The sequence below is a fragment of the Coptis chinensis genome, chromosome 8 (assembly GCF_015680905.1).
Source record: "Coptis chinensis isolate HL-2020 chromosome 8, ASM1568090v1, whole genome shotgun sequence".
NCBI classification, from domain to species: domain Eukaryota; kingdom Viridiplantae; phylum Streptophyta; class Magnoliopsida; order Ranunculales; family Ranunculaceae; genus Coptis; species Coptis chinensis.
Window position 1 is genome coordinate 82,815,124 of NC_141463.1, and position 72,089 is coordinate 82,887,212.

General features: G+C 37.4%; 1 protein-coding gene and 1 long non-coding RNA gene across 4 annotated transcripts; one reads left to right on the plus strand and one right to left on the minus strand.

The window, feature by feature from the left end:
- The first annotated feature begins 38,958 nt into the window (after positions 1–38,958).
- Positions 38,959–46,174, plus strand: LOC147483539 (uncharacterized). Of its 3 annotated transcripts, none has more exons than XM_086580385.1 (10): positions 38,959–39,201; positions 39,301–39,377; positions 39,614–39,664; positions 43,664–43,836; positions 43,924–44,479; positions 44,557–44,706; positions 44,953–44,972; positions 45,073–45,415; positions 45,508–45,654; positions 45,773–46,174. In XM_086580385.1, the coding sequence occupies exons 5-8, from the start codon at positions 44,336–44,338 to the stop codon at positions 45,206–45,208; spliced, it is 450 nt and encodes a 149-aa protein (XP_086436511.1). In that variant the 5' UTR covers positions 38,959–39,201; positions 39,301–39,377; positions 39,614–39,664; positions 43,664–43,836; positions 43,924–44,335; the 3' UTR covers positions 45,209–45,415; positions 45,508–45,654; positions 45,773–46,174. The 3 variants fall into 3 exon arrangements, with proteins under 3 accessions (XP_086436511.1, XP_086436512.1, XP_086436513.1); XM_086580386.1 differs by having other exon boundaries at positions 43,682–43,836; XM_086580387.1 differs by lacking the exons at positions 38,959–39,201; positions 39,301–39,377; positions 39,614–39,664 and having other exon boundaries at positions 43,018–43,836.
- Positions 46,175–46,974: 800 nt separating this feature from the next.
- Positions 46,975–49,691, minus strand: LOC147483540 (uncharacterized). Its single transcript, XR_015205948.1, has 2 exons — positions 49,525–49,691; positions 46,975–49,400 (listed from the first exon to the last, which is right to left on the minus strand). It is a non-coding gene; the product is annotated as an uncharacterized LOC147483540 (long non-coding RNA).
- Between the last annotated feature and the right edge of the window lie 22,398 nt (positions 49,692–72,089).

The following is a 72,089-nucleotide window of genomic DNA, read 5'->3' on the forward strand; positions in this document are numbered from 1 at the left end:
AAGTTTGACTTCAATTCCCATTAGTATTCCATTTTGTCGTTGTTCGTCCGATTCCAAATCCACTTCTTACTCCAATTCATTATTCTTTCAGTGTTTTTTTCCCTATTATTACTTTACTGCCACTACCTTTAATTCTAAATTTCTATTCCTAATATGAATCTTCAACGGGCATGCCATAATTAATGTCATTTTTATTATTTAGTAATTATTTCGGTACAATTTTTACCATCATTTTTTTTTTGCACCTATTTCAATTCTCACTTCAACCTTTCCCAGTTAACTAAATTGCATTGATAAGCACCCAAAACTGTAATATTAAACCCCGAGAGACATAGCATTTTGGTCGATTATATGTTTAATAATCATGTATTAATTATATTTTCGTACTTTTGCAGGTTTCCGCATTTAAAATGAATATAATGATAAAACATGCATCGAAGTACGGGAATACTAGAATATTTGAAGTTTCCCACTCAACCCCAGTGAAGCCCAACAGAGCTTGACTAGAGCCGAAGTTTCCAAAAGAACAAAACCAGTGCAGAACGGGTCCACATATAAAAAAGCAGCAAACTTTCGAAGCTCAAATCTGATAAATCTGGGTGCCAACGTTGGCTAGTGAACTGCCAGAGCGACCAGGGCGACAAACTCTACGCAAAGATAGAAAGTTGTAAAAATGCCAAAATCGGCGCCGCCACTAGACATACTAAGTGGACCCACTCAGCGGGGCCAAAAGGCATGACGAGTCAGCATAGGCAGGTGACAAGAGATAGTCACAAAATTGTGCCACCTTGCAATGTGAGAAGACACGTACTGTTCAAAGATTGAAATGAAATTGAGCAAAGGGACAAATACAAAGCACAAAAGGACGAAACAATAAATGAAGTTTTGTTTCGTAAACAAAACTTTGGTTAAAAATTCATTCACATGCAAACAAAACTTTGAATATCAAAGTTTTGAATGTCTCAAATTGAGAAACGGCCAAAACTCAATTAATCCTTCTCCAGTCTCCAGCCTATATATATGAGGTGGCCTTTGATATTCTTCCTTCAGCATTTTCATGCTCTAGCATCCGCTTAGCAATTAGTTAGTTTTATTTCAGCACTTACATTCCGTCATTTTTATTCCAGCAGCTTAAATACTGTAAGTCAATTTACCCTTAATAACAGTCATTTCTTTTCTAGTGTAATTCCTGTCCTGCATTTATTTACTTAATGTATACAACAAGTTTTATTATTCCCTCAATGACCATGAGCTAATCCCCTCGAGGAGGGTTATCTTTGCTCGTGTGAGAATCCGGATTGACTCTTTAATATTCTAGAATCACTACTTAGGAATTAGGCATATATTAGACATCAGGTCCCAAAATGACTTAGAATGTACAAATTTGAGGTCTTTGATGCTCGATCGATCGCCTCGCGAACCCAAAAATGTCTTCATAGCGCGACTCTATGGTGTCAGACAGCTCTCCAATTTGTCTAGCTGATGTGGAATCGAGCCGGAGCTGAAATGATATTCCAGAGATGAAATATTAGTTCAACTCCTTATACTAGTGCGATGCGGCTCATAGATGTGGGCATGCGCTAGGGATCAATACTCGACGTCGTCTCCGAACACGAGACAAATTAGAGATGTAGTGATGTGGTAATATAAACTGTTGAAAAATGATTCTTGCATGAGTATGACTAACTCTCTCCCTATTTCTCTATCTTGTTTACCTACATATAAATCACCGTAGTAATTTACATTATTTGCGCATTACCGTTAATTTAATTAAAACCAACTAAGAAACCTAAAATCCTACTCATGCACCAAAAGTTGTAATTCCAGTTGTGAACCTTTCCGAGCCCTAAGGTTTGGACGATCCCTTACTCGACCTATCCTACCAAACCCACGTGAGTAAGGTAACTTGACTAAAACGGACGACTATACGGACTTTGGACTTTGGACTTTGGTCTTCGGACTTCGGACTGTGGACCTCGGACTTAATCAAGAAAACCAATAAACGTTCGGATAAAAATTTGTTTTATCAAATGGCGCCGCTGCACGCCGAAGGACTCTGGACTTAACGTAATAACTGGAACACATCACATAAAACTCCCCTCCCTTACCTCTTCATTTTTTAATTTCCAATTCTTTTGCAATACTAACGTATTACGTATCTGTTTGCCCCAACTTTTTCTAATAACAGATATCTGTGAACCAGATCTTGTTTATTTATATTAGCACAGTTTAAGTATTCCGTAAGAACTTGAAGTACTGAACTGACAAAAGAGTCTCGGACGAGACTAAATTAGTAACGCGTGAGACTAACCTGGAGTATCAACAATCCGGTTTTCAGGTACATGCCACTTTCCTTTTTAGTACTCTTTTGGATTATCTTGTCCAGTTTATCAAGTAAGTTCACAAGCTCGAGAGTTAGTTCGATCGTGTACGAGGAATCGCGAGACACCAGGTTTCAAATCTTTAAACTCCTCAAACTTTGTCGAGGATATTATTTGGTTGTTACTATAACCTGTTTTACCTTGCATGTTTGTGTGTGGCATAAGAACTCTTTGCATATAAATGTGGTTCGTCATTACATCTTCATGTTAACATGATTAATATGATTCGAATATATTTGGATGTATGTGTAGTTTCAAACCACCTGCTTATAATATTTTTGTATGTGTATGTTACATCAATTCACGTATGCGGTATTCATTTGTATGAGTTCGTTCTCGACATTCCCCTAGCTCACATTTAAGTTGCACGTATCAATAGCTATAGATTATTGCATGCGTAGGACACATTTCTATTCATATAGATTTGCATGTGTAGACTTTCTGCGTAAACTAGTATATGTTAATTAGTTCTATTTTGGCATCTATCGTTTTTAATTGCATATTTCGTAATCACGTCTCCATAATACATTAATTATGTAAACTAAAAAAATAAAAAAATAAAAAAAATAAAAAAAAAAATAAAAAAATAAAAAAAAAATCATAGTAATTAAAAATTTCATCTAAATCATCTTAATGACACCCCGCATAATACACCATCATAAATCATCATCCTATTCCATCAGTGCCTAGGAAACTTGAAAAAAATTGAGGTTGCCTAATTAAGGAACGTGCTAGCACGAAAAACCTCCCTCAATTCTCTCATATGACCTGGCTGCTGGAATATTCACAAGTTATCCTAGCTTACCTGCTCAAGTTAGCAACATCTCAGGAAGACGTGCTTCACCTCCCTCTTTCCTTAATCCTAAAACCTCCAGTCATAATTCGTTCCTTATGAGCCTTAAATTAAAATTTATATTTGTATGAGACTACGGTTTGGTAAACATAAGGAATTAGAACTTACATATCGTCGCCGAAAATACAATAAACAACTACTTATGCTATCTCCTAGACATAGTTCCTCCTTCGTAAATCAACCTCGTCAAACATCTCTGTTGCCATCATCTCCCTTAATTATGGCCTAGGAAAATCCCACAGTCGAGAAACCCCTTTCAGATTTATATACTGCCTTACAAGAAAGACCTGCTTCTTGCATTAAACTCGATGCTATTGTAGGTGATTTTCAAATTCCGCCAAACATTTTCGGTTTGTTACTCGCTTACCATGGTCTAGACCATGAAAACTGTACAATCACCTTCGCCGGATGCAACAAGTAGTCACCACTTTCTGCCATCCGACCGCTACCGACGAACAAGTCTTGCTTAGGTTGTTTCCTTCACCTTTAGCCGATAAAGCTTCGGTTTGGCTCACAGCGGTGAGCGCCCGCGAATCCATTGACACATGGGCCAAACTCGTACAAGCATTCATGATAAAGTTCTATACTCAGAAGAAAACTATAGAAATGCTTCAAAAGATTCAATTCTTTCGCCAGCACCCCCAGGAATCCTTTTCGGAAGCATGGAGCAGATTTACTGATCTACTTCTTGAATGTCCCCATCATCAACTCGACACCGCTGTATTAGTCCATTCATTCTTTAATGGTCTCTCTGACCATCAAAAGGAAACATTAGATATCATGAATGACAGTTGTTTCATGGACAAGGGCGCTACTGAAGCATACACTTTTCTTGAGAAACAGGCTTCACGAAGCACCCATTGGGGAAACACTGATTCTTCCAAATCTTCTAAAGACACTCCTACCAAAGTTACGTCTATGTTCGAGGTCAAACCCGATCCAGAATTAAAAACTCTAATCGAGTCCCTAAACAAAAAGGTCGATGCTCTTTCGGTACAAGTAAATGATCAAAAACCCAAACAGGTCATGGCTGCCAACGCTTCCCCATGTCCTCTTTGCTTAAGTCCTGAGCACGCCGATTCTTATTGTCCTTTGTTATACGAGTGCCCTCCCCAATCTTCTGAAGAGGCTTGTGCTTTCAACATCCCTAATGAACCTTGGCAACAACATCCGAATTTAGCTTGGACACCCCCTGCCCAACAACAAGCTCCTCCGGGTGTCAACAATGTTCTTCTACGACCACCCGCGAACTACAATTCCTATTGTCAAGGAAATCCTCCGCAATTCCAGCAAGGGCAAAGTAATTTTCCCAACAATGCAAATATAGGGTACCAAAACAACCGCAACCTTGTTCCCGCTAATCAAGGATATGGCTACCAAAATCAACCCGTAAATAATAACCGTGAACTAGTTCCCCGCCGTTCACTGGTACAATCCACAAACCGATAAAACAAATGAAATTTTTTTCCGACATACATGAATCAACATAATCAAATCCTAGCTTCTATCCAATGGTCTCTTCACCGTTAGCTCAGATAAAAGTCAAAGGCGTGTTCCCCGCCAAGCGCCCCAAACTCTAAGCCTACAAACACTACCTTTGAACTCAACAATGCACTAGGATCTAGTAATCCAAGCCAGGGTGAGGTAAATGCCATTATCACTCTTCGTTCTGGCCGAACCATCGACAATAAAATACGTATGCCAGACGAGGAATCGACGAAAACCACGGCTGACGTCCTTCCAACTCCTACCTCGCAACCTATAACGGACGAAGTTGTACCTTCCAAATCTACACCCACGTCCCTAGGGAAAGACGCCACTGATCCTTATGCGCGATTCCGCCCAAAAGCTCCATTCCCTGCCCGTTTGGTAAAGAACAAACGTGACGAACATTTCGATGAGATCTGTAAAACCTTCAAAAATTTGACCATAAACTTACCTTTCCTAGATGCGCTTAAGCATTTACCCAAGCATGCCAAGTTTTTGAAGGACATGTGCATCACCAAACGACGTACAAATATTCCTCAACAAACGTTCCTCACTGAGCAGTTTCCCTCGATTACCACTACCAATGGTGTGGTAAAGCATACAGGACCTGTGTCAACCAACTGTACCATGCACGTTGACAAGTATACCGCTACCGCGACTTTTAGACCTAGGTACCAAGTGTTAAGCTACTTCCTACTACTTATTTAAGCAGTTAGGTCTTCATGAATTAAAACCTACCAATATGACTCTGAACTCGCGCGGATCGCTTCCATCAAGTACCCAAAGGGCATAGTAGAGAACGCCATAGTCAAGGTCCAAGATTTTTACTACCCAGTTTGATTTTGTCATTCTAGATAATCGGCGGCCTCGTGACTCCATTCCTATCATCTTGGGACGCCCTTTTCTTGCAATCGCTAACGCCTCATAAATTGTCGACGGTTCAATGACATTGTCTTTCGAACCTTTCTCATTTAACTCAACGTATTCAAATTAATGAAACAATTTCCCGATCCTATAATGGAGGGCGAGATTAGCTTGGTTGATAGTCTGGAACATGATTATTTCACAAACTCTTTTCCCCCATATGAGATACACCAATTTCTTTCTTTTGATAATCCTGAGTTTGATGATGACTCGTACATAAAGGATGTCCATGCATTATTAGAGTCGGTACCACTATTTGATCCTACTACTACGTTGCAAACTGATTTAGAAAAATCGGATTTACTCTTTTCCATTGAAGAGATGATCCCTCACGAATCCTTGATCCCCAATCCTCCAACTCCGGATTTAAAACCTCTACCCTCTGATTTAAAGTACGTGCATCTCGATCTCGATGGTAGTCACCCTATAATAATTTCTGCTCACTTGACTATCGACGAAGAGGCACGTTTGATTCATGTCATTCGTGAACACCGCTCCGCTATCGGATGGTCCTTAGATGATATCAAAGGAATAGACCCTAGCATGTGCACGCATCGCATACATCTTGATGACGGCACAAAGACATCGCGAGAACTACAACACCGTCTTAATCCCGCCATGAAGGAAGTGGTGAGAGAGGAAGTTTTACATTTACTTGATGTGGGTATCATATACCCTATCTCTGATAGTGATTTGGTTAGTCCTGTCCACGTTGTTCCCAAAAAGTCTAGCATTCAAGTTGTACAAAATGAAAATGGTGAGTGCATCTCGACTCGCATTCCATTAAAATGGAGAATTTGCATCGACTATCACAAACTTAATGCCAGAACACGTAAAGATCACTTCCCTATCCCATTCATTGACCAGATGCTAGAACGTTTAGCCGGTCATGCTTACTACTATTTTCTTGATGGCTATTCCGGATACTTCCAAATTGTCATCGATCCCGCCGATCAAGAAAAGACAACTTTCATGTGTCCCTTCGGAATCTTTGCATACAGGCGAATGCCTTTTGGTCTTTGTAATGCCCCAGGCACCTTCCAACGCTGCATGCTTCACATTTTCAGTGATATGGTGGAACGTTATATGGAAGTCTTCATGGACGATTTTTCCATCTACGGAAATTCCTTTGACAACTGCCTATCCAACCTTTCTAATGTATTAACGCGTTGCGAAGAGAAAAATCTGGTACTCAATTGGGAGAAGTGTCATTTCATGGTTACCAAAGGACTTGTTCTAGGTCATATTGTTTCGAAAGAAGGGATAGAGGTTGATAAAGCTAAAATTGTTAAAATTGCTTCGCTACCTTTCCCACGCCACGCATTGCGGATATCCGTGCCTTTTAGGCCACTGGTTTTTACAGAGATTCATTCAGATTTTTCTAAAGTTGCTCGACCTTTAACCAATCTCCCCGCTTAAGGATGCAGATTTTGACTTCAATTTCGATTGCAAACAAGCTTTTGATACTCTAAAACCGCCGACTACCGCCCCTATCATTTCAACCCCCGATTGGTCCCAACCATTCAAACCGATGATGTGACGCTTAGCGACTTTGCTATTGGTGTCGTGACTAGGCCAACGACATGATGACAAACCCGTTGTCATTTACTACGCTTAGTAAAACTCTTAATGACGCTCAATGTAATTACACAACAACAACCGAAAGAGTTCCTAGCTGTTGTCTATGCCTTGGATAAGTTTTGCCCTTACCTAGTTGGAACATCCACTATCGTATATACTGACCATGCCGCACTTCGGTACTTACTCGCGAAAAAGGACGCAAAACAACGATTGTTCCACTGGATCCTTCTCTTGCAAGAATTCACCCTGGAAATCAAAGACAAGAAAGGAACCGAAAATGTAGTGGCCGACCATTTATCAAGGCTGGTTGGTGACATTGATAGTGATTCTGAAGCCATCTGTGATTCCTTCCCAGACGAATATTTGTACTATATTTTCTCATCTCCATGGTATGCAGATATCGTTAGCTACCTAGTTACTGAGGAAGTTCCTTCCTCTTGGTCACGTCCTGATCATAAAAAGTTCTTATCCACTGTAAAATCTTATTTTTGGGATGACCCCTACCTCTTTAAGTATTGTTCCGACCAACTCATTCATCGCTGCATTCCCGACTGGGAGCACACCGACGTATTATCCTTTTTCCATGAATAATCTTGCGGAGGTCATTTCAGTGGAAAGAAAACTGCGGCCAAGGTATTACAATGTGGTTTTTACTGGCCTACCCTTTTTTGCGATGCACACGAACATTGCATAGCTTGCATTCATTGTCAGCACCTAGGTCGAATTACCAAATGAAATATGATGCCCCTAAATCCTATCTTGATTGTGGAAATTTTTGATATTTGGGGCATTGATTTTATGGGACCTTTCCCTATTTCTTAAGGTTTTCTATACATTTTAGTCGCTGTAGACTATGTGTCCAAATGGATTGAGGCACTTGCATGTCGCTCAAATGACCATAAGACTGTCGTGAAATTTGTTAAAGAAAACATTTTCTCTCGTTTTGGTGTCCCCAAAGCTATCATTAGTGATGGGGGTACACATTTTTGTAATAAATTTTTTAGGTTTTTAATGAAGAAATATGGAGTTACTCACAAGGTTGCTACTCCATATCACCCACAAACGAGTGGCCAAGTGGAAGTCTCTAACAGAGAGATAAAGTCTATTATGGAGAAAACTGTCAACCCATCAAGAAAGGATTGGCCTCTCCGCTTATCGGATGCCTTATGGGCATACCGAACAGCATTTAAGACACCTATAGGGATGTCTCCTTACCACATTATTTTTGAAAAACCTTGTCATCTGCCAGTTGAACTTGAGCATCGTGCCCTTTGGGCCATCAAAAGACTCAATTACAATATCATCGAGGCAGGCAAAGAAGTTTAAAACTGCAATTAAATGAGCTTGAGGAGATTCGGAGTGATGCTTATGATCTCTCGAAATCCTACAAAGCTAATATGAAAAGAGTGCACGACAAGCACATTTTGCGTAAGAATTTTAAAATTGGCCAAAAAGTTTTACCGCATAACTCCGTGATTACACATTTTTCCTGGTAAATTGAAAACACGGTGGTCTGGTCCTTTCATTGTGTCAGCTGTGAAACATTATGGGGAAATCTCTTTGCTTAATCCACAAGATAACAGCGAATTTCAAGTCAATGGACAACGCCTAAAACATTACCATGAATTACGTTCACCAGATGTTGAACATACTCTTCTTCAGGATCCGGTCTACACAGACTAGATGTTTCGTTTGGCGTACTCAATCTTGTTTCTATAGAGGGTACACCATTTTGGTAGCTGGGCCATCTTCTATCTTATGATCTCCATAGTTCTTTGAAGTGTGTGGTTGCAAGCGCCGGAACCTTAGTCCACGAAAACTCTATTTCAGAACTGAGTATAAATGTCTTTTGCAACACGAGCAAACGTGCTTTTCGGTAAACAATGGGTACCTAAAATTTCATCTAATTTCTTCTCTTCCCTTTTCTACTCTCTACCTCGCGAACTTCAGCTAATCATTTGGTGTAAGTCTCACTCATCACGAATAGGGAATGGTCGTAGTACTTTTGCTCGTAAATGACGTGCGCGAAGGATGGGCTGGTGTATGCATTGTCAAACACCCTTCTATCTAGGTCTTGACTTCCTATCAGATATTAGCCAGTTTAAGGTATACTTTTGTCTGACACCAGCTACACAGGATAATCTTCGTCGCAGCGCCGTTTCTCCCACAGGTTGGGACTCGTCTTGAGGATCTGACGTTAAAATACTCACCTTGTAGATATGTTTATATTGTTGCCTTTTCCCTTTGCATTAATTTTTGCACATGAGATTCGTGTCCGACCTCAGATGACGCATACTTGGAACACAAACGGGCAATGGATTCCACCAGACCAACCCTAGAATTGGTTACTTTGATTTCCCTTGGGGCGGTTTGAGGATAGCCGTACGTAATAAGGGCAATTTTATTAGACAGTAGCGCACACGGTCCAAGATGGTACCGTCCTGCCCCTAACCCCATAATACATAGAGGTAAAGCCACAGTTTAGCTGGATTGGGTTCACTCCAGAGCCGACATGATAGTTGTCTATGATTTAAGATGGTGACTCTTCTGGACATCTAGTGTTTTTCACGTATATCTCCCTTGTATATAAATAAAACCTTTGTTTATAAATAAAACACTCTCCTTCTTTTCAAAAACTCTTGTGACCTTTAAATGACTCATACAATTGGATATCATTTTTTGTGCCGATCATTTCAATATCTCATTCATCCAATTTGGAGTCCAAACGAGTCGTGGGTAAGCGTTTAGTTTTTTAGGCTTAAATCGAGTTTTTGGCTTGATTTGGGCTTCGGAAATTTTTTGGCCCAACCAAAATATCGAAATCTCAGGCCCTTTAAACCCGACAAACCCGACCACACGCGTCACCATCGCTCATTTTTTCTTCCCTAAATTCCGGATCTTGCCCCCTCTCGTTTAAGTCTCGTACGAGATAGGCCCACACTAAATCCATGTCTCGCGCGAGACTGTTACAACTCCGACCACAATTCCCTTCCGTCAGCAAGTCCCATTTCTCCCCCTCATCATTAATCAATATCCAGCCTCTCCCTAAGACCAGTGATGGCCGGTAACAGGCGTATTTGTGTGGAGAAAATTTTTGGAAATTTATTTGAAAACGGGATGTTTGCTCCATTCTTTGATAATGAAATCCACTCTAGAGGATGGGAGTACTTGTTATATGCTAATGGAGGGCTTTATTCAAAGGATTTGGTGATGAAATTCTACGACAATGGGAGCTTTAATGGCGACCATTTTTGGGTTACCGTTGAGGGTGTGCGCCACGAAGTCACACCTGTTTTGCTCTCCGGGATCATGGGCATTCCTTTGGTCGACCACGTGCTGACTCAGCAGCAGTCCGTGTACCCACGGACTTACGACCTAATGCTCGACACGCTAATCGAGGGAGAGTACAACATAGATGGAAAATGCGCCAGTATCGCTTCGGTCGCGACGGAACCAGTTAGTTGTGACTCAATGGTCGGACTGAACGTCATTGGCACCTCGAAGCCCTCGACATCAACAAGACTTTCCTCCACCTTCTCTGGATCCTCCAGGAGCGAAAGGGTAACTTCTGCATTGTTACCTTTCTTTTTGATATTATTACACATGCCACTCTTAGATCAGCCCCTCTTACTGTTCTGGTAACGCAAGTTATGATTACCTTGGGTTTTCTGTCCGCCACCCCGCTACTCCCTATACCACAATATGAGAATATGCTTGTCTTCAAGAAATGCATACTGGACCCTTGGGAACCCACAACACCAAGGGCTGCTGAGCACGCTAGCGTAGGCTCATCTCACCCACCCTACTTTGATGAGACTGCCATGAGTAAGATCATCCACCCCATAGATGCCTTACGTGCTATGAACAGTGGCTTGAGAGACATGTACACTCGCCAGGTATTGATGAAACGTACCTTGGGCGAGTTAAGGACAGATATATGACCACGCCGCCACGAAGTCGATAATGCATACAAGATGGGCTAATTCCAAATAGAAAATGAGAGCTTCCATGACTACATTTCAGGACCATATGCTTACACGCCAGAACCAGTTCTAGCGAATGTTCATGGAGAGCCAGCATCAGTTTCAGGCTCAGGTGATGGATACTCTGGGTGATATCCAGGAGCAGTTAGCCTCCACGGGAGCTTGTACTACATGACGTCGCAGGACTCCTGGTTCTTCTTCTGCAGCCCCTGAGGATCATCAGTAGCTAGTTTATTTTTCCAGTCTTGTATAATATTTATGTCAGATATTTGATTTACGTGTTTGCATTTCCAGCTTAATAGTAGGATATTTCCTAAAAATTTCTGCCTGGATATATTAGTTATATATAATATTATATTATATAGGTAGAAACATATATAATAATATTAGTAATAATAATTTATATAAATATATATAAATATATATATACATATATATTTTAGATGTCACACTTAACAACAAACTTTACCGTAAACTAACGTTTTATTAAACGGTTAGAAAACGGTCATGAAAACGCACAAAAAACGGTTAGAAAACGGTCATGAAAACTCACAAAAAACGGTCAGAAAATGACAATTTTCTTTCTATAAATAAGTTCAACACTTCCTCCACATTCACTCATTTCATATTCTTCCCTCTACACTTCTTATTCAAAAAAATTGTTTTTAGTCCGCTCCAAATTTCAAGCTTCATGGATACACTATAAAAGTTTGAGCAGCGGCAAATTGAATATGCTAATCAAGTCTTTATGCTTGTTTGTTTCATTATAGTAATGTTGTTAATGTGGCATATAGTTCTATCTAATATTTAGGTTTGTATTTCATTTCCCGTATCATTATGTTGTGTTTCCATACCGTTGTATGTTCTTACATCTTATTGTGATAGTATATCTACATTTTCCTTGTCCTTCTACTTACGCTATTTACTTAAAAAAAAAAAAAAAGGGGGCACTCCTTGTCACATGCCTCATTCTTCTCATCCACACTACATCCACTTTTATATATCTTAGAAGATACACGTGGTCTAACTACCCCTGTGACTCCTCGATCACGTATCTTTTTACATTTTCGGATTGGTGCCTATTTATAATAAGGATAGGCACCTCAAAAAAATCTAACTTCCCTTTTCCAAATTTTTTTTTTTTTCACCACTCCATCTTTAATGGCCCTCACTTTCGAAGTTTAGTGCCCGAGCAAAATTTTATGGAAAATTTCCAAAATGGTCTTTTTCATCCCTTTTTTGACATAGAAATATCACGTCGAGGATGGTACCCTCTTTTACATCATAAGCAAGCATTTTATTCCAGAGAATTGGTCTTGTTGTTCTATAAAAACGGTTATTTCCAAAATGGCCAATTCTTTGTCCATGCTAACGGATGCGAGCGTGAATTGACTATGGAAATCATCTCTGAGGTACTTCAAATTCCTATTACAAACCAAGGAGTACACCTTCAGGATTCACCTTTCGACAATATCAGGCATCTGATGTTTGCAACTATCTTTCACGGCGAATACAACCGGAAAAACCGTATTGTTTATCAGCGATCTTTGCAAAAGAACCAATTATCTGTGATCCAATGGGTAGCTCATAATGTGCTCGACCGCCTAATACTTCCAAAATAACCAAACCCTCCTCCATCTACTCACGGTCTTACAGAGTAACCGCAATGATTTTTGCATTATTAAATTTATCCGAACGCGATGCGTTGCGGGAAAAAGGCAGCTCCTTTACCAACCATTGTGACACTTATCATGATACGTTGGGGTTTTTCTAGTACTTCTCCTCATACACCTCTTCGAACAGCTAACATTCTTACCATTCACTCAGTATGTAGGAACGGATTCTGGAACCCCGACGTTGCAAAGAACTATGTCAGTGCAGAAACCGACGAAGATTGTTCCGCTGACAACATCTTCACTGAAAATGCATTATGCAACGTATTTAATCCCATGGAAGGGCTTCGTTTAATGTAACAAGGACTGATGACATTATTCAAACGTCAGAACATTATCATCACCAGTCTTCTTGAATTTCAGGACCTGCGGACAATAAACGAAGAGGAACAAGCACAATTCTTGCACAGCCACAACCAATTTTTGGCATATCACACTCTCATAATGGAGAACCACGCCAAGATTTACCAGACAGAAAGCAAAATGTTGCAACGGGCTGGTGCACGGATTGACGGCATAGAAAATCTTATAAATGGATCCCTCCCACAAAAGGATCCTCGCCGTTACTTGGGCCCATGAAACCATTTAAATTTTGCAATTTTATATTATTTGTCATTTTCTTTTTAGTTTTTAATTATAGTGAAATTTTCCTATGGTAATTTGTTTTTACTTAATTATTCTCATCATATTCTAATATTTGTTTATCCTTGTCTAAACATGTCACATTCTTTTCACACTTCTTCTACAGTGGAAGCTCCAAAGATGATTCTAGAACAATCTTTCCATTTGTTGCTGAATTCTCCTGCATATATATGGACATCTTTTCAGAGACTACATCACTCAAGTTGGTTGGAACTCTCTTATTCTACACCCGGAGTAGACATACTCCCCAGGTTTGGCAACTTATTTTTATGATCACATGGAAGATCTACCGGCTGTACAGGGTTTCCCTTTGAATGGATTTACACTCCGTATTGGTAACACCCGACACTCTTTTTACGAGCCAAATGTTGCTATGGCTTTGGACCTTCCTCCTCTTCAGCCAGACCTCCCCATTCAATACATGATAGAGAATGACTTTAATGACTATTCTAGGGAAGATTTTGCTGCCCGGTATGGCGATGGCATTGCCCACGTTAGTGAACGTGCCAAAGCTGGCCGATGGCCAGACTTCACTATTCCACTAGCCAGTATGACCATGAATGTTGGAACTGTCATGTTATTTATTCTTCTGAACATCATGGGGGATTGGCATTTCTCCACTGCATCAAAGTCAGCTTGTAAGACATTCCATGCCTTGTCCCAGCAACATACCGCCTTTGACATTACAGACCTAGTAATTGAGAATCTTAAGAGGGCTCGGTCTTTTCGGCAAAGACTATATCACCCCTCGCCGGTTATAACATGCGGGGATAGTGAGGACGATACTTCCGCAGATTCGCGCCACCTTTAAACGGGTAAAGGTCGACTCTATGTGTCCAACAAACAAGATAATTAAGTTCTTTGCGATTTAGGACATGGCGACGCCCTGCAAGGTATCTAAAGAAAGTTCGTTCTTTCCCTAATGATGATAAAATGATAGCTCATCTAGACAATGCAAAAAAGAGGAAGTGGAGCGAAGTCTGGAAAGCTATGATAGATTGGTGTGATGCAAAGGAATGACATTTCTACAGGGACGAGGCAAGAATGGACTATCCCCCAGTTCAAGGTTGGGGCAATGTGAGTTGATGCATGTACATATTTGTTTTACGTTTTGATGTGAAATAAATAAATAACCTAATAGTGTGCTACTCTAACAGTGTGTTTCTACTTTTATGATGTATAATATATAGTGTGTTACAATAAATTTCTGTGGAAAATGTCAGCTATATTTTTGCTCAAAGCCTCTCAGGTATACTCTTTCTTCCTCTTAACACTTTGAGGACCACGATTAATGTCATTTGTTTGGGAGTGGTGAGAACCTTTTGCAAAAATTAGGCATGCATAGTTGTATATAGTTTACTTGATGTCTAAATAAACGTATTTAGTGACAAATTCTCGTTTCCCTTTCTATGATGAAAAATATTTAGAAATCTCACTCTAGCATCATAATTAGGACTTGTTCTTAGAAACTTAATTTAATACGTATACAATAGTTTTTACATCTTTTCATGAGCATTCATGCACTGACTATCATTAAATGTACACAACAGTAAGTTTCTGGGACCCACGGTTAGACAACTTAGTTTCCATATCCTGTAAGAATCTAACCAAAAGCCTCAAAATGTGTGATATATAAGTAATGACACAGAGGAGTAGTTCTTCCGAATAAGAGAAGTTCACACGTCTACTTACTTGATCACTACCCAAATCCTAGGCGAGAATTTAGGCCTTCTTTAGATCGATATAGCCAAAAATTCACACCTGTAAAAAAAAATTACCGCTAATCGCTCCACTGAACCTTTCATTAATCCTTTCTACTTCACCAAAAAATCATTACCCATCTATTAACCATAAATAAATAAGCCTACCTAGATGACGAGTATGAGAAATAGGATGAAGTGCAGAAAAATGAAGAGAAAAACCTTGTCACAAATCAAAATCGCCATTACTTTTTGAAGAAAAGAAAAAGAAAAAAAATAAAAATATGTTTCCAAAAATCAAAAGAAATATCAAGGTTAGAATTCCCCCCAAAAAATCAAATCAAAAGGGAATACAAAAGCTTGAAAAATCCAAGTATGGAAACCCATGTTAGAAGCGGGAAAGAAAATAAGGATTATCTAGTATAAATATCTCGAAGACCTTATTCTCTCATACTTATTATTTTTGAATTTTCCATTCCAGTTTTTTCTACACTACCTCCTAAGCCCCATAACACCTAATAAAGACCTCTAGCTCAATTAGGAGTAGGATAGTGTGATAATAAGTAGTAGTTGTGACTTCTCGACCTCGGCACCTCTGACTGTCATTGAGTATGTGAGGAAATGTGTGCCCACTGCACACTAGAGATAGCAGAACTTAAGTGGAAAAATAAGAGAGAAATTGTGTTTCGACACATACCTGTGAGAACCTATTTAAAAACGCTATCCAAAGGATCCAGAAACGGCCCTGCTCGTACATTTTATTATAAGATCACTGCATGCATGCTCATACATAGATGTTTTGATTATTGTATGTATATTAACTTGAAATTTGAAAGAATTAAATCCTTGTTTCCCCCGCTAGTGAGATGTCTAGATACCTGAGATTAATTAAGGAAACAAGCCTTTGTTATTAAGTCGTTGTAGTATAAACGAAGTTTGTGAGTATCTTCTCTGGAAAACTCTCACGAGGCTATAACTCGTTCACTAGGGAATTCCTAGTGGTTCAAGGCCTTGTTGCATACGGTCAATGCAACCGCACTCTGCGAAATGAGATTTAGCTTAGGACAACAGTTTTGACCACTTATCATTTTAATGTCTCCTCTTTGCTTGAGGATAAGCAAAATGCTGTTTGGGGGTGGTGTGATAAGCACCCAAAACTGTAATATTAAACCCCGAGAGACATAACATTTTGGTCGATTATATGTTTAATAATCATGTAATAATTATATTTTCGTACTTTTGCAGGTTTCCGCATTTAAAATGAATATAATGATAAAACATGCATCGAAGTACGGGAATACTGGAATATTTGAAGTTTCCCACTCAACCCCAGTCAAGCCCAACAGAGCTTGACTAGAGCCGAAGTTTCCAAAAGAACAAAACCAGTGCAGAACGGGTCCACATATAAAGAAGCAGCAAACTTTCGAAGCTCAAATCTGATAAATCTAGGTGCCGACGTTGGCTAGTAAACTGCTAGAGCGACCAGGGCGACAAACTCTACGCAAAGACAGAAAGTTGTAAAAACACCAAAATCGGCACTGCCATTGGACATACTAAGTGGACCCACTCGGCGGGGCCAAAAGGCATGACGAGTCAGCATAGGCAGGTGGCAAGAGATGGTCACAAAATTGTGCCACCTTGCAATGTGAGAAGACACGTACCTGTTCAAAGATTGAAATGAAATTGAGCAAAGGGACAAATACAAAGCACAAAAGGACGAAACAATAAATGAAGTTTTGTTTCGTAAACAAAACTTTGGTTAAAAGGAATTCACATGCAAACAAAATCAAAGTTTTGAATGTCTCAAATTGAGAAATGGCCAAAACTCAATTAATCCTTCTCTAGTCTCCAGCCTATATATATGAGGTGGTAGCCTTTGATATTCTTCCTTCAGCATTTTCATGCTCTAGCATCCGCTTAGCAATTAGTTAGTTTTATTTCAGCACTTACATTCCGTCATTTTATTCCAGCAGCTTAAATACTGTAAGCCAATTTACCCTTAATAACAGTCATTTCTTTTCTAGTGTAATTCCTGTCCTGCATTTATTTACTTAATGTATACAGCAAGTTTTATTATTCCCTCAATGACCATGAGCTAATCCCGCCCTCAGGGGGAGGGTTATGCTGCTCGTGTGAGAATCCGGATTGACTCTTTAATATTCTAGAATCACTACTTAGGAATTAGGCATAGATTATACATCCGGTCCCAAAATGACTGAGATTGTACAAATTTAGATCTTGATGCTCTAGAAACGATCTCGTCGCGACCAAAATGTCGTCTTGGCGACTCTATAGTGTCAGACATCTCTTCCAACTTGTCCAGCTGATGTGGAATCGAGCCAGGAGCTGAAATGATATTCCAGAGATGAAATATTAGTTCAACTCCTTATGCTAGTGCGATGCGGCTCAGAGATGTGGGCATGCATTAGGGATCAATACTCGACGTCGTCTCCGAACACGAGACGAATTAGAGATGTAGTGATATGGTAATATAAACTGTTGAAAAATGATTCTTGCATGAGTATGACTAACTCTCTCTCTATTTCTCTATCTTGTTTACCTACATATAAATTACCGTAGTAATTTACATTATTTGCATTATCGTTAATTTAATTAAAACCAACTAAGAAACCTAAAATCCTACTCATGCACCAAAAGTTGTGATTCTAGTTGTGAACCTTTCTGAGCCCTAAGGTTTGGACGATCCCTTACTCGACCTATCCTACCAAACCCACGTGAGTAAGGGAACTTGATTAAAACGGATGACTATACGGACTTTGGACTTTGGACTTTGGTCTTCGGACTTCGGACTGTGGACCTCGGACTTAATCAAGAAAACCAATAAACGTTCGGATAAAAATTTGTTTTATCATATATGATTTCTTCTGTGACAGTATTAATTGTTTACTTTGGAATTAGACTACATTGCTCAGAAGATAATTTTGCCTTCAACACTTGTCTGGCTCGGTGTAAAATAAATCTTTGACGGACAAGGTGAAAAAATATGATTGCAAACACTCAACAAACATTGTGAGGCTTGGGTTAGTTATGATGTTCAACATTGCTCATATATAATCCCCCAAGATGATAGAATTGTTGCCCATTGTGGAAGCTAATCCCATCGCAAGCAATATAGAGACGTGCACTAACGACAACAAAGAAATTGCGCATATCACACCACACAATAGCAATGAGAACAAAGTTACCAAAAAAAATAGCAATGAGAACAAGATATTTACTTTGTTCATTACCCAAAAAAAAACATAGATTTACCTAGTTTGGTGCAAGGCCCAAAATATCGCCGATATATCCAATATATCGCCGATATATATAATTTTTTTGGTACACTGATATGGATATATTCGATATATCTCAACCGAATATTGAATCATTTTTTTCTTGATATATATCGCAATTTCCGATATAACGATATATATCGACCGATATATACGATATATCCGATATAAATTGTTGACTTTGACCGATATTGTTAACTTTAACCAAATATTGTTGACTTTGATCGATATATTGACGATATTTCCGATATAATCGACGATATTTTCGATATATCGACATACAAAACAAAATTTTGACTGGTTAACAAAAAAATAGATATCTCTGATATTTTTTATATATATCGGTTTTTGGGTACATCGAAATACTCACCGAATTCGATATTTTGGGCCTTGGTTTGGCGTGATGCCTTAAATCCACGGGGGAAACAATAGAAGAGTGTATTGATGTGTAGAATAATGGAGAAACCCCACTGATCTCTCTATCCTCACATTCTCTCTCAAGAACTAATTATTATTCCAACTAATTCACTAATATCGTCTTTTACAAGCACCTGTATCGATTTGGTTCTGGTTCTGGTTTGAGTATTGCAAGTTTGAGAATTTCGATTTGGAGTAGGCACAGTGGGAGCGAAGGTTTCGATTTAGTTTCTCGATTTTGGTTTGTTTTTGGGAGCGAAGGGTTTCGATTTTGGTTTGTTTTAATTTCATCCCTTAGATGTCGAGATGATCTCACGATTTAGAGTGGGCACGATTTAGAGTGGGTTGGGTTGGGCTTTGGCCCGAGTGGGCATATCCCTCCCCATATATATATATATATATATATATATATATATCGGGCTGGCTAGGTAGACAACAAACTCTCGGACAGCATCCAAACAGCAAAATTTCGACCGTTGGATCAAAACAAATCAGACCAAGATTAAACTGTTGGATCACGTTTTTAAATCAAAAAATCACACACCCAAATATTCTCATGAAGGGTTTCTCTCTCCTATTCCTCTCTCTAATTTTCTCGAATCAAAACCAGCCTCCAAATTCAACACCAAAACACCCCCAAATTCAAAATTCCAAATTTGGTTCTAGCGGATGAAGTTGGGTTTGAGTGATCAAGCATTTTTTTCTCTTGGCATTCATTGGTTTACTGCGGTATAATTTTTTGAATTTTGTTGATGAAATGCTTTGTTAATTTTATGGACTGGTTCAAGTATCAAGAAGTTGGGTGTTTTATATTTGGTTGTTTGGTATATATATTGTTGAATACAATTTTCATAACTTGGTGACATGTAAAAACATTGGAAGTAACTATAGTTTCTTCGGTTTTGGATCTGAAGTCTAGTTTGGGAATGAAATGATGATTTATCACTGGTTTGTTGATGAGAGTAACACTGACATTTTATTTGTTCACTAAAGGAGAAACTATTAATTTCTTCACAATAGTTTGCTAAGTATGGAACCAATTACTTGGAAATTCCCTCTATTATTTTTGTACCTTCTTTGAACAATTTATCTGTGTTGTCTTTATTTTGGTTAATAGTATATTGACAGTACAAATGACTTCAAATTTTAGTGAACAAATAAAATGTTTATCAGTTTTGCTACTCTCATCAACAAACCAAAGGAGATAAATCATTATTTCATTCCCAAACTAGACTTTATCGTATCCAAAACCCAAGAAACTATAGTTACTTCCAATGTTTTTACATGTCACCAAGTTATGAAAATTGTATTCAACAATATATATACCAAACAACCAAATATAAAACACCCAACTTCTTGATACTTGAACCAGTCCATAAAATTAACAAAGCATTTCATCAACAAAATTCAAAAATTATACCGTGCAACCAATGAACGCCAAGAGCAAAAATGCTTGATCATTCAAACCCAACTTCACTGCTGGAATCAAATTTGGAATTCTTGAATTTGGGGGTGTTTTGGTGTTGAATTTGGAGGCGTTGGGTTTTGATTCGGAGAAAATTGGAGAGAGTAATAGGAGAGAGAAAACCCTTCGTGAGAATATTTGGGTGTGTTGATTTTAATTTTGATTTAAACGTGATCCAACGGTTTAATATTGGTTTGATTTTTTTTGATCCAACTGCCGAAATTTTGCTGTTTGGATGCTGTCCGAGAGTTTGTTGTCTACCTAGCCGGCCCGTATATATATATATATATATATATATATATATATATATATATATATATATATATATATATATATATATATATATATAAAGAAAAAAAAACAACTTAGTTTATTATCATTATTAGATAAAATTTTAGTTTTTTTGGATAATATCATATTTTGCTTTTATCATTATTAATTATGGTTAATTAAAAGAATTTTGGATGATATCAACTTTGTTTAAAGATAAGGTTTAGGATAATATCAACTTATGCTTAAAATGGGAAGTAATTGTCTTTTGGTTTAAGTTTGACAAACTTACCAAGTGTTGGATATTTGATCAACTTGGGACATTTGAATGCGCAAGGCGAGTTATATAACAAAACGCTCGCGCATTACAAATCAACTTGGGGATTAAAGATTCAATCTTTGACAATTCTTGTTCTCTTTTCGTAATCATATAGTTAATAGTTAAATCCTGATTAGTTAAGAAGTTTAACTTAGTTACTTTTTGTTTTACATTTCTATTAATTGAGCCCACGAAGGCAAATTTGTAAACCTATTGGCTTTGCCACCATTCCAACCCAAAATGTGGGTTTAATTTAGAAATTTTGTAACATAAAAAAAAAGTAAAGCTCGAAAGGTGGGTTTGACATATCAAGACACCCAACACTTGGTCAAGCCCCACCATGTCATCTCCATCCCCAAGTATGTGTACACACACTTGGGAGGTAATCTCTTAACCTCCTCGCAACTCTTAGTCAGAGGATACTTGGTTGTTTACAAAAGCACGTTTGTGTGACTCCGTGTTAAATTTCCATATTGTATTTACTTTACGCGCTTAAGGCTAAACCCGAGCCATAACAAACAACAAGTGGGATTAAGCCCCACTTTAGTTAACGGACGTTGCATGATTCAAATGCTACATTGACTAAATTAAAATCTAATATAAAATTAACCAAGTAGAGCCAATCTAGTCACGTCCATAGGACAAACACTTAGCACGAAGATTGAGAGTGGAAAACTACCAGATTCCAGTGGACCAACTACCTTCCTCACTCCCCTCCCTCATTTCATTATGAGTTAGATTCTTGGTAGCACCCCATGTGGTGATGTAGTGATCTTCTCTTTTGAAGCGTGTAGAACCCCAAAACCTAGTTTTGCACCCAACTGTCATATTCGAACAAGGTATAACATCAAATCTACATACTTTCAAAGTTTTTATATACAAATTCAAAAAAATGAATTTCTACTATTTGTGCATCATCCTTGTTTGAGCATCCATGGTTTATCAATATGCATCACAACCTTCATGGAATTACAATGCAAACCTAAAACCTTGTTCTTGTTGTGGTAGTCACTACAATATAAATGGCATTTCCCATCACTTAAAAAGTGATGTCAAAAGTATAAGACATCACTTTTGAGAGTGATGTGAATGGTGGCGACGTGAAAAGTCAGGGTTTTCCACATCACTTTTTAAACAATGTCGACAAGTGATGTTACTTCACATCACTTTTTAATTGATATCCACAAGTGATGTTATAACTTTGCATTACTTTTTAATCGATGTCCACAAGTGATGTTATAACGTTTAACATCACTTTTTAAGTGAAATCAATAAGGCTGATTAACATCACTTAGGAAGTGACGTTTCATTCAGATTCCAAATTACTTGTAAAGCGATGTGAAATAACTCTATAAATCACTTTAAAAGTGATGTCCCATTTATCAAAATAATAATAATAAAATATAATAATAAAAAAACAAAATTGCTAATATCATCCCAATATAATACCATTTTTCTGGTCATTTATCATCAAATAAAGATGAAATGTATCTTAAAATCACATTCATCACACAAATATCTTCTCCAATTACAAATATTACACTATATACAAAAATTGTAACAAGCCAACATATACCAACAAAATCTAATATGCAGTACCGAAATGAGCCAAAGAGAACCACAATCATCCAACCAAGAACCTATCACAGCCTAGCTTGATGCAATCAATTTAATCCAAGAACCTATCACAGCCTAACAAATCACTCTGTTTTCTTTTTTCTGCAGTATGAAACATTGTACTAGAAAATCAATGCACATTTTATAAAAGGAAAATAAACAGATGGAACATCCGCATAATATAGTACCTGAATGACAAAGGAAGTTCTACAGAAGACAATTACTTGTGTTCAAGATCAGGTCCAGCTTTGTGCCAAAATGTATTGGAAATAACTTTTATATTAGAACTTAAGATGAAGGAGACGGAACTCTTAAGGACAATATAAACAAGAAACCATGTGTGTTCAATGTTCATTCACTTAATAGAATATATACCCATTCAGTAAGACACTGCTGACCCTTGGGCCTGCTAATATCCACAACTTTTGGTCCTGTAAAGACCCTATTTTCACCAACTAGTTGCAAAAGATTAATGGGTATCAAAAAAACCAGAGCATTATCTACAACAATATATATTGGATGTGCTAGATAAATGGTTGTTTATCCACGAGCATTAAAGAAATTATAACCCAACACCAGTTGTTAGATATGTAAAAAGGCTGAAAACTATGACAACATAAATTTTTTATTTTAAGATTTTGGTCTTGAATAGAGCAAAAAAAGCGAAGGAAATTAGATATAACTGTGAACTCCTACTAAGTCTATATAAATTAATGAATTCCATACCAGGTGGCTCAAAATCATGGGTAATGAGGATATTGTTTGGACGATATCACGATTGGGCGATGCATCCTACTCTACATTCCTCATGAAGGTATTGCAACCCTCTAGCAGGCTCAACCGCAATTTTTTTTCGTCATGCAACCCCATTCCAATCTTTGCCGATTACACCTTGCATAAAACTTTTTTTGTTATGGACCAATTCAAGCAATACACTGAACCAGAACTAAGAAAGAGTGATATTCATATAACAAAGGTGACTTTTTTCCCACTGATAAAGAAATCTACAAATTTTAATCAGCATACGCAAAATGTTGCCGCAATTTTGAAATTGAAGGATAAGGAAAAGCTTTAGGTCCAAAAAAATTCTCTAGTGCCTCTATACTATCATATTTCTTTCTATAACAATGTAGGAGGCTTCATTCATGAACTAGTTGGACAAATAATTATTTCTTCACATAGTAGCTTTCTTCCAAAATAATTATTTTTAAGATAGAGCCTATACAACAATGACCAAATACGACATGATGCCATTAACGATAACAACACGTCAAGCTTGCTGGCGACAGGAGCACATGTTTAATACCATGCATGAGTTGATTATTCTTACTAAAGTGTAGGTGATGCAGCTAAAACAAATGTAATCCAAGCTTCCACAATGTATGTTTAAGACACAAGACAAATAAATAAGACCCACTATTGTCACTACTCTAAAAATGGAAAATAAGTAATTTGTATGTAAACCTAGATTTAAAACCATAGAATGATTGCAAGCATTTCTTAAAAAACTTAAATACTCAATAACATAAAATTATATCCACTTCACAAGTAGCATGGTTAAGACAGATTTTTGAACTTACCATAGTTCTGCCTTGAATATTACAATTGTAAGGAACAAAAATAGAATTGGGGCAGTATATAATGGAACAAGGCTACTCTTGTGAGCCTAAAAAATAAGGGAAAAAAATGAAATAAAAGGACACTTGATTAGTACAAAGAGTTTTAAGGAAAACAAGCAATAAAACTTAGAAGTATTTACTGTTTACTGGCCTCATATCGTAATCTCAGAAGAAAAGGACTCAATTGCTTCTTGATCTGTCAAGAGATACCAGAAAATGTGTTATTAAATCCGGGGATGTCATTGCTCTTTTTGAGTTGACTGTTAGTTGTTGTTTCTTAATTTTTGCATCCAACACCAGACTATATGACCCACAAGGAAAAAACTAAGAGCGTCAGATAATGAAATAAACAGAAAATAACTTGCCTCTTCTTTGTAGGGCTCATTTGGATAAATTCACAATTCCATCAAAGATCATCCGGAGTGCACAAAATTCTTACTACCATGACTTGTAAAAATTGAAAAAAAAAACTATCAAATTGTTTACTCATCATATTGTAAGGAACCGAGAAAATGGGAGAGTTTACGCTACCATTGCCGCTAGATGTTACAACACTATTCAAGTGCAAGCCAATCGGCAATGGACTGAAATTCATTGAAACACCACCTATAGTATGAATTGTTATTACCTCAATATTTAGAAAGTGCCTTCAATATCACTGTGGGCAGTTATAGCTTGGAGTTGCAAGATCCGACTGAGATGATTCCAATATCTCCCAAGTTTTGAAAAAATGCAGACCGAAAACCAAAAAAAAAACGTACACCGAAATCAAAAGATACCTACTTTAAGAATCTGCAATGCCCAAATTTTATAACCCAAAGAAAAAGAAATTAGAACTTTTGTGATGAGAGAAATCAGTTCGCGAGGGAGAGTAATATGTTCACAATGGAGAGAAATCAATGGTGTGAGTTTACCTCGTCTTCCTCAGCTACTTCTTCAAGTTTTCCTCTTTGACCTAGCTTTGGAAATAAGAAGAATTTAGGGTTTAGCTGAGATGAGGGGAAACCACAGTAATAAGGAATATTAAGTGTTATAAAATTTTAAGGGGGGAGATGCGGGCGCGTGATGAAATTAGAATGGTCAATTAGATTACAAGTTTAATTTTCTTTTATATAATGTTTTTTTTTTTTTTTTGAAGTGGAAATTTTATTAATAATGATAACGAGTTTTACAAATAATTAGGACAAGCGTGCAATAAGCTGCGCCGCAAGTCCTTTCTGAATGGCAAAACCTATCCTCCTAAAAACAAACTCGTTAGAACCAACTGTCATTACGTTGCAGTCCATAACTTTCTGCAATCTCTTAAGGAGCTCAACAGACTGTTGTGCCAAGAAACCAAAAGTGTCAAAACTGAAAAGAATGAAACAATGCTGGTTAGCTCTACAAGCCTCCTCGTGTTTCTCAATTTTCCCTACCGCTGCTCTATTAGCTGTTTCTCCCACCTCAAAGACTCCATTCCCAAGCCCTACTAATGGAGAGGCTCCAGTTACATCAACACACGCATGCCTCCCCTCAGACCAACTGTAGATCAATACATCCGCAGGCCGAAGTGTCGATCTCCCCTCATTCGGATCAGTGAGAAAATTCACAGGAGCCTCCTTCTTCACTGTACCCCAGCCCTCCAAAATGCATCACATAAAATATCTCTGACATGATCATGTCGGTATTTGAAGCCTGGGAAATATCTACAATGTGCTGCATGGTCCCCAAAAGTATCTAGTCTGCTCTTTTTGCACACAGGGCATAGACCACCATCTGAGTACAAAGGAATCATGAGGCGGTACGGAGAATAGAACGATACTCTACATCGGCGACATCTGTACCCAAAGTCCCTCCATCGGAATAGCAAGTAGGAAATCCTTTGCATGTTCTGACTGTAAGCATCCAATGACTGCTTTTTGACGAGCAGATAACACAAACTCCCTCTCAAGACCAGCAACAATCTTACCATAGAACGCTTCCGCCAAAACTTTTTGTGGTTTTGAGGGGCGGTAGCACTCACACCATAGAACCGAGGTCAAAATCGGGTGAGACGAGACTCAATGCATCGCTAGCAACATCAAGAATCTCATCCAAAGGTACCGGGCCACAACTCCTAAGAATGTGGTTCTCGGCTCGAAGTCCGGACAAATGGGAGGCCACAAAAGCAAATGTAGATACATCAGTGGCATAATAAATACCTAAACCGCCTAGACATAATGGGAGTGTCGATAAACGCCACTATAAATCACCGAAGCCAGGACCATCAGAAACCACAATACCCTGGAGAACACTGCGGAGATGCCGATCAAAAGTCTGAGCTGCCTCTCTAAAAAAAAGATGGTGGACAAGTACGAATCGCGAAGACCAACTTAGAGAGCCCAACACAAGCTCGTAAGAGCGCTAACTCACACTGTGGATCTTCTAATACAGCCAAACAGTCCATCAGAGTCATAGCCTTGTCAATACACTTGCGAATAAGACCCATGACAAAAGATGCATCAGTGCCAACTGCACCTCCAAGCAACCTAACCCCCTGCTGAGGATGGGACAAATCTGAAGGAAAGAGACTAGGAGTAGAGCGACGTGGATCTAGTGATGGCCAAAATATCTCAGTTTTAGCCACATTAAGAACCAACCCATAAGAAGGTCCTTCTTCCTGAATCATACCCAAAGTCGCCGCCACTGCGTCTCAGATCCCCACCGTAGTCCCATCATCTAAGTACCACGCTGTAGCAATAAGCCCATAACCGGATCGGATCCGTAGAATAAGAGGATGCAACACCAATGCAAATAGAAAGGGACCTAGAGGGTCGCCTTGCTGGACCCCCGTAGCAGACCATATGTAGCCATCCCCCATGTATAACCTCGCAGGCTGACAATACAAGTACTCGACCCAAGGGGAAATAGCTGGGCATCGGATACGAACCTCTTTCAATATGATGGTCCGATCAACCATGTTAAAAGCATTCTGAAAATCTACCAGCAGCATAGAAAGAGAGCTATTGTCGTTGTTAGCATACACCATACGGTTGACAACGTGCAAAATCGCCTTTGCTCCACCAGAAACACCCACCCCATACTGGAAATCCTGTAAGTACCCAACCACATCTCTGGAAACTCCTCTCATTGCAATCTTAGAGACCAGATGACGCCAAACCATGCCCACAGCTATAGGATGAATACTGTTATCTGGCTTAAGAAGTGGAGTAAGCGGAGCACTCGCTATGAATTCCGCTAACAGCTGTGGACATCGTCCCTATAACCAAAGATTCACCACAGTGGTCAATGCATCTAGCAAATCAGACGATATAGCTGCTGCAGCACCACTCATAGCATCCAACAAATGCTGAGCTTGGAGACCATCACGGCCACAAGAAGTGCCTTTCGAAAACGACCTAATGCATGACAAAAGGGTATTTCTCTCTACAAATAAAGGAGGCTCGACAAAGGAACAAACAGTTGGTCTCACGGTGGTTGTCGACCGGTGTTTCTCCTCTAATGCTTGGATAGTCTTAGCCGAAGTTAGGGGCTTAACCCACGATGATGACAACACTTTTACGGCTGCCGTAAAATGTCCATCAACAACCTTCAGACGCGATCGACGCACATTCTAAGTAGAAACAGATCGGGGTGGCTGGATTGAAGGAGGCTCTACTACCAGACTCTAAGAGGCTTAAAACAATCCACCGTGCTCGTTCCATATCGTCAACGCGATGGAGTATCTTTTACTGGCGAAGGTTTTTCCTAGTACCGGATCGACGTTCACGATTACGTGGTTTGAAAAACCTGTAGAGTGCAAAGACGGGGAGAAGGAGAAGACGAACCCATGACAAAACTGAACTAGGATCAACCGTAATATCCCGGGAGCGGACTTCAATGCACCGTGAAAACGCCAAACGACATGCACGCGGGTATACTTTTCCGCAGTCGCGAAAAGGGTATCTGAAATGCCCTATCAAGTAACGTCTCATCAAGAGAGGGAACAACACCCAGAGGCCTCGGGATATCACTAGCGTCTCCTTGTGATGTGAGTGCAGATTGCATAGTCATAGGGATAGGCGGTGGTTCTGGTATACCGACAATAAGGCATCCCAACTCTCCATTATCAGTCATTTTCGGTGGTTTTGTGATGCCTCTTGAATGACGACATGGTATGGTTAATGCATGCATGCTGAGACAGTGGCCACATATCCATTTGTTCACCGTTTTCAAAAAATTAAGAAGGGATAAATATAAACTTATGTCCTTCTTAATCTTATCCCGCAGGCTATCTATATCTCCCTGACCACCCAAGTGCTGTTTCTTAATGTGAGTTTCGATATACGAAACCGCAAAACCGCCACCACCATTGGCCCCATCTTTGCACTTGTCAAACTCACGAAAAGGACAATGCACATGCTTCTTCTGAGAGAGCATGATGACGACACCCTATGCTCGAACAAACCCAAAAACAGACGACACCAATACGAAACCACAACAAACAAAAGCACTACCATAAATCAAACCCAACTCCAACGAAACCAACCGACAAACCTTACTCTGTGCTTAATGGAATTAAAGTTCCAAGCAATTGTGGAAAGCATCGTCCAAGCGGTACATATGGATGGACCAAGGTATGGATCCGCACGGACTCAACAAAGAAGCAATGGAAGCTTTTCAAGGGATCAAGTCCACTGGAAATGCAGAGCAAAGACGGGAGCAAATTAGGAGCAAAGTCCAATGGCTTCTAATCACTACAACATAGCGAGAAGCTAATTTCTCGGCCGATCAGTGAAATGAAGGGGTGGTGGTGGTATTGCACGCGACGAGTGGTGCGGCGAAGGTGGCGTTAGTGGTCGATGGGAGATGATGAATGGGGATGGTATTTTGGACTGACGTGGTGGAGATTATGAAGGGCGGTGGTGGTAATGGGGGTACAAGCTGATGGATGATGGTGTATGGTGGTGCTGGCAACCGATGGTAGTGATGGTGGTAAAGGGGTTTTGAAAAGTGGGTATAAAGAGAACGAAATTGACAAGTGGGGGGGGTTAATGGAAATTGGGTGATGGCGTGAGGGGTTGGTGAGGGTTGTTGACTGGTGATGACGGGACAAGGTGGTGCTAGTGGCAGCTGCGGTGCTGCACGAGAAGTGCACCATAGAGTTGGTGGCTGCGTGGTGGGAGCAGAAACAGAGAACCTTTTTTTTTTTTTTTTTTTTTTTTGTGACGGATAAAAACGTAAGAAAAGGGCTAGATAACCGTGACCCAATTATCTAATTATTTGACTCAATTATCTAATTATTATTTTGAATATTTGGTAACAGTTGTTTCCATGTATAACAGATATATCTGTTACTAACGTAAAATTATCTCTGTTACAAAATGGCTATTCAGTTTTCTCGGTTTGTTTTTGGTTGGGCTATTTTTGGTGCAAGAAAAGAGTCTAGAGGTTTTTTATTTTTTATTTTTTGTTTAAGGGTGGCTAGTCTAGCAAACCAAGCACACGCCCTGTTTCATTTCTATTTAACATTTTAACCTTAACCTAATTTTTTCCACGGTTTTTTTCTAACTAATTAACTTAATTAAGAGGAGCTATATTAATAATAACACTTCTGGAAGTCACATTATAAGTGATTTCGAAAACTTAGAAAAGTTACTTTTTAAGTGATGTTGAATACATAGATATTACATCACTTTATAAGTGACACGGAGAGTGACAACACCTTTAAAGTGATGTTGAATTCATGGATATTATATCATTTTATAAGTGACATAAAAAAGTGTTACTACATCACTATCACGACATCACTTATTAAAATGATGTTGTACAACTCTACTATATCAGCTTTTGAAATAAGTGATGTTAAAAAAAAATTGTGATAATTATTACATCACATGCTGAGAAAAGTGATGTCATAGCTTTCATATGACATCACTTCACTGAAAGTGATGTAAAATTAGTGATGTCATATGTCATATTTGTTGTAGTGAGTCCTTATCATTAGGCGTCTTAATACACATCATATACCGAGTTTGAGCCTTTTATAGAATATTCTTACGATTACGAAACTCAAAAAATTTCAAACTTCTCGAGTACCTAATACACACAAGAGTTTTCTAATCATGTAGACAATTCATGGAGTTCCACCACAAATAGTCAACCACCATTCAAGAGTGTGGTTTCACCCAAGGTCCATTACCATCAATTTCAAATTCATATCCCACTCCACTATCTATCATATACCAGCTTGACCAAGTAGTGGTCGAACAAACAATACAAATTCAGCAAATAGCAAAGACCTTGTGTTTTCTCCAATCCAGTTCAAAAGATGCCACATCTTAGACTAATATTCTTCCCACTAGTCCAAAACCCAACCAACAAGAGAAACAAGGTGTTACTATAACAAACCCAGTTTCTAAAACCCATCTTGATATTTATGACCAAGGAAAACCCCATCACCATCCACCTGACTATCGTGTGAATTCCAGATCTGATGATGATGATTACATGCATGAAGTTGCAGTTTCTCTCACTTGTCCTAGTACATCATCACTTATGCAAGAGAACACTCCGACAGAAGAGACTCTAGAACATGTGTTGGACTCGACACACTTGGACAATGATAAAGAAGACAAAGAAAATCAAGTGCTAGAAAAAAAGGAAATAAAACCTATGGTGGAAAGTGGACCCCAATTTAGTTTGGTCGTTAAAGACTTATCGATAGAACAAATTTGTGACATCCTTACTATTGCAGATATGAACCACAATCTTATGGAAACGCCAAAACTAGATGAAGAATTCTCTAAGTCTTCGAGATCATGTGAAGAACCACCACCCAACCATCACCATCCCAATTTAACACCTCTTAAAATCCAACCTCCTTTCTTAAAAATTCTACCAATTTCTGAGGACTGCACCACTAAACCATTTCAAAGAAACCTCAAATTTGTACTTAAGCCAATTGCCTTTGAGATCCTTCATATTTTTCTTAACCTTCCCAGTAAAGAGACTTTGTCCAAAATACAAACTCACGAGTCTATCATTCCAATTGATGAGAACACCGCTTTGATTGAATTGCCAGAAAAAGAGGAAACAAAATCAATGGTGGAATGTGGATCCCAATTTATAAACTTAACAATGGACGAAATCAATGATTTTCTTAAAGATGATGACACTGAGTCCAATTTTGTAGATACACCCAAGCTAGATGAAGATTTCTTGGAGTTCTTGAAAGCATGCGATGATGAGCCCATTATTCAAGTGGTTGAAAAGCTTAGTATGTCATACTTCGCATCATTTGAGCTTCATGAAGATCAACTACTACCACACTCACACTCTCATATATTTGGTGACGCAATCCTGGATCACGCACTAGAAAAGAACTATCACCATCTATAACCGGTACCTCGAGTCTTGGAATTTGAGGATTAGTTTCATGACTTGACGCCCCCTCAAGTCTTGGAATTTTAGGAGTGTGTTCTTGAGTAGGTACATCAGGGGAAATAAGAGAGGACAAAGTGGCTTCTGAAATTTGCGGGGTACATTTCTTGAAGAATGAGTCTATTTTGGATAACTTGACGACCATGGTTAACCAACAATTCAAACTCCTAATTAAAGAAACCAACATGAATAATATATTAGTTAAAATTTTAAAATAAATTCATTTAGCAGCAATCAACAAAGCAAATTGTTATAACATGAATTTTAAGAACAAGAAGGCAAGAAGCAAAGGATATTTTCATAAATCATAATCACTACACGTACAACATCCACAGTCCACACAACACTTCAATAGTTCAATTAGTTCTATAAATCAGTAAATCACTACATCCATTCCATATTTCCATTCCCTGATTCGATGATTCCCATAATCCCATTGACATTGAAGAAAAAACACAATAACTCAATAAGTGTGCTAGATAGTCAGATAATGGATATATAAAACCATAGAAATATAGAGAAGAAAACTTACCTTGAAAATTGAAATAATGAAATTGATCAGATGCTATTGGAGTAATGGAGTTGGACTGTTACTCTGTTAGAGCATGAGAAGACAAGATCACGGATTGTTACTTTGTTAGTGTATGAGAACTGAGAAGACGAGATCGAGTGATAGAGTATTTATTCGCTAGTTTATTTAGAGTATATACTAATTGTGGGAATGATGGATGGACTTTGAATATTTTTTAAGCCAGGGGCCCATGGATTTCATTATCACATATATATATTTCTTTTTTTTTTCTTAAAACTTTAGGGGGGAAACTTCCCTTGCCCGCCTCCCCCTGGCTTCACCACTGCATATATATATATGGAAGCACCCCATATATTACTTTGATATGGTTGATTCAAATTAAAAGTGGGTACTAGCATGTTTATTAATGAGAGAAATGTTGCTAAAGAAGAGGTTATTGGAGAAGAAATCAATATCATTTTTTTTTAATAGAAAAAGAATAACATGTTCTTGTTCTTTTTCAGTTATAAGTGAAAAACATAGAATATCTAATGTTAAGTATTGGGTCCTTAATATATTCTAATAAATGAATTGTTTTGTCTTGGGTACACCTAATAAAAAAAAGGATAATTTAGGAACATAAATGTGTTTAAAACAATTTTATTTATTTATTTTAAAGTTGAGGTATGGGAGTGTTTTTATGGGTGTGTCCAAGATCACCCGTATTTTAGTCCCCTTGGATTAAGATTTTTTTTTGGGTCGCGGTATCTACACCACAGAAAATGGAGTTAGCACCCCTTTGCCTAAATCTGTGGTACTGGCACCCCTCCATTTAATGAGACATTTTTCATACACCCTGCCATCCAAAGCACCCCCCCACCCCATTTTTTGAAACTGACCCGACACAAACCAAAAAGAAAAAGAAAAGTAAAAAAAAAAGTAACTTGCGACTACTTCTTCAAACAAGAAAACTTTGGTGCTTCTTCAAACAAGAAAACTTTGGTGCTCTCTCTCGTTCCTCTCAATTAACACCTTTCAACTTCTATTTCAATTTCAATTCACACATTTCTGGTATTCATCTACTCCTCTTGTCATTCATTCAATTTCTTTTTCAATTTTGACTTTTATTCTTCGCAATTTGCTATGTAAATTAAGTTAGGTAATTGTTCTTAAGGTTTCTTGTAAATTAAATTGTATAAATTTGAAAAGACTAACTTGTATATTTGAAAAAACTTTAGTACTTTATTTTTAGTTCACAGTTTGAGTTACAAAGATCACAAAGATCCAAAGATGTCGCCAGTTTCATAAAAGTTTCTATTGGTACTCTGCAATGAGGTTTGAATTTTTAGCGTTTGAATTTTTAAAATTTTAGTTATTATTGGTTTAATGTTGATTTAAATGATTGTAAAGTGCATTATTTTTTTGATTAAATGCGTAAAAGAACTTCGAGAGATTGCGTAAATGAATTTGTTGATTATTTTGGATTGAAATGAAGTTAGTTTTGGTTGTATGAAATATAAGTTGGATAAAGTGCGCTAGATGTTTAATGAAATGCCTAAAATGATGTTTTTTTTTTTTTTTTTTTGTATTTTTGTTTAGTTTGGTTTGATTGAAACTAAATGGATGTTTTTACATTTTTTGCTAAATACATAACGAATGTTTTAATTTTTTTTTTCATTTCATTTAAAATAATTCCGATGATGTTGTTTATACTGCTTATCATTTCAAATTTGTTAAAGAATAAACTATGATTAATTGTATGATTTTTGTAGTGATGCCTCCTCAAACTAGAGGTGCAACGGCTTCACAAGTCCAAGTTCTTCTGCATCTAAAGATCCGGTTGATGATTCTTTTACACTTTCTACATCTACAGATCTAGTTGGTGGTCCTGAGAATGAAGGTTGTGCTGCGGTTGATGCGGATGATAGCGATCCTGTGAATGTGAAGAAAAGAAAGACTACAGGTCTAGGTCCAGATCCAACTCAAGGTCGAGGTCGAGGTCGAGGTCGAGGTCGAAGCTGAGGTAGAAAGAAATAGTTCTAATGCGTGTTGGAATATATAATGGTGTACAAAACTTAGACTCTTCAAATATTTGTGAAACTTGTTTGTACGTATGACAGGTTTTATGATTTAATGTTAAAAATACAGATGAAACTTTGTTGAAATTTGTTCTTGATATGAAAAATGTAATATTTGATTTTACATGTATTACAAGTTTTATAATTTAATGTTGAAAATACTGAAGAAACTCTGTTAAAATTTCGGTTCCTTTGGAAAATAGAATACACTCACTATTGAGAAAAGAAATAAAGAAAAAAAAAATGGAATGCTCTCTTTCCAAATTTAACAAAAGGAAATTATATATAGTATTAACGCTGCGTAGTAGTTTTTTTTTTTTAAATCCCACGAAATGCTCTCTTTCCAAAGTATTGAAGTAACCATCAAAGCTTATGGATTCCTACGGAAGTCTCTTGTTGCTACAAAAGGTTCCACGGAAGCCTCTTGCCACCACAGAAGGGTTTTCACAGAAGTCTCTTTGCGCCGCTGAAGGGTTCTCATGGAAGTATCTTGCCGCCACCCATCAAAACTTATGGATTCCCACGGAAGTCTCTGTAGGAACCGTTATGGTTGCATCAAATGATTTACTATGAACCGTGAAAACCAATGCGCAGCGGAATAAAGGGTTCTCACGGTTTGGTTAGAAATGATACTTTTAGATTGGCTAAGATAACTCGAGAATCCAAGATCTATGAATAAACAACCTCTTGATCTTCATTGTATTCCTATCCTTAGAATGGACGCCAGTGTGGGCAACGATCTACCACCCCTTTTCTTCTCACTTGGCCTCTTTTCTCTCACAAGATTGGAACCGAATTTTGGATTTACTTTTCTTGAGCAAAACCTTGAGAAAAACGGCCAGAGAAAAAGGTTTCTATTTATAGGATACAACAGGGACCATGAGGAGAAATCAGGGTTAGGTCTCCTGACGGGCTTGGGCATCCCATGTTCGCCCAGAATACACGGCCCAAGTCCGTCAACAAATGGCTTATTCCACTAAAGGCCATTGTTGCATTACCGCCCTAATCCCAAATTACGTGTTACGTTTATAGGCTCCATATTATATGCTCGTTGATCTCCCCGTGTTTAAGATATCAAATGCCCGTTGATTAAGTCAAGTTACTGATAACTACATTAATCAACTTCTTTTGTTCTTGAGTAGTACCACTCAACCTCATTGTCATGTTGGATTAAATCCACCTGCAGGGTTTACATGACAATCCTTATGAAAACTCCTCAAGAGGACATCATCAACCCGACTTCTGGGGTCACGATTTCTTCTATAATTAATCAAAGACACCTTACATACAATGTCATTACCCAATCCATCGAGTTTGTTGATTCACAAATGAATCTCACTCATTGATGATTTAAAGCAATGTACAATGCACGTAAGTGCCCGTTATTATATCCGGATTAAGAAGACAAGCATCCATAATAACAGAGGTGTTTGTTCAATTCTCTTATATAGTCAGTATAAAGAGAAACAACCTCACTTGGTCCTGTTCAATACACACAAAGTGTACTAGTGTAATCCTGTAGTCAAGATAGACTAATACCAGATTATACTACGACCATACCAATGGTTTGCCCAAATCCATCTAGGTTGTGAACGTTTACTTATACTTTATAAGGTACTGATGATATGATCTTCTGTGTGTCACCACACACTATATCATCTACAACATAAAGTATTAGACTCATGCATATAACTAATAACAGATATAATATGCATAATATTTGCCCATATGATTCTCATTCAAAATATAAAGAATTAGAGTTAATACAAAAATAATGCTTTTAGTATATAACCCTATCAGTCTCTTGCCACAACAGAGGGGTTCTTCCCACGGAAGTCTCTTGCCGCAACAGAGGGGTTCCCACGGAAGTCTCTTGCCGCCATAGAGGGTTTCTCATGGATTTCTCTTTCTGCCACCCATCAAAGGTTCTGGATTCCCACGGCATGAAGTTTTTGCCACAGAGAGGTTCCCACAGAAGGCTAAGGAATTTTCTTACCACTCTAAATGTAAGAAATTGAGTATTACACATCTTAGCTTTGCAGATGACATCTTGTTGTTTTGTAAAGGGGATCCTACAACTATCCAAGCAGTGAAGAATACCATTGAGGAGTTCTCTGCATGTACTGGTCTAAAGCTGAATAGCCAGAAGACTACACTACTTGCAAGTAGTATGAGCCAACATGAAGCTAAGGAGTTAGCTGATATCATGGAAGTGAAACTAGTTTAGCCACCAGTAACATATTTGGGCTTTCCACTCACATCAACTAGAATGGGGATCAAACCAAAAGAACAAGACATTGACTCATGTAGGAAGACTCCAATTGATCCAATCAATTCTCTCTTCTCTTCATGTATATTGGGCTAGAACCTTCATCCTACCCAATACTACATTGAAAGAAATATCAAAGATTTGCAATAGATTCCTCTAGGCAGGTCCAGACATGAACGCCAAAATGCATCATGCAAGCCATTCTACTCTTAGACTTGGGAAAGATCAGATGGATTGGGTATTGTAGATCCGAAGACATGGAATAAGGCTGCCTACTGTGGCCTGGTATTCAAGATTATATTGCAAGCTATGAAGATTTATTATGGGTTAAATGGTCAGTTGAGCATCATGTCAGAAGCCAACACTTTTGGACTATGAAAATTTCAGCAGATGTTTCGTGGGTCTGGAGAAATGTCTTGAAACACAAAAAAGCAACACAAAAGTTTGTAAGGCACCAAATAGCAAAGGGAGGGCAAACCTTTGTTTGGCATGATCCTTGGTGCCATGACTCTCCGTTAATCCAATGGGCAGAAGCAATGCAACTCCTTCATGTACCTGATAATGTCCTTGTGAGTGATCTCATTTCTAAGGGGAGATGGAATCAAATTATTAATAGTTTGCCCGATAATGAGCTGAAGAAGAAAATAGAAAGTACCGAGTTGAACCCTTTGCTTGCACAAGACCAAGTCATTTGAACTCCAACAGTATTAGGTAGATTCAATCATCCAATCAAAGATATTATGCTCTTAAAACGGATCCGAAATAAGGTGAAGTGGTACAGGTTGATATGGGTCAAGATAGTTCTTCCAAAACATTCCTTTACAGGTGGCGCTTTTTGCAAATTGCTTACCTACCTAGGGATGGGTTGGTCAAGAGGAAGGTTCTATCTCAATCGCCTTGTAGCTTTTGCAACTCTTCAAGAGAGCACTCAAAGCATTTATTTTTCGATTGCCACTTTACCAAAGGAGTTTGGGCAAAAGTGAAAAGGTGGATGGGTTTGAACAACCAAGTTCAATTATCAACATCAGAATGGTACAACCTTTTGAGGCTATTTCGATCATCTTCGATGGAATCCAAAATTATAAAGGCAATAGTCTATGCTATTGTATATGCCATATGGATAGAAAGGAACTCGAGGAGATTCCAGCATAAACAACACACCGAGGATCAAGTTTATAATAAAGTCAAGAAGGAGATGAAACTTTACTTGCAAACCGGCTTTGATGGAAATTCTCGAGTCGGTGGCAAATGAGAGTGTTGATTGATAGGATTGGTATACAAGTGTCTTTCACGCAAAGGATCCCAGTTGGTGCTCTTGGCTCAGCCTAAACCAGGTGAGCTTATGGTTAACACCGATGGCTCACATCGAGGAATCGAATGGTTTTGGAGGGGCTATTAGGGAAGAAACAAGAGCAAAGAAAGTTAGCTTTCATGAAAAAAAGTTCAACAAAGAGGTCGTTGATGACACAGGAGCTCTTAGACATTGAAGTGGGTATGCAGGGTGCGCTAAGTATTGGAGCTAAGAAGGTAACCATTGCATCTGACTCTGTGTGCTGTTCGGGCTATCAATGGCATGGAGGAACCCCCTTGGTATTGCCTTAATATTGTGGTCGCCATAAACTCCTTTGAAAGCTCGGTTTGAAATTGTTGAAGTTCAAACATGTGTATAGGAAACCAACCAAGTAGCTGATTACTTGTCAAAACTATGTAGTACACCGCATGACTCTATTTTGTATTTCCTTCCTCCAGTTGATGTGGGCCTTGATAAGCTTGTAAAGGAGGATGCAAGGGAAAATGTTTCTAAGGTTATAATTAATGTAGGTCGAGGTTGGCCTAATCTCTAGTTTCTTCCAAAAAAAAAAAAAAAACTAGAAAGGCTCCCTAAATATTACAACTCCTACACAAACCAAACTAGGGGTCACCAAACCAAGGCCCAAAATATCACCGATATATATGATATATCGCCGATATATATCGCTTTTTTGATACACCGACATGGATATATTTGATATATCTCAACCGAATATTGAATCCTTATTTTCCCGATATATATCGCAATTTCTAATATAACGATATATATCGACCGATATATACGATATATCCGATATAAATTGTTGACTTTGATCGATATTGTTGACTTTGACCAAATATTGTTGACTTTGACCAATATAATCCACGATATTTTCTATATATCGACATACAAAACAAAATTTTGACTGGTCAACAAAAAAATAGATATCTCCGATTTATATATCGGTTTTTGGGTACATCGAAATATTCACTGAATTCGATATTTTGGGCCTTGCACCAAACTACAGTACTTTTTGTATCGGATTAAGAATTAGGAATACATCTACACTATTAATTTTCTGATAACATGTATTGGCAGATATACCGAAAAGTAGTAGGCCAAAACTGAAATATCAACACACAAGAAATAATTTAGCACCGTTGCGCAACAGTCCCAAATACCTCAAATCGACTTTTAAGCGGAACACTCAGTTTTTAAAAAAAAGGAAAAAAAAAAAACAGAAAGAGTCCACATTGTATACAAGTTTTACACAGGAAACAAGAAACTGCAGTTTCTCAATTCTCAAACTGCAACTCACTGCTCTTCTTCTCCATAACAACATTACTCTGAAACCCATTACCCTCTTTGTCAACTTTCGGGACTTAACTGTGGTTTCTGTGACGTTTAGCTTCAAGGAATCAAGGTACAAGATTCATTACTTTTTGAACTCATTTACTTTATTTTTTTTTTTTAACATACCAAGTTTTTCGTTGTTCTTGATGCGAATGCATTATTCAAACAGGTTCTTGGATATCTGCTTTTCTCAAGAACAAGAAGTAGCACCACATCACACTATATACACCTGGCCTTTGTCTTCAGGTCAGGCTAATCTTCATACATTTGTTTTCTTTTTTATTGTTTTAATTTGGTCTTGACTCTTGAAGAGAATCTTGATTATATAGACATGAAATAGGTGGGAGTTTCCTGAATCTTGATTATATGTAGTCAAGAACAAGATTACTGCTCCAGTAACACGTAATTGCCTTATAGGAAATGATTTTTTTTCATGCTCTCCTTCTCATATCTAACATTTTTTCATATGTTTAATGAATCAGGAAATTTTCAGAAATGGAGGAGTCTCCTAACTTATCAGATAATTCAACTAGGTATGGTGTTATTTTAAATTTTAAGTTTTTCTGTTTGTTTAAGATTCTTTGTATGCATAGTTAACCAGGAATGTACAAGATCTATGAAAAATATATGGGCGTAGTTTTCTCTTATCCTGCTAGCCTTAGTCTTCAAGGTGGATTTGCAATGGAGGTGGAAGCACCTCATATTCAGGCTTAAATGACGATGGTTATAACTTATGACTTATATAAGTATAGAACTTTATTCATGCATGTATCCTTTTGCTACATTCTCAACAAAAAATATATCCAGACTTGAGCCTTCCACAATAAACTGCCGCATTCTTCCTCTTCTTCTTTATAATTATTTTTTTTCCCTCTCGGCGGTGGTATAACACCCGTCTTTTTATTGCATTTCCTATAATAATATTAATAGTAATAATAATAATAATGTAAATAGAAAACGTAAATAGGATATCCAGTTGTATGGAAAAAAAGCCCCCGAAGCAAGTAGATAGGTTTAAAACCCTTGTTTTACGGGGAGGTTTTAAGAAACTAGAAAATAAGGGTTTCTCACGTAGAGTTTTTAGGAAAAACAAAAAAAGGAAAATTTTATCAAAAAGTTTGGATCAAGGAAGATAATCTTTTTTGGAGCCGTTCAGTTTGCTTTCGGTTTTAATGGTGAGTAGATCTTTTATCTTCCAATCAACCAATATTACTAAGTCCTGTTTAAAAAAACTTTAATGTCCGATGATCGGCTAATCCTGTAAATTTTCTTTACGCTCGATTATTCGGCAATGTTATTATACATACTTGCTCATTCTACATACCGTTCGTTAGTTTGTTCTTTGTCGATCGACTTTAGTCGGGTACGTAAACAAACTTAAGAAATAAAAAGATGATTTGAATGATATTTATTTATTGGTATAATGGGATATAAGCTTTATTCTGGGAGTTTGGGTAAGCCGTTTTATTGGGTTTTGGGTTGAGGTGTGATGTAGATCAAGTTGCTAGGGATTGTTGTTTGAATTGGAGATTTGAAACCGCTGAACTGTTGGTGGGTTGCCGGGCAATGGGCAATGACGGCAAAGGTGGAGGATGTTATTATATGAACGGTGAGAGCTTTGAACGACCATTAATGGTCGTTCAAACAAGAACCCAAACCGGCCCTAAATTTTTGTGTTGTTTGGAATGTTTGTTGTGTATGACTTTTGTTGCTGTTGTTGTTGGGTTTATGTTGATGGTTGGGGTTGATTTGGGTCTTGCAGAGGGGTGATTGAAGCTTGAATCAACCTTTAATGGCGTCGGTCGATTTTTGCAGTATAACAGAATCAAGTATTGTTGATATGGGTAGATAGGGTTTTTCTCCCTGAACCAAACCGCGGGGTTTCTTTTTGCCATGGATGGCCGGTGGTGGCTGTGTGGTGGTCGGTGGTGGTTGGTTGAAATTGGAGAGGAAGGAGATGAACAGTAGCCAAAAACGATTTTGGGCTTGGGCCAAAATCGTGGGCTATTATCTTTTTGTTTTGGATTTTTAAATTTTGACTTTTAGAGTAGACTATGGGCCTTAGGATTTGGGCTTTTGGGTTTTTGGAGTTTAGGCCGGGTTGACCAGAGTTGACTGTTGACTTTGACCAGAGTTGACTGTTGACTTTGACCAGGGTTGACTTTGACCAGTTGACCTGAAAATTTGACTTTTCCTAAAATTATGATTCGGTCTAATAGGATAAGTCTAGGACTATTAACGGTTTTGACCTTAGGCTAGGACCTTTATAAATATACTTGTATGCGTGTATTTATTGCTTTGTGATTTTTCGATCTTTTCGCGATACAACAACGTTATGACACTTATACATTCATGAAATTAATAACGCCAGAAACCAAAATTAATTGAATCAAGATATTCCCACGCTCTCTGAAATAATATATACAATAAAATACAATAATCGTAAACAAAACTTTACCGCACCCTTTTAGAACTCTCCACCTCAAGTTTTAGAATTGAGTTTATGGTCGATGAAGTCATATGTAGGTGGGCATTTATTGAATGTGCCATAAATGGCCCGTTAGTGTTATATAAGGGTATTCATTGAATGTCCATGAATGACCCGGTATTCATTGAATGTGTCATGAATGACCAAATCATTGTAGATAATTTAAAGAAGGGAACTAAGATATTTCTACCATGGATTAGTTGTATTCCTTTGAATGTACGGAATGTAGGATTGGGTATTCCTTGAATGTGGTAGGAATGACCCGGGCATTCATTGAATGTGCCATGAATGGCCCGTTAGTGATATGATAGGTATTCCTTGAATGTATGAATGACCTAAGGTATTCATTGAATGTGCCATGAATGACCGAGTTTTTGTGCCCAAAGAGGCCGTGAAATATGTGTATGAAAGCCCGCAGATGGCTATGATATTGTGGTATTTGGTGGGAGAGAGGCACACGAAATGTGTGATTTGGCAAATGTGTGGAGTGCAAATCGTGGAGTAGGTACTAAAGGGTGGGTGTATAAGAAAAGTAATCGAAAGAATTGACAAGAGAAATTGATTTGTTTATAATTAAAGGCTTGGGTTTACCTTTGAATACATATAGAATATCTACATCCGTTATATATACAAGTTCTAACTTTCTTTGCGGAGGGGTAGGACTTAATAATATTTTGTGCAGGGGACGGTCCTACCCTTATACAAATTGATATCGGTAAGTGTAATTTAATTATTTAGATATTAAAAGGGAGTTATTAGAATGAGTTAATAAAATGGAGGTTAATAAAATGGAAGTTTTGCTTGGGAAGAAACTATGCCGTTTGAGATGACTTAACTACCGCCTTTCTTCAAAGCTTGAGAATGGTTAAAGTTATGATAGATTTAAAGTGTTAGTGGGATAAGTAAGAATTTGAAATGTTTATATGTGTTTAGTCTACTCATACCAAAGAAATTCAATTTGTCCCATGTGTTTAACTTTGTTTTTGGCAATGTGGGTGTGTTCTTGGGAACATAGGTGGAAGGCAAACCTACCGCCGCGTGTGATTGGGATTCGGTGCCCGAGCGGTCCGTTAGTTTTTCTTTTAGGTTTGATTTTTCTTGGTTGGAAGAATGTAATAAAGTAGTTTACTTTTTTCATGGCATAAGGACATGGTAGTGATGAATTTTATTTGGAGAGTTTGTTTTGATGTTTTATTTGGAAGGATGTTATCTTAATAAAGAGATTGCGGATAATTGTTGGGATTATTGTTATTTAAGTTGTTTCTTTTATGACATGGATATTAGGGTTTGTATGTATAGTATTCTCCGGGTTTTTAAACAAGTGAACCTATTGATGTTTGAGATAATTATATTTCAAATATTCACTTTGTTATTGTTTAGAAATTCGGGCTGTGACAGGTGGATCACCATTTTCCGTCTTACAAATTTTCTTGCAACTCATCAGCATGATTTGGCGTTTCTCTGCAGTTTTCCCAATGAGATAGTCTCTAAGATCTAATACCTATTTGTTAAACGATTCGGTAAAACTATTAGTAACATAATCACATTTAGTTGTGGTATCAATTCCAGGATAACTCTAATCATCAGGTTTAATACCCTGTAGACAGTTCACATATTGTTCTTTTTCGTTTCTCAAGTTGCTGCATTACTCTGTCAAACTCCCTTCTCTTGTAAATTTTTGCTGCACCCCAGTGGTACCCGTCTCAAGACTTTCTCCTCCACTCGTAGTGTAAACTTTATGTTTGAAGCAAAAACGATGATTTGCAGTTAGGACGACCACCTCAATTGCTGAAACAATTCCCTTCAGTATCTGAATAGAAGGTTTAGAAAATATACCAGATATTCAGCTGATTTCAAACACGTGTGATCTTCAATCACAAAAAAAACTGTCATGGATAGTCTAGAGTTGAGATTTTAATAGTTTTTGGATTGTATGCTTTTCTAAGTGTCTTTCTTAGTTACTTTTCGAAGTCCTTGTTTATTCCCTCTATATTTTTAAGACTTCGGATATGAAATTCATGTATGGTTCTATGTCATTTGTTAGTCCGAGAAATTTGGACAGCATCAATAACATTATTAGAAGACTGCTTGAGGAGTCATCACCAGAACTGTGTTGTGTAAGTCCCGAGGAAATTATATCTGTTTGTCACCACTGCTCTGAAGTACTCTTGAGTGAGGGTACGCTTCTCCAGGTTAAAACCCCGGTGCATGTCTTGGGTACGTAGTTATCTTCTTTATTTTTCCAGTAGAATTCCTGTTCACCATCGTTGTTTATCAAACCATTCTAACCATTTTCTTTAACAGGTGACCTGCACGGGCAGTTTCCCGATTTGTTACATTTTTTTGAGAAGATAGGGTATCCACCCCACTGTCGGTGCTTGTTTTTAGGGGATTACGTGGACAGAGGGAAGCAGTCGATTGAGGTGGCTGTCCTGCTGTTTTGCTACAAGATTAAGTTCCCGGGTTCAGTATACTAACTGAGAGGAAACCATGAGAGTGAAAGAATTAATGAAAGTTATGGGTTTTTGAAGGAGTGTGAAGACCGGTCAACCCGTATGGTATGGGAATCAGTAAATTCTTGCTTTGATATGCTACCGCTTGCTGCACTGATCGATGGATTAATATTTTGTGTGCACGGGGTCTCTCGAAGGATCTAGCTGAGCCAGGGCAAATTGATAACGTGAACAGACCGTTGCCAGTTCCTAAAAATGGTTTCATGCGTGACATCCTCTGGGCTGATCCGCACAGGGGAATTGGATGGATCTTTGACAAAGATCGGAAAGCAAATAGTTATGGACATGATGTAGCAGAAAATTTTCTTAAAGCAAATGGCTTAATCCACATGTTCCGTGGCCATGAGGTACGGTACTACTTTGTCTATCATTTCTTGTATTGAACACACTAGTTTTTGTTTTTCTAATTATCTGTGTTGATTAGGTTGCTGATAATGGTGTTGATAAGATACAAGCCAAAGTTTGGACAATCTTCTCGGCTCCTGGATATCAGAGAAGAAGTAACCGAGGTGCTGTGGTCGAAGTGACTGATAAGCTCGCTTTTAATGTCACGACACTTGAAAGGGAACACAAGGTAACTGTAGCTTTATTAACTACACAATCACCTTTTCCAAGTTTATTTTCTGAGAAGCTGGAGACCCAAAATGCGTTTTTTTTGTTAACTCAAAGCAACTGAAGGTTTGAAGCCTTACATGAGTTGTATACTTTCCAATTCTGTAGTTTAATATTATATATTCTTCTTATTCTTCTGTCGAAGTGTGTTCCCGGTTTTAAACCTATACAATTTGCTTATTGTGTCTTCTTGTTGGATCATTTGCAGGAGTATTCACCCAGTGGAAGGTAAATCTCAACTTTAACTCCCCACTTTTCAAATATCCTTTTTACTTATTTTGCTTTAGTAGATCCAAAGCTTGATTAGTTTCTGCAACTTCTGTTTCAGTGACAGCCAAAAATTGAGTATAACTAAAACTTTGAGATCAAGTGGGAGGTTCAGATCACCGTTAAGGCAGAGATCACCCGCGACAGTCAGAGATTGCGCCTCCTCTGAGACGATCACACTATCCGAGGAGACCTAGATCACCAAGTCCAATGCGATAGAGATCTCCTTGTATAGACATACATAGGTCACCATCGCCAAGACGTGAATCTCCTCCTCTACATCGCAGGTCACAAATTCCATACAGGTATAGACCCTCTTCTCCCAGATGGAAGCCTCCATCACCTCGACATAGGTATAGATCGCCCAAGCAGAAGAGATTGCAATCCCTTGGGCAAAGATATCGGTACGTGACAGTTTTTTTAATCAAGTTATTATACCTTTTATATCTCTGGTTCTTTTCATATGTGATTGATTTCCCAATGTTTTATGTCGCAGGTCCTCTTGGCGTGATCAACAGGTTCCTGTTCAGCGAAGAGCATATGGATATAGGATCCCTTCCGCCAGGTGGAGGTTTCCACCACCTCGACATAGGTCTACATCGCCCGAGCAGAGGAGATTGCACTCCCTTAGGCAAAGATATCAGTACGTGACAGTTTTTTTTAATCAAGCTATTATACCTCTTATATCTCTGGTTCTTTTCACATTCGATTGATTCTCCAATGTGCAATAGTAGTCCTGAAAGTTGTTCTCTACATCGCAGGTCCCCTTGGCGTGTTCGACGAGTTCCTGTCCAGCGAAGAGCATATGGATATAGGATCCCTTCCCCCAGGTGGAGGTTTCCATCACCTCGGCGTAGGTCTAGATCGCCTGAAAAAGAGGAGGCTCAACAGATTGGTGAAGGAAGCAAAGGAACAAGAGGCAAGGAGCAGTAGGCATACTCCATCTAAGTATCTAGCAAGGCATGAATTCATGATACTTGTACTTCTGTTAAATGTCCTCCCAAACAGTACAAATTTATACATGCTAAGATTCCTTATCTGTCAGCCGCAGATACATTGGCAGCAGATGCCACACAAACAGTTCAAATACTTCAAAAATGTAAATTGAGTCTTACATTTCATACAAATTAAAATGTGATTGACGTTCATGAATGTGTATTCATTTAGTACTTTGACTTGTATTGTTACTTTTTAGAAGCAGTATTCCCATGGCCACTGCGCACCCATTTAACTTTAAAGGTTCTATCAGTTATCAATTCCGACTGCTACATCGAAATCTGCCTTCAAGAATTAGCGGAAAAAAAAAATGCCTTTAGGAATGTGTATTCAACTTTTTCCCCTACTATCTTTGCTTCAGTCCATCTGCCGGAGGCAGAATACATGAAAGTAGGACATGACAACCTACATTAGTCACAGGATCTAGTTCTCTAGTTAGTTTTCTGATTCTTTCTCTGAGTTCTGTATCTCGATGGATCCGACAAGCCCCAAGTAATGCTCCCATGTGATAGCTTCTGAAGCTACAGGTGTAGTAGTGTAGTAGTATCATGTCTCCTGCTTCCTACAAGAAACCGGTACGACCCAGATGATCTACCGTGTCATAATAGCTTCTGAAGTTACGACAAACATGCAACTAATAAGGAAGAGCTCTCGTTCTAATCATCATAGCTCACTCCAGTCAGGCTGTCCTCTTGCACAAACGGCTACCATACCTGATATCTCTTGGAGTCTATCGAGTCTTTTGCTAGAAACTGTGGCTCTAAAGGCCACTTTAAGTTTTCGTAAATGTGTTTTTTGTCCTAGAAGGCTGCTTCACCATGCCCACCTTTTGGCTGATACAGCCAAGTCTAGTATGCAGTTAGCTCGTAATGGGGAGGTGCCTATGTCTGTTAAGTCTAGTTTTAAACAGGGTCAGTCTGAATTGTATCAACTTTTCGCTATATGCTAATGAAAGTGAAAAAAAAAAAAAAAAAAAAAAAAAAGAATTGTTTTAGAATCGAAGAATGTTTGTTACATTACAACTGACTCAGCAGAATCCGAAATAACTCAAATAAGTGGTCTAGTGTCACTCCATAGAACCTGACCAAAGTACGCCACCCGCCAAGTGTGTTAGTCTCCAGCTGGTAAGCATTGAGGATGCCCTCTTCCATCTAGCTCTGATGTTCCAAGGTGAGTTCCCTCTCCATTTAAACCGAATACCACGATTTACAATCGCATTCAATCCAAATCTGGCTCCAGTTCCTTTGTATTGCACACTCCACTGCAAGAATGATAGCCATGTACCTTTTTGTTGCAACCGCTAATCATTGTGCCAAGACACCAATGATCTGATTGTTACTATCCCTGAATATAGCTCCAGCTCCACTACTGCCTGGATTGCCAAAAGAAGGCCATCTGTATTAATCTATTTCTCATTACATTGTGGCAGTAACCACATGACTTCTCTGATAATAGGAGCAGCTCTAGGTTTACACTTGAACCCGAAGTCTGTGAAGAAAATTCAGGTCGGTGTTCAGTGTTAAACATAATAGCCTTAACCAAGGGGCCACTGATTCCCTGCAGAACTTCTCTTCTTAGCTGATGCTTCTCAGATTTATTCCTTGTTTTCCAAACCCGAACCATTATTTGCACCACAGCAGCATCCCATGAGTCCTTTATCAATGGACTTCTTAGTCTTCACTGCAGCCATAAAATTCCTTGGGTCTATGTCTGCCAACCCTGACCTCAAAAACCCCTGCACCCCATGACCACAGCTATCTAACTAGAGGGCAGTCCCACATCAGATGTTCAGCTGATTCTGCACAGACAACACCTTGATGCAGTTCTGGCCCCAGCCTTCTTAACCCTATCATCAGAAGGTGCAGCTTTTTGGATTAATTTCCATACAGTGCTGGCAGCTCTAGGGTGTATATGTTGAGTGCATATCAACTTACACCAACCTACTTTGTTATTTTTCCTTCTCTAAGTGCTCTCCAATCACATTTGGCCACCGAAAAACCATAAGAGGACAAATAAAAACAACTGCACAATTCAACAGAACTGAACTTGAGCTCCATCACCAACATCAAGCCTCTGGAGAAAGACAGGCTCCAACCTCAGCAGCTGTGTAGTTTCGGCTCAATCCATAAAGGGCTGTACTTGCACATCGGGGGGACAAGTCGTTCAAAGCTTCCATCTTCTAAATAGAAGACTACGGTGTCAAAACACGACGCTTTCCACCCTAGCTTACTACATGCATCATGACCAAAATATATGCAATTCGATTTGCAGCAACCAGGGAAATGTGAAGTTGAGACAGACATTGAAGAAATACCGCCTAAGAACAAGATATGACCACACAAGCTCTCCAACTTCTTCCAGACTAACTTGCTTGGATCGAGCTTGAAGACTTTGCACCCAGTGGTTTTCCATTTAAAATCCTGAACTTCTCTAAAAATGCACAACAAATTCCCGGATAATTCCACAAGATAATTCTTTTGCATTTGGGCCAGTAAGTGGTGGGGATTCTGCAACAAGTCTCACAAGCGGATGAGGGAGGATATGTCACAGAGCAGCAATTGTCCTGAGCTGTTGACAGCATAAAACTGGTGTTTGTAGTATATAATATCATCAAATGCTTCTAGGCAGTCTATTCTGGTCCAAGCTTCATCACCGAATCTCCAAAAGGCCAGCACTGAAGGAGCACTATGAATTGCCATAACTACATAATCAGAAGTTGATGCTGGATTGGCAGACAAAACAATTTTGTTGATTTTTGAAGACCATGGTTCAGACGGTGTTGGTGTAAGTAATGGCAAACAGATGTCATTATTCACAGCCAAGAATGGATTAAGCAAACGAATTGAGCTTGTTTGTTTAATACCCTGCGCCTCCTCAATAGCAAGCCATCCTTGACTTGAACCTATACAGTGACTATTAAACGGTAAACGTATCTCCTCCAAGTCATACATCTTTCTTCTCCTTCCAGTAGAAAAACGGTTGTACAAACTTAACTTATCTTTATTGTGGTTGGGAATTAAAAGCATTGGAAGTTGGGGTGGTAGACAATGATAGAGACCATTATGGCGGCAATAGACACGTTTCCATGGGTGGCAAACAGCACAAAACCGAATGCGATCGCTGATGAAGGTCAACTTATTGAGTATCACCTCTAGAAGTTGGTCTGGAAGTTCCAACCAATTGGGGAAGGAGGTTGTACTAATTTCTTTCTCAGCTAAAACTACTACAATCGACTTTAATCTTTTTTTGTTGGGGGAAAATACCTGCGACTGTCTTCTTCTTTTTCTGTTCGGATGTAATGTGCCTTCATTCATCCATCTCCCTTTGGCAATTACCCTTCCCTTTCTCCAAAATACTTCTCTGTCAAAACCAGACCTCATTTCTTAAGATCTACTGCAAAAATGCGATCAAACTGTTATTTGGCAATTACAAACAATGAAGAATTTCTAAATGTTGTTATTGAAAAACAAAAAAAAAAAAATCCAAATTTTAACGAAGAAGAAGATAGAGAACTCACACTAGTTGTGGAACATATGTATAAAGATGTCATGTTCACTCTTTCTCATTCTAATTAGTAGTACAAGTGCTACTCGGAGTAAATTTGTTGTCGAGATTACTTGATTTATATTTAAAACTCTTTCCATTCCATTCCATTCCATTCCTTTCCCGAGTGGACCACTTTCTTTATTTCCTTTCCTTTCCATTAGTAAAATTTTAAGTTCAACTTCAATTCCCATTATTATTTCTTTTTGTCCTTGTTGACTTTCCTTTCACCAATTACGTCCGATTATGATTATCCAAGGGTCAACTTCTTATTCCAATTCATTCTTTCAATTCTTTTTTCCCCTATTATCACTGCAAAACATTATTTCAAGGTTCCTATTATTACTTTACTACCACTACCTTTAATTCAATTCTTTCAATTATTTTTTCTCCTATTTCTTATTCCTATTAGTAGTCCAAGTATTATGTCAAAACCAGACCTCATTTCTTAAGATCTACTGCAAAAATCAAACTTGTAAAACATATTCCAAAAATGAGGAAAAATAAAAAGGTGTCATGTGTGTGTTCTAGCAACTCTCCTTCATACTAACATCTAGTTTTAGGAAAAACTTTTTTTGGCAATTACAAACAATGAAGAATTTTGAAAAATTGTTATTGAAAAAAAAAAAAAAAAAAATAAATTTTAACAAAGAAAAAGATAGAGAACTCACAGTTTTGGAACATATAACACACCCTTATATAGATTCATGTTGTGTATTATATCTTTATTGTGTGGAGATAAAATATTGTTATTAAGTTCAACTTCAATTCCCATTAGTATTTCATTTTGTCATTATATGTCTGATTCCAAATCCACTTCTTACTCCAATTCATTCTTCTTTCAGTGTATTTTTCCTTTATTATTACTTTACTGCCACTACCTTTAATTCTAAATTTCTATTCCAAAAGAGAATATTCTACGGGCATGTTTAGTTAATGTCAATTTTATTATTTAGTAATTATTTTGATACAATTTTTGCCATCATTTTTATTTTTTTTGCACCTATTTCAATTCTCACTTCAACCTTTCTCAATTAACTACATTGCATCTCCATATAAATTAGTTTGAAATTATTTCTTTTTTCTTCACTCGTTTTTTATTTCATTCGCTATATCATGTATTTCTTTTCACTGCCACGTTAATTTTTCTTTTTGTGCTAATGTTTCATATATTGCTTTGCCACTCATTTTTATCGGTTCATTTTCTTTATCATACGAACTTCGTTCGCCATGCCAAAGAGGGTGTGATGTATCGACCATCACCTACGTGGCAAATGTCCATTGGTAGGAGTCTCAACTTTATTAGTTTAATTGACAGGGCTAAAACCCAAATATCTCAAAAGACGTGTTCTAAAGCCAAGAAAAGCCTAAAATGGACCTCATAGAAGAAATGGGGAAAAGTGTCAAAAAGTCAATAGTCAAGGTCACAATCAACAATCAAAGTCAACTCAAGGGTCCAAAAACTCAAATGCTCTAGGAAACACTCTAAGACTTCAGAGACCAAGGGCTTAACCCTTTCCAAGACAATTGCTAAGCAACTAAAGTTTCAAAATACCAAATACCCAAATTTCCAAAGACATGGGCTTGGGCCCAAAAAAAGTTGATCCTATCCACTCAAAAAAGACATAAGAAGGTTCTAGATTAGGTTGCTTGATGAATAAGATATGAGGAGGGCAAATTTGTACATCTCTACAAATATATAAGTATAGAGATGCCCACAAAATAGGTAGGTTAGTTAGGGTAGGCTAGTGAGAAGTAGTGTAAGTAATTAGGAGTAGGAGTAGATTAAATAGTTTTTATTATTTTTTTCCATTTTTATTGTTTTAAAGTTTCAAGCTTTGTTGAATTTAGTTGGTTTTCTTCTATTCAAAGTATTTAATCTTGTAACTTATCAAAATATTTCTTCAAAACAACTGCTTATTCATTCATTCAACACATCAAAGTTGGTTATACTCATTTGAATCAATCAAATGAGTATAACTTGCTAACCAAGCTACCTTTTCATATTTAGATCTTCATGCTTTTACACATAAAACAACTATAGTATTCATGTTTTAATCCTCAAAGCCTCATTAACTAGTTGTCTACATCTTCTTACACCAAAACCATACAAAGAACAAATAAAAATCAAAGAAAAGGTTTAGTTATTATCCATCACACTTCCTCTCTTCAAAGATCTAAGATGAACAATTTCAAAACCTAATACAAACAACTAAGCATACTTCAAATGGCGCCGCTGCTGGGGATCTGATGATATGAGAAGAAGGGTGAATCAAAATGGGAGTAACTTTCTATTTTCTTCATATTTTTCTAACTTGTTTTGTAACATATTTATATAGATTAATGTTGTGTCTTTCTTATTTCTATTAGTAGTCCAAGTGTTACTTCTCTGTCAAAATCAGACCTCATTTCTTAAGATCTACTGCAAAAATCAAACATGTAAAACATATTCCAAAAAGGAGGAAAATTAAAAAGGTGTCATGTATGTGTTCTAGCAACTCTCCCTCATACTAACATCTGGTTTTAGGAAAACCTTTTTTGTCAATTACAAATAATGAAGAATTTATAAAATTTGTCATTGAAAAAAAAAATCCAAATTTTAACAAAGAGGAAAATAGAGAACTCACAGTTTTGGAACATATAACACACCCTTATATAGATTCATGTTGTGTCTTAAACCTCTGTTGTGTGGAGATACAATACTGTTATTAAGTTCGACTTCAATTCCCATTAGTATTCCATTTTGTCGTTCTTCGTCCGATTCCAAATCCACTTCTTACTCCAATTCATTCTTCTTTCAATGTTTTTTTCCTTTATTATTACTTTACTGCCACTACCTTTAATTCTAAATTTCTATTCCAAAAGAGAATCTTTTATGGGCATGCCGTAGTTAATGTCAATTTTATTATTTAGTAATTATTTCGATACAATTTTTGCCATCTTTTTTGTTTTGTTTTGTTTTTTTTTGCACCTATTTCAATTCTCACTTCAACCTTTCTCAATTAACTACATTGCATCCCCAGATAAATTAGTTTGAAATTATTTCTTTTTTCTTCACTCGTTTTTTATTTCATTTGCTATATAATGTATTTCTTTTCACTGCCACGTTAATTTTTCTCTTTGTGCTAATGTTTCATATACCGCTTTGCCACTCATTTTTATCAGTTCACTTTCTTTATCATATGAACTTTGTTCGCCATGCCAAAGAGGGTGTGATGTATCAACCATCACCTACGTGGCAAACGTCTATTGGTAGGGGTCTCAACTTTATTAGTTTAATTGACAGGGCTAAAGCCCAAATATCTCAAAAGACGTGTTCAAGAGGCAAAAATAGCCTAAAATGGACCTTATGGAACAAATATGGAAAAGTGACAAAAAGTCAACAGTCAACAATCAAAGTCAACTCAAGGGTTCAAAAACTCAAATGCTCAGAAAACACTCTAAGACTTCAGGGACCAAGGGCTCGACCATTTGCAAGACAATGGCTAAGCAACTAAAGTTTCAAAAGACCAAATACCCAAATTTCCAAAGACATGTGCTTGGGCCCAAAAAGGCTTGATCTTATCCACTCAAAGAAGGCATAAAAAGGTTATAGATTAGGTTGCTTGATGAATATGATATGAGGAGGGCAAACTTGTACATCTCTACACATATATAAGTGTAGAGATGCCCACAAAATAGGTAGGTTAGTTAGGGTAGGCTAGTGAGGAGTGGTGTAAGTAATTAAGAGTAGGAGTAGTTAAATAGTTTTTCTTATTGTTTTCCATTTTCATTGTTTTAAAGCTTCAAGCTTTGTTGAATCTAGTTGGTTTTCTTCCATTTGTTTAATTTTGTTACTTATCAAAATATTTCTTCAAAACAACTTCTTATTAATTCATTCAACACATCAAAGTTGGTTATACTCATTTGAATAAAAAAAAATGAGTATAACTTGCTAACCATGCAAGCTACCTTTTTATATTTAGGTTTTCATGTTTGTACACATAAAAAAACTATAGTATTCATGTTTTAATCCTCAAACCCTCAATAACTAGTTGTCTACATTTTCATACACCAAAACCATACAAAGAACAAATGAAAATCAAAGAAAAGGTTTAGTTATTCTCCATCACACTTCTTCTCTTCAAAGATCTAAGATGAACAACTTCCAAACCCAATACAAACTACTAAGCATACTTCAATTCAAGCCATTTGTTTAGGATCCGATGATATGAGAAAGAAGGGGTGAATCAACATGGGAGTAACTTTCTTTTTTCTTCATATTTTTGATAAGCACCCAAAAATGTAATATTAAACCCTCAGAGGCATTTTGGTTAATTATGTGTTTAATAATCATGAAATAATTATATTTTCGTGACTTTTGCGTTTCTTTCTGCAGCTTAACGTGAATATGATGATAAAATACGATCAAAATACGGAATACGGAATACTTGAAGTCTTCCCACTCGCCACTAGTGAAGTCCAACAAAGCCCTACTAGAGCCAAGATTTCAAAAAGGACACAAACCAAAGTCGTAATCGGGTCTATGTATAAAGAAGCAAAGAAAACTTCCTAAACTCACATCTTTCAAACCCGACGACGCCCGAAGTTTGGAAAAGTGATCCGCCGTAATCGACTGGCAACGAGCTCTACGCAAAGATAGAAAGTTGTAAAATACCAAAAATCTGGCCGCCATCGGACACGAAGACGGGCCTACTTCAGTGGGTCCAAAAGGCATGACGAAATCAAGATAGGCGGGTGTGGTGATGATGGTCATTGTGTGAGACCTTGCAATAGGAAAAGACGTAAACAAATCAATGTTTGAATTGATTTAGCAAAAAGACAAAACCAAATTAATACATAATAAGGCAAACTTTGTATTGGAGTGTTATCAAGTTGAATACAAACAAAACATTTAATTAGGGGCTTCACATGAAAGTGCTGGATATATATATATATATATATATATATATATATATATATATATATATATATATATATATATATGAGAGGGACCTCAATATGGGGAGGCCGGACTTTTAGGTATTCATTTTGTTGTTTCATTTTCCAGTACATAGTTTTCCTTTCCAGTAACTTTCATACCAGCATCAGTACTGTAAGTCCTTTAACTTAATAAAAGTCATTTCTTTTCAAGTTTAATTCCTGTTCTTCATTTACTTATTTATTATATACAATAAGATCATTTAATCATCCATCATGACTATGAGCTAAAATCCTCCCTAGGGGGAGGGCTAATGACGCTCATGTTCCAATCCAGATTGACACTTTAATGTTCTAGAATCACTACTTAGGAATTAGGTATATATTATGCATCCGGGTCCCAAAAATAATTGAGACCGCTTAATTTTGGAGTGTTGATGCTCCAGAACAGTCTCGCGAGAGACCTAAAATGTCTCGTGTGAGACTCTATGGTGTCAGATAGGTCTCTGATTTGTCCAGCTGATGTAGAATCGAACCAGGAGCTAAAATGATATACCAGAGATGGAATATTAGTTCAACTCTGTATGCTAGTGAGATGCGTGCATCTCACGAGGGATCAATACTCGATGCCGTCTCGGGTTTGTCTATGAACTCGAGACGGATTAGAGTAGTGATGTGGTATTATAATTGTTGAAACCGATCCCCGCATGAGTATGGTTAACCTTTCTATTTCTCTATCCTTGTTTATTTACGTAGAAATTAATCGTTATTATTTTACGCTACTTGCATTGCCGCTAATTTCTCTAAACCTAAGAAATAACCTAAAACCTTACTCACTAAAAACAGAATCCAGATCCCGAACCTTGCCGAGCCCTAAGGTATGGACGATCCCTTACTCAACTTATCCTACCAGCCCACGTGAGTAAGGTAACTTGACTAAATGGACGTTTACAGACTTTGGACTATGGACTTCGGACTGTGGACTTCGGACTTTAAAGAATCAAACCGGAAATTACCGTTTATCAAATGGGGGTTTGTCATTTTGTTCACATTTCAATAAAATTGCAAAAAATTTATTTATATAAAAAAAAACTAATCTGATCACGTGATGTTTGTGAAAGTGAGTTTAGGTGAGAAAATGATGGAAATTGTCTAGAAATCTTACATTAGCATTAGAATTAGGATTGGTTTTTAGAAACTTATGTTAATATGTACGCAATAGTTTTTAGATCTTTTCATGAATATTCATGCAATGAGTGTCATTGATTGTACATAGCAGTAAATTTTCTTTGACCCACGGTTAGAATACTTAATTTTCAAATCCAGTGAAAATCTAGCCAAAAAGCATCAACATAAGTGTATATGAGTAATGACCCAAGGATGAAGCAATTCCGAGTAGAAAGAAATCACAGGTCCACTTGCTTGATCACTATACCATATCCTAGGTGAGAATTTAGGCATTCTTTGAACCAATATATCCAAATAAAAAAAATATACAAACCCAAAAAAATATATTTCCCCTAGTTTTCCCCGCTGAGCCTTTATATTAGCCATTTCATTTTTCAACCATTATTTCCTTACTCATATCCATATCTGATGAGTTTGAGAGATATGATGAAGAGCGTAAAAGAGAAGAGAAAAACCTATACAAATACGAAAAAATTGCTCTATCAGTTAGGCCGATTGATGAATCCAGTTAGTTGTGTCAAAACCAAGAAAAAGTAAATTCCATGAAAAAAAAATCAAAGTTATAAACTCCAAAAATAAAATCAAATGGAGTAGAAAAGCCAAAAAGGGTGAAGTATGGAACAGTTTTGAAACAGAAGAATACTAGGTTTTCTCTAGTAATTATATATTTGAAGACCATATTTTCTCTAACTCATTCTTTTGTTATCCCTTCCATTCCTCCTAAAACATTTCCTAAGCCCCGTAATACTTAATAAAAGTCTTCTAGCTCAATTAGGATAGGTTAGTGTGATAGTAAGTGGTAAACGTGATTGATCGACCTCGACTTCCTTGGATGTCATTGATTATGTGAGGAAACGTATCCCCACTGCATACTGGAGTAAGCAAAACCTAAGTGGTAATAATTTTGAGAGAATTTGTGTTTTGACACATACCCATGAGAACCTACTTAGGGACGCTCTCCAAAGGATCCAGAAACGGCTATGTTTGTACATTTCATTGTAAAGTTCACTGCATGCATATTAATATGTAGATGTTTTGATTATTGTATATTTATTAATGTAGGTTTCAAAGTAATTAATCTTCATTCCCAGCTAGTGAGATGTATAGATATCTGATATCTAATTTAGGAAACAAGCCTTTGTTACTGAGTCGTTGTAGTATAGGGTTGATAAGTACCAAAAACTGTGTTTTAAACCCCGTAGAGACATTACATTTGGGTCAATTATGTGTTTAATAAATGTAAATTAATTGTATTATCATATTTTCACAGGTTTCGACAGGCAACATTAAAATACACACAAAACCTGCATTCTAGCATGAAATACAGCCGAATAAAGCTTGGACTTGAAATCTTCAGTATCAGCTCATTTAAAGCTCCAAACTGCTAGTAAAGCTCATGAACTCAGAGAACCATGAAACAAGTTGAAGAATCCAAACTTGAGTCCATAAGCCAGCTACGAAAGTCAGGAGAAAACTTCAAACGACGATATCTTCCGTCTCCTAACTCTGATTCAAGCATTTGACCAGCTAAAATTATTAGCGCAGAAAGCTCTACGCAACGGTATCTTGCTTTCAAAAAATGGTCGTACAGTTTGGAATATGAAGATAAAGCTGAAAATATTACTATTTAGTCCAAGCCCATTACTATTCCCTAGAATATTGTTAGAATATTCCCTAGAATATTCCTAGAATATTTCCTAGGATATTCCTAGAATATTTCCTGGGATATTATATTTTATTTGTAACCGTTAGATTTAGATTAGATGGATTGAATCTAGACCGTCAAAAAAACTACAAATAGAAGGGTATAGTTTTAGTTTTCCTCATGGAATGGTTAGCATTCCATCAGTAGGAGTAGAGTAGTTTACTGCTTTCCTAGTGTAATGAAGAATTTAATTTCCAGTTTTTAATTAAAATATTTTTAATTCATTTTTATTTTATGTTAAATAGAATAACACTTTAGTCCTGTGATCTCAGAGTAGAAACTCTGCTCGAGTGAAGATTATCTCCATTAGGGAGGGTGTTTCGATAATTATAACAATTAGGAACCGGGTAAGTTCACTCAGAGATGGGGTTCTGAATCGATTCCATGCGCTAATAACACTCGTTCAGATATGAAGAGTCGTTATTAGGGATAAAAAATCAAGACTAACTCTTTTAATTGAGATAAGATTCGCTCAAACAAAATTTTCTATCTTCGAAATCAAAGTCTATTTTATTTTATTTCCATCATTTTCTCACCTAAATTCACTTTCGCAAACATCACGTGATCAGATTAGTTTTTATTTATAAATAAATGTTTTGTAATTTTATTAAAATGTGAACGAAATGACAAACCCAACCGCTGTTTTACACCAGATCAATGGCGCCGCTGTATTTTTCTTGAATTTGCAAAATAAATTAATTTGGTCACAACACTCACATAATCATTTCTATTCTCTCCACAATTTTTCATTTTCCTCTAAAATTTAAAAAAAAAAAAAACAAAAAAAAATCAGCCAATTGGTGGTTATGGGACTAGCTGGTCGCTGAAATGGGCATTTATTTCACAAAAAAAACAAAAACACACACACACACACCCATCTCTTTCTTTTCATTTTTCTTTTCTCTCTCTACTCTTCTCCTTCTTTTCTTCTCTGCGCCTCTCTCTTTCAATTCTTTTCTTTTCTATTTCATTTTTTTTCTTTATCTCCTCTCTGACTTGTCTCCTCTCTGAATGTTTGTTGCAGTTGAATTGAAGAAGGAGGTGCCTGGAAAAGGTGGTTGGATTTGCTGGAGGTGTACTTGCGAATGGGGGTGCGTGTGGTGTTTGAATTGAAGACGGTGCTGGCGGTGATTCGAGATGGGTACTGGAGGTCACGGTGATTGGTGGTGATGATTGGGAGGTGAGGATAAAATTGGTGGTCGGAATGGTCACTGTTGAGGTGAGTTGCTTGGTGATTCAGTTTTTTTTTTTTTTTTGGGTGATTGATGGTGGTTGGTAGTAATGATTGGGAGCTTGTTGTGGGTATGTTGATGCCTGGTGAAGGAGGTGTTCGGTGGTGCTATTGGGGGTGACTGAAAGCTGGTGTATGGTGAAGTGAAGGTGGCATTGAGTGATGGTGGCTTGAGGTCAGCTAGAGGGTGTCTGTGCCGGTGGTTGTGCTTTTGGTGCTGGTGGTTGTGTTTTGGTGGCTTGAGGTAAGTTAAAGTGATGGTTGTGCAGAGGTGTAGTGAGTAGTGGCTGCTAGTGCAGCTTGCTACATGTGTGTAGCTGATGAGTTGTGTTGCTGGACGATTCTCTGTAAGGTGAAGTTGGTCTGTGTGTAGTCTTGTTGTTCTTTGTATAGTAAATTAAAGTTGTGGTGAATGGCGTTGAAGTTGAGCAATTGATTTGCGAAGTGTTTGTGGTGTTGTTTGTGAGGTCTATGTGTGTGGTTAAGCACTGCAAGTGTGTACAGAAGTGAGGTCGTAGACTAGAGATTGGTTGATGAAGTGAACTGCCCAATGCTAGTGTGTTGTTGTGAGGAGAGTGAATGCTGCTACATGGTGCAGAGAGCTTTTGTTAATTGTGATAATGCAAGTAACCCGCCTATGGAGCTTTTACATGACAGAGAGTTTTAATTGAAAGATAGTGGGCCGACATAGCTGTTAAGCTCTCACCTATTTTCATTAATTTGTCTGCTATATATATATATATATATATTTAGATCTTTCTACAAGACTCTGTGCACAACAAGAGCTACCCAGTGTTTGGTTTTTGACTTTTTGTGAATATTTAATAACTAGTTGCAACTGTTGGGGGTATTACTGATGTCCATGTGCGCCATTGCTTAATAGATTCCTTATCCTTATGCTACTGCTACTGCTAACCTCTTTGCCACTGCTACGTCCAAGTGAATTGTTCTGGCTTGCCACTGTTACCTTGATGTTTTGATGAGTGTTGACTACTGGAAAGAGTGAACTTCGTGCTGTTAAATAAGGCGGAGCGGTACTATGTTATCTGTGTAGTGGTTTTCGGACTTAATGCCTGCAAGGTGGCATTCTTAGAGACTTAGGTAATTTCTACGGGGTTGTGGACCCCGGATTGTAGACCCTGATTTTCATCGTCCAAGCACCACACATTTTATTTTTTTTTAAATAATAATAATAATAAATAAGAAAAAAAAAAAGGTTATTTTTAACTCATATAAGTAATTTTCTTTGTTTATTTTATTGTTGTAATAAAGCCCTTGAAGGCAAACTCTGTAACTTATTGGCCTTGTGCCACCATTTTCGGCCTGGTTTGTAGGCTTCTATATCTATGTAATAATTTTCTGAATAACGGGTGAGTGGCATTGACCCCAGAACTGTCAATAGGTCAATGGCCACTCAAGTCATCTTCGAACCCAAGTGCGTGTAAGCACAACTTGGGAAGGTACATTTTCTTTATTCTCTCCCTTGAATCTCTTGTCAAAAGGGTTAAATGCAATTTCCACACATGATTATGCTACTTAAACGAAAATCAATCTTAGCTTTTTGGAAATGATATGCTAGCATGTTTAGAATTGTGATTTAACGTTAATGCATGTTTACAACGAATGATTAGCAAACATGATTAGAATTCAAATTCTATGAATGCTTCATAATTGTGTAAACATAGTCAACTTTAAACACCTGCTTTTATATTGAGTACCTGAAACATACTTTTAGGGAATCTACCACATGCAAAATTTCCTACCATCACAGTAAATCAAAATGTAGACCAACCTAAGAGTAACAAACTTTTACCCTTGCATATAAGAGATAAATCAATCCTTTCCGTTGTTGAGACCAATCTTTCGAATGAGTATCTAAAAAAATGCTAATTTGTCCTATTTTACATATCTAAGCCTAATGAAGTACAACTTCCGATGCATTTTCATTTTTTATCTCGACACGGGTGTGTAAAAATACCATTTTTTTGGGGAGTACTCGCTAAACCCCCAAATCTTTCAACTATTACCTTATAGTTGATCGAGAAACATGATACCCCAGTTTCATCCTGTTTGGGGGTGTGCATAATCTAGGAGAATCTGATGTAAAAAGACCCCACATACCTACTCTCTGGAATCTGACTTAAAAAGACCCAAAGTCTTGAGTAACTGACTTTAAACGACTCATTCTCCGTTACATTCAAGTAATGCCACAATAAGGTAACCGCGCCCTTCTATTTGGAGAGATAGTTGTAAGCGTCGGTTCCTTCATCCAGATAACTCGTGTATTCCAATTTAGTACCTGATGGGTGGTAGGGTAATGTTTATCAACGACGCAAGTTTATTTGTTCAACATATTAGCGAATAATCTGTATTTGCTAAATCAGTCCACCATCTGGGTGCGAATGCCAAGGGTTTCTACAAACCCGTATGCTTGATAAAAGTCTTAGTAATCTGACAATAAACGACCTAAATTATTATGTCTATACATGTGTTTATTTTTTATTGTTTGCTATTTTCAATTTTCTTGTTGCATGTTGTAATTTTTTCAACCGAATTTTTGCTCACGTTTCTAAAGTAATTTCTTTCCTTATCTCTCTTGATACTTTGAGGACAAAGCATCCATCTGTTTGGGGGTGGGAGAGAAACATTTTGCAAAAATAAAAATTAGGCACTGTTAGGTTATTTACAATAAAATTCAAAAATAAAAAAATTAGTTAGTTTTGCGATTCTTTAAAGTCCGAAGTCCACAGTCCAAAGTCCGTAAACGTCTGTTTACTCAAGTTACCTTACTCACGTGGGTTGGTAGGATAGGTCGAGTAAGGAATCGTCAGTACCTTAGGGCTCGACAAGGTTCAGATCTGGATTTACAGCTTTTAGTGAGTATGATTTTAGGTTATTTCTTAGGTTTAGAGAAATTAACGGCAATGCAAGTAACGTAAATTAATAACGATTGATTTCTACTTAAATAAACAGGGATAAAGAAACAGGGAAAGGTTAACCGTACTCATGCAGGATCAGTTTCAACAGTTATAATACCACATCACTACAGCTCTAATCCGTCTCGAGTTCATAGACAAACCCGAGATGACGTCGAGTATCGATCCCTAGGGAAATGCACGCATCTCTGCGCTCATCTCACTAGTATAAGGAGTTAAACTAATATTCCATCTTTGGAATATCATTTCAGCTCCTGGTTCAATTCCACATCAGCTGGACAAATCAAAGAGCTATCTGACACCATAGAGTCTCGCGCGAGACATTTTGGGTCTCTCACGAGACTGTTTTGGAGCATCAATACTCCCAAATTGGACAGTGTCAATCATTTTAGGACTGGATGCATAATCTACACCTAATTCCTAAGTAGTGATTCTGGAATATTAAAGTGTCAATCCGGATCCTCACACGAGCATCATTAACCCTCCCCCTTGGGCGGGATTTAGCTCATGGTCATTGGATGATTAATTGAACTTGTTGTATACAATAAATAAGTAATTGAAGAACAGGAATTAAACTTGAAAAGAATTGACTTTTATTAAGTAAGAACTTACAGTACTGAAGCTAGTACAAAAGCTACTGGAAAGGAAAGCTACGTACTGGAAAATGAAACAGCAAAATGAATAACTAAAAGTCCAGCCTCTCCCATAGTGAGGCCCCCCCTCATATATATATATATGAGGTCCCCTCTCATATATATATATCCAGCCCCTTCACGTGAAGCCCCTAATTAAATGTTTTGTTTGTATTCAAATTGATAACACTCCAAACTTTGTAATACAAAGTTTGTCTTATTATGTATTAATTTGGTTTGTCTTTTTGCTAAATCAATTCAAATATTGATTTGTTCCGTCTTTTCCTATTGTAAGGTGGCACACAATTGTGACCATCACTTACCACCTGCCTATGCTGACTTGTCATGCCTTGTGGACCCGCAGGGTGGGTCCACGTGTTGTGTCTAGTGGCGGCTCAGATTTTAGAATTTTTACAACTTTCTGTCTTTGCGTACAGCTCACGCCCTGGTCGTTCTAGCAGCTCACTTTTTCGAACTCGGCGTCCAGGTTTGAAAGATATGAGCTTCGGAAGTTTGCTACTTCTTTACACATGGACCCATTCTGCACTGGTTTTGTCCTTTTGGAATCTTCGGCTCTTGTCTGGCTTTGTTGGGGTTCACTGGGGCTGAGTGGGAAGACTTCAAGTATTCCAGTATTCTCGTACTTTGATGCATGTTTTAACATCATATTCATGTTAACTGGCGAAAACCTGCAAAAGTATGAAAATATAATGAGAATATAATTATTTCATGATTATTAAACACATAATTAACCAAAACGCTATGTTTCTATGGGGTTTAATATTACAGTTTTGGGTGTTTATCACACCACCCCAAATAGCACTTTGTTTGTCCTCAAGCAAAGAAGAGACATAAAAATGATAAGTGGCCAAAAATGTGTTGTCCTAAACTAAGTCTCATTTCACAGAGTGCGGTTGCATTTACCGTATGTAACAAGGTCTTAAACCACTAGGAATTCCCTAGTGGACGAGTTATAGCCTCGTGAGAGTTTTCCAGAGAAGCTACTCACAAATTTCATTTATATTACAACGACTCAGTAACAAAGACTTGTTTCCTCAATTAATATCAGATATCTATACATCTCACTAGCGGGGGAAACAAGGATTCATTCTTTCGAAATTCAAGTTAATATACATATAATAATCAAAACATCTATGATAGGAATTTAACCGGCCTAAATAAACAGGCTAATGTAATCCTATTTTACTTATACTAATACTCGCAAGCGCACGAGGTCTATTGTAATAGGTGCGCAAGAACAAGGTCGATCCCACAGGGATTGCTATTTAGGAACAATTGAGAACTAAAATATTGCTTATCCTAATTCGAACAATGTTGTTTTATGGAAGTTTGAATTACTATTAACTAAAACTAATTAATTACTATGAAAGCAATAAAAATATGGATTAACTATCAATTAAGAAAACACTAAAGCTTTCGAATCCACCCTAGACCGTTGTAGATTATCTTAGTTTAATTAATTTAAAGTTCTCTTTTTATTACGAGTAGCATGAGGGAAAGACAACCCTTGCTTGCTCGAAAATGTGAGCGTGTAATTCTTAAACAATTCTAACAAATCGTATTAATCAAATTTCAGCAAATAAATATAAACCCCTAGAAAAAATTGTCTTTTCACAGCACAACTTCTCACATGTTTAAATATACTTTAGAACCGATGCCTTGATATCAACAGAAATTTAACCCAACAATTGACTAGTCTAGACATGGATTAAACATGCAGGATATAATCAATGATAGAATTTCTATAGAAATCAGAGAATTCAATTAATTATTTACTGTAAAACTTAAGTCAGAAAACAATAACCCAATTAAACATAGAAAAACCTATGCAAGTCTAGGGCTTCATCTAAGCCCTAGCTTGGAATTTAGTTAGACATGATAACTTGCAACATGAAAATAAAAGAAGAATAAATAATCTACAAAACCGTAATCCCACTTTGATATCTTCTTCTCCACTTCATCTGCAGTTCTCGCCTCCAATTTCCAGTGTTCTCCTCTGTTCTGTGTTCTCCAGCCCCCTCTGTATATATGGTTCGGTTAGGGTATGAAAGTGGTAGAATAGAATTAGGACTTTCCTATTCAGTCTCAAGATTTTCGGGATTCAATCCCACCAAAATGGAAAGAGACGTGATGGCTTTACTAAAATAGTGGTAGATTAGATATGGTGTGGTAGTGTATGGGTTGTTTAGTTATTAGATTGAAAACTTGGGTGTTCGACTTCGGTCTTCCAAAATTGGGTTTCTGTTCGTGAGAATGGGAGATGGAGAAGGAAACTAAGGGCTGCTACGGTGCTTCTCGGATGGACAGGAAATGGTGTGGCCATTAGTTAGTTGTGTGGGCTTTGGTTAATTATTGGGCCGGTACATGGGCTGGTCTCTTTATCACTTCAACCCAAAACCTTATTTCTTTTTTTAGATTAGATCAGCCTAATATCAAATGGCCCAACCAAAACATCTAGGAATCCAAATGCAAATAATAACCCAGTACATAAATAATCTTCCGCCCACCTCCAATGAACAACTAATGCCAAGCAAATCACGAACTCACGCATTCTCAATAGTTTTGACACTTCAAATCAACTCAACTCCAATTCCTGCAAAATCACTAACAACGTACTAACTAAATCAAATAAATAAAGTAAATGAACTAACTGATATAAAATTGGGCATAAAAAATGTAACATATACGTGCTTATCAATCTACATATGAGCATGCATGTAGTGATCTTTACAATGAAATGTACGAGCTGTAGGAGCTGTTATTCAGAATGCCAATATTTCTACAAACCGCGAGAACCACGCGCAGCAGAATTAATGGGTTCTCACGATTTGTGATTGGAAAACATACCTTTAAATCCGATTTAGATAACTCTGAGAATCCAAGCTTTATCAAATCCGAAATCAACAATCAACCCCTTGATCTTCACAGTATTCCTTTAGAATAGATTGACGCCAGGGGACAACGATCTACCAATCCCCTTCTTTCTCTCAAGATCATAAACGAATTCAGATATACTTTTCTTGCCTCTTTTCAAACCAAAGGAATCGTGAATTTCATGCGAGAGAAAGAGTATTCTATTTATAGGCTACAACAGGGACCATGAGGAGAAATTAGGGTTGGGCCTCCTGACGGGATTAGGCTTCCCATGTTTGCCCAGAACACACGGCCCAAGTCCGTCAACAAATGACTTATTCCACTAAAGGCCATTGTTGCACTACAGCCCTAATCCCAAATTACATGTCAGCATTTATGGGCTCCATATTATATGCTCGTTGATCTCCCCTGTGTTTAAGATATCGAATGTCCGGCTGATTAAGTCAAGTTATTCGACAACTACATTAATCAACTTCTTATGTCCTTGAGTAGTACCACTCAACCTCATTGTCATGTCGTAATAAATCCACTTTGTGGGTTTACATGACAATCTTTTGAGCTCCTCAAGGGGACATCATTAACCCGACTTCTTGCGGGACGGATTTTCTTCTATAATCAATAAAGACACCTTACATACAATGTTATTACCCAATCCATCGAGTTTGTTGATTCACAAATTAATCTCACTCATTGATGATTTAAAGCAATGTACAATGCATGTAAGTGCCCGTTATTATATCCGGATTAGGAGGACAAGCATCCATAATAACATAGGCGTTTGTTCTCTTATATAGTCAGTATAAGGAGAAACAACCTCACTTGGTCCTGTTCAATACACACAAAGTGCACTAGTGTAATCCTATTGTCAAGATAGACTAATACCAGATTATATTACAACCGTACTAATGGTTTGTCCAAATCCATATAGGTTGTGAACGATTACTTATACTTCATAAGGTACTGATGATATGATCTTCTGTGTGTTCACACCATATCATCTACAACATAAAGTATTAGACACATGCATATAACTAATAACATATATAATATGCATAACATTTGCCCATATGATTCTCATTCAAAATATAAAGAATTAGAGTTAATACAAAAGTAATATTTTTAGTATATAACCCTATCATGAGCAGGGCTGTTTCTGGATCCTTTGGATAACGTCCTTAAGTAGGTTCTCACAGGTATACATCGAAACATAATTTCTCTCTTATTTTTCCACTCAAGTTTTGCTAACTCCAGTGTGCAGTGGGCACACGTTTCCTCACATACTCAATGACAGTCAGAGAAGCTGAGGTCGAGAATTCACATCTACCACTTATTATCACACCATTCTACTCCTAATTGAGCTAGAGGTCTTTATTATGTGTTATGGCGGTTAGGTGGTTATGTAGAATAAAATGGAATGGAAAAAATAAAAAATGGTACGTATGAGAGAATAAGGTCTTCAAGATATTTACACAAGAGAAATCCTTCTTTTTTTCCCTGCTTCTATGATGAGTTTCCAGACTTAGCTTTAAGATTTTGTATTCCCTTTTGATTTAATTTTGGAGAAAATTCTAACTTTGATATTTCTTTTGATTTTTGGAAATATATTTCTATTTTTCTTTTGATTTTCTTTTGAAGCAGGTAAATGATTTTGATTTGTGATAAGTTTTTCTCTTCATTTTTCCACACTTCATCCTAGTTCTCATACTTATCATCTAGGTGGGATTATTTATTTGTGGTTAATAGATGGGTAATGAATTTTTGGTGAAATAGAAAGGGTTAATGAAAGGTTCAGTGGGGCGACTAGCGGTAATTTTTTTTTACAAGTGTAAATTTTTGGCTATATCGATCCAAAGAAGACCTAAATTCTCACATAGGATTTAGGTAGTGATCAAGTAAGTAGACGTGTGAACTTCTCTATTCAGAAAAACTACTCCTCTATGTCATTACTCACATATCACATATTTTGAGGCTTTTTGGTTAGATTCTTACAGGATATGGAAATTAAGTTATCTAACCGTGGGTCGTCCCAGAAACTTACTGCTATGTACATTTAATGATAGCCAGTGCACGAATGCTTATGAAAAGATGTAAACATTATTGCATATGTATTAACTTAAGTTTCTAAGAACAAATCCTAATTCTAATGCTAGGGTAAGATTTATTTCTAGATATTTTTCATCACCGAAAAGGAAATGAGACTTCGCCACTAAATACACTTATTTTGACAGAAAATAAAACTATATACAACTTATAAATGCTTACTTTTTGCGAAAGGTTCTCACCACCCCCAAACAGATGGATGCTGTGTTATCAAAGTGTCAAGAGGAAGAAAGAATATACCTGAGAGGCTTTGAGCAAAAATATAGTTGACATCTTCAATAGAAAATTATGGTAACACCACATATAGTATATAACACAAAAGTGAAAGCACACTGTTAGGTTATTTATTTTTCACATCAAAAAGTAAAACAACAAATATGTACATCAACTTACACTTCCCTAATCACGAATTAAGGCCCTAATCACGAATTAAAGGTATGTCCATTCTCTCTTCATCATGATCGAAATGCCATTCCTTTGCGTCGTGCCAGTTTATCACGGTCTGCCAGACTTCTCTCCACTTTCTCTTCTTAGAAGTGTCCAAATGAGCAATCATGTCCTTGTCTTTTGGGAAGCAATGGACGTACCTCAAGTACCTTGAAGAGCGCTGTACCTAAAGTACCTTAAAAGCTCAAAGAACGAATTATCATGTTTGTTGGACACATAGAATCTACTCTTACCTAGTCATGAAAAGTGGCCAAAAACTCGGGAAAGAATGTCCTCATTATGCGGCATGCAGTAACTGGCAAGGTGATATAATGCTATCGTAAAAGCCGAACCCTTTTCAGGTTCTCAATTACTAGGTTCGTGATTGATACGGTTATATACTAAAAGCATTACTTTTGTATTAACTCCTATTCTTCATATTTTGAATGAGAATCATATGGGCAAATATTATGCATATTATATATGTAATTAGTTGTATGCATGTGTCTAATACTTTATGTTGTAGATGATATAGTGTGTGGTGACACACAGAAGATCATATCATAAGTACTTTATAAAGTATAAGTAAATATTCACAACCTAGATGGATTTGGACAAACCATTGGTAAGGTTGTAATATAATTTGGTATTAGTCTATCTTGACTATAGGATTACACTAGTACACTTTGTGTGTATTGAACAGGACCAAGTGAAGTTGTTTCTCTTTATACTGACTATATAAGAGAACATACACTTCTGTTATTATGGATGCTTGTCTTCTTAATCTGGATATAATAACGGGCACTTACATGCATTGTACATTGTTTTAAATCATCAATGAGTGAGATTCATTTGTGAATCAACAAACTCGATGGATTGGGTAATGACATTGTATGTAAGGTGTGTTGTTGATTATAGAAGGAATCTGTGACCCGTATAAAGTCGGGTTGAAGATGTCCCCTTGAGGAGCTCATAAGGATTGTCATGTAAACCCTGTAGGTGGATTTAATCCGACATGACAATGAGGTTGAGTGGTACTACTCAAGAACATAAGAAGTTAATTAATGTAGTTATCAGTAACTTGACTTAATCAACAGGCATTCGATATCTTAAACATGGGGAGATCAACAAGCATATAATATGGAGCCCATAAACGTAACACGTAATTTGGGATTAGGGCGGTAGTGCAGCAATGGCCTTTAGTGGAATAAGCCGTTTGTTGACAGACTTGGGCTGTGTGTTCTGGGCGAACATGGCAAGCTCAAGCCCGTCAGGATGCCCAACCCTAATTGCTCCTCATGGTCCCTGTTGTAGCCTATAAATAGAAACCCTTTTCTTCTTGGCCGAATTCACTATTCACTTGATTGAAAAAGAGAGGCAAAGAGAGAAAGAAAGGGTAGTAGATCGTTGCCCACACAATGTCCATTCTAAGAATATGAATACAACAGAAGATCAAGAGGTTGCTGATTCGTAGAGCTTGGATTCTCTGAGTTATTACAGCTGATCTAAAGGTATGAATTCTAACCAAACCATGAACACCTTTATTCCGCTGCGCATAGTGTTTCACAGTTCGTAGTGATTCGATACAACCATAACGGTTCCTACAATGATGTCGAAAGAGGTATGCTGCTAGGCCAGAGCATGGAAAGTCCTACAAGCCGATTCGGATGTAGTGGAAAAATGACAATAGCCCATGATGTTTAGAAGGATAAACAACATGGCAGTCCCGACATTCATTGTCATACTGGCTAGGGGAATTGTGTAGTCTGGCCATCGGCCATGTTCTTTTCGTTCAATGACTTGGGTGAGGCCATTGCCATAGCGACCGGCGAAATCTTCCCAAAAATAGTGAGTAAATGATGTATTGAATTGGGGGTTGTTGATTATAGGGAAGGTCCGAGCCATAGCAAATGTTGGCTCACAAAAGAGATGTCTAGTGTTACCAATACGGATTGCAAATCCGTTAAAAAAAACCATGTGCAGTAGGTGTATCCTCCATATGGTCGTAAAAATAAGCTAACAAAACTAGAGAGTATGTCTACTCAGGGTGCAGAATGAAGGAGGTCCAACCAACTTGGGTGATGAAATCTCTGAAAAGATGTCCATATGCCAGAGAATTCAACAAAGTATAGAAAGATTGTTCCAGAATAATCTTTGGAGATGCCATTGTAAAAGTCGTGTGATAAAAAATACCACCTGTAGACAAAGATATACCAAAAATTAGAATACGATGGAAATGACTAAGTAAAAACAAATGACATTTATTACCATAGGAAAATTGCACTATACTAAAAACTAAAAACTAAAAAGAAAATGACAAAGAACGAAATTTTTAACAGAAATTTGCAAAATTTAATATGGGTCATGGCCCTGGTAACGGCGAGGATCCTTAGGTGAGAGAAATCCATTTATAAGATTCTCGATGCCGTCAATTCATGCAACAGCCCATTGCAACAGGGCGCTTTGTGTCTGGTACATCTTGGCTTGGTTCTCCATTATGAGAGTGTGATTTGCCAAGAACTAGTTGTGGTTGTGCAAGAATTGTACTTGTTCTTCGTCTTGTATTTTCCGCAGGTCGTGAAATTCAAAAAGACTAGTGATTATGATGTTCTGACGTGTGTATAATTTCATTAGTCCTTGGTGAATTAGATGAAGGCCTTCCATAGGATTAAATACGTTGTGTATTGCATTTTTAGTGAAGATGTTGACAACGGAACAAGCTTCGCTAGTTTCTGCACCGGCATGGTTCTTTGCAACATCTAGAGTCCAAAACCCGTTCATACAAACTGAGTGAATGGTGAGAATGTTAGCTGTTCTGAGAGGTGTAGTAGGAGCAGTCCCCCCAACGAATCATGATAAGTGTCACAATGGTTGGCAAAGGAGCTGACTTTTTCCTGGCACGTGCGATCGCGTTCCAGAGAAATTTAATTATGCAAAAATCATTGCATTTAGTCTGCAAGACCCATAGTAGATGGAGGAGGGGTTTTGTTATTTCAGAAGTTTTGGATGTGCCGATCACATTATGAGCTAGCCATTGGATCACAGATAATTAGTTCCTTTGCAAGGATCGCTGATACACAATGCGGTTTTTCCGGTTATATTCGCTGTGAAGGATAGTTGCAAACATTAGATGACTTAAATTGTCGAATGGTGAATCCTGAAGATGTACCCCAGGGTTTGTTATGGGAATTTGAAGGACCTCGGAGATGATTTCCGGAGTCAATTCACGCTCACATCCATTTGCACGAACAAAGAATTGCTCATTTTGGAAATAACCCTGTGTATGGAATAGCAGGACCAATTCTCTGAAATAAAATGCCTGCTTATGATGTAATAGAGAGAACCATCCTCGACATAAAATTTCTGTGTCAAAAAATGGATGAAAAAGACCGTTTTGGAAATTTTCCATAAAATTTTGCTCGGGCACGAAAATTCGAGTGAGGGCCATTAAAGATGGAAGGAAGGGAGTGGAGAAGAAATTTTAGTGGAAAAAAGAAGATTGGATTCTAGAGGTGTCTAGCCTAGCTATAAATAGGCATCAATCCAAAGATGCAGAAAATACGAATCGAGGTGTCACAGGGTAGTTAGACCATGTGTATCTTCTAAAATAGTTCTATCAAGTGTGGATGGGAAGAATAAGGCATGTGACTACAAGGAGTGCCTTTTTTTTTTAGTGTAACTAGCGTAAGTAGAAGGACAAGGAAGTTGTTAATATAAAATCACAATAAGATGTAACAACGTACAGAGATTGGAAAACACACCATAATGACACGGGGAATAAAATACAAACCTAAATATTAGATATGACTATATGCCACATTAATAACATTACTATAATAAAACTAACGAGCATGAAGACTTGAGTAACATATTCAATTTGCCACTGCTCATACTTTTCTGGTGCATCCATGAAGCTTGAAATTTGGTAAGAACTAAAAAAAATGATATTAGAATTAAAGGAGAAGTGTAGAGGAAAGAAGATGAAAGGAGTGAATGTGAAGGATGTGGTGAACTTTCTATTTATAGAAAGGAAATGGAGCCGTTTTCTGACCGTTTGGGTGCGATTTCATGACCGTTTTTGGTGCGATTTCATGACCGTTTTGTCAATAGTTAGTGGACGGTAACGCTCATCGTTAAGTGTGACGTCAAATATATATATATATATATATATATATATATATATATATATATATATATATATATATATATATATATATATTATTACTAATTTTATTATATATGTTTCTATCTATATATAATATAATATTGGAGATATATAATAACTAATATAATATTTGACAAGGCAGAATTTTTGGAAAATGTAGGAAATAACAAACATTCTTGGTTGGAAAATTAAAATGCAAACACGTAAATAAAATATCCAACATAAATAAAATACAATACCGAGAAAATAAAACGTCTACTGAGAATCCTCAGGAGTTGCTGAAGAAAAACCAGGAGTCCTACGATGGCGTGCAGTACGAGCTCCCATGGAGGCTAACTACT

What these genes read in the sequence shown, in the direction of transcription:
- LOC147483539 (XM_086580385.1), top strand. Translation starts at nt 44,336, where the DNA reads ATGCGTGACATCCTCTGGGCTGATCCGCACAGGGGAATTGGATGGATC. An exon ending in ACATGTTCCGTGGCCATGAG is followed by an intron (nt 44,480 to 44,556) that starts GTACGGTACTAC and finishes TGTGTTGATTAG; the next exon opens with GTTGCTGATAATGGTGTTGA. An exon ending in CACTTGAAAGGGAACACAAG is followed by an intron (nt 44,707 to 44,952) that starts GTAACTGTAGCT and finishes GATCATTTGCAG; the next exon opens with GAGTATTCACCCAGTGGAAG.